The following is a 71,077-nucleotide window of genomic DNA, read 5'->3' as shown; positions in this document are numbered from 1 at the left end:
CTTGGCAAAATATACTTGCTATGGTATTTTTAATATCTCATGTGTGTAATCTTTTGTGCTGTTCTATTATTTAACTTGTGTTATTCCCTGGTGTTTCTGTCCTGAATATGTATATATACCCATTTATCCTTTTAAAGGTGCACTATGTCGTTTTGGGGAAGAAATTGTAATCAGAAGAGAAAGCTCTTCATTAACTGAGAGAACAGCTCGTCTGTTCAGTAATGGGAAAATAACTATTTCTGAGCTTGTATTATAACCTCAATAATATTGTAAAATTAAAATTCTGAGTTTGATTTTCTTCTCCAAAACTACATACGGCCCCTTTAAAGAAAGGAACAAAAATAATAACCATATTGTATTTCCAACTACCACCATATCCCATCTCAGTTTTGTAAAAAAAATCACTCTAAATTGTTTTTAAAATAGTTCTAAAATGTTCAGAAGACATTAAAGATTGGCTACTTGACCGTTCAAGTAATAGTGTGTCTACCTATGGATAGATACTGTTCTGGCATATTAGAGTGCAGTGGAAACAATGAGACTCAGACATATTTAATATTTTTTGTCTCAATCCCAGAGACGTATTACGTAAGTACATGTAGATCATTTAGATTTTATAAGGACTACAGAATGTAGCCATACTTAAATACTGTTTTACAGACAAGGACGTTGTGGAAGTGATCTGCATCTGAATCTGCATATTTACTCCACATATTCACATTGCTTGTTTCATATTTTTTCTGGTCAACCTTTCCATTAAGCCAAGCCTATCTTCACTGTAAATGACCCATCCAATAAAACTATGAACTTTTACATAAAGAATTTAACAACAACATCATGCTTTGTGAGATGTAGATCAACTCAGTAAGTCAACATCATAATATTAGAAATATCAACATTTAAATCCAGTGGAACCCAGTGAATTATTATGTTCTGGGAGTGTAAGTGGAATTAAATGCAACAGATTTTTTGCTTCATTTCACAATTTATAGAATGATTTAATGGTTTGATGATTTCACATAAGAAATGCTAGTCACTGTCAGGTGATACTGAGGCCATGTCATTACTCTATTATGTGACATGACAGCAGTGAGTAGAACAGAGAGGAAATGGTGCTGTACTAACAGGTTGCAGAGAATTATTTTCTGATGTATTTCCCTTCTTTATACATAAAGCCATCTCATGAAGAGCATCTGCTTCAGGGGTGATAGTTTCATTTCATTAAATTTCACTTGTGAAATACTTCAGCGCTTGGTGATCAACCTTAGAAATGATTTATTTTCCCCTGCTGCTGTTATCTTTTATGTTGTGCTTTTTCGTCAGTATAGTTTTGCTTGAGTTAGATAAAGTCTTCTACAACCTTGCAGCATGAGCCCTTCACTATAACTACAACTGCTCAACTGTTTCCTCCTGCTCCTTATCTTTAGCTCCTTTTAGGTTAGAACTATCATCTGACCTGCAGGAGGTGATATAGCAATAGCACACACTTTTGGAACTTCCACTCCACTATTATTGAATAGGATACCAATGTAAACACACTTGGTTTAGTATGAATCAGAATCAGAATCAGAATCAGAAATACTTTATTATCCCCGATGGGAAATTGTTTATGTTACAGCTGCTGCCATTCAAAGTTCAGAATATGCAGAAATAATAATAATAATGATAGTAATAGTAATTAAATAATAATAATAATAATAATATCTATATATATATACAAGAACAACACAAACAAAACAAAAATACAAGAAATGTACACTCCACTAGAATAAATATACATAAATACAGAGCAATAATGCCAAAGCAGTATGGAGACTAAGGATGCAGATGTAGATTACCGCCACAGCTTCAATAACATCACTGCTGATCATTTTTGGCTACAATTTCACAGTGGTGCTGGAGAGAAACAAAGCATCAAGTACTATTCTTATGTTTAGTTTTGAGTTTTGAAATATTTCAGAGGAAATTTAATACTACACTACATGTCTGCTTGCATTACTTTGCAGATTTACGTTTTGCATGGTGCAAACATAAATCTTCATTTGACCAAGTATTCTGTGTCGATTACTGGATCATAAAAGTCTTATTTTCTTAAAACAAGTGCACACATCTACCAATTTAGTAAGATTATTTTAGCCTATTATAATAGAAGTTAATTCGTGTTCTGAATTATCTAGAATGAGGTGACATTTATTCAGATTCTTTTTTCCCCCTTTTATATTTTTAAACAGCAAACGGATCATATCAGGAGAGCAGCATACACATCTAGTCAAATTAAATAAGCACCTATCTGTTACTGCTGTCACAGCATGAACACGTTTACAAACAAAAACAGATAAACAATCAAAACAAACCACAAAGCACAAGTGAGAAAAACACAAAGAGGAGACATTTGCAACAACAACAACAACAACAAAAAAAGCTTAATGAGCATATTAAGCTCGAGTCCGAGCGCAACCAAAGCACACACTCTTTTACAAACTCATCTAAGGTTCAGGTTGCAGTACATTGGATAACCTTTCAGAAGGAAGAAATGATAGTCATTCATCATACCACACTGATAATGTAGGTGGATGTAAATCAAGCCAAACATGTGGGATTGAACAGTGTGCCGCGTACAGCAATTTTGCCTTTTGACCAGACATGGAGCTAACACCAAGACTGCATAGTTTTAGATCTATTACTGTTCTTATGCCAAGAATTTTGAACCCTAACACTAACACTAACACTAACACTAACACTAACATAAATTTCATTCTCAAGCTTGACATGAGTAACATCCATGTGCTGAAAGCCTTTTAAATAGTCTGTTACATAATGTTGTCCCATCTTTGTTTGAATATGAAAACTGAATATAATATGGTATTGGCAATCATCAGGTTAGAAGCAGTATCAGTATAAACATCTGAACCACTGACTGAACCAAGTTTACTAAAGTGTGTCAAATTTAGAGACAGCTCCTGACCTCTACCAGCTTCACAGTGTGTGATCCCCAGAATCATCACAGTCCCTGTCCACAGTGTAATGTAAGTGCTGGAGTCTGACGTAAGGGTTCATTGGTTAAGCAGCACAGGTTTAGTCATTTGTGGATAAAGGGACTAAATTCAGTCGTCCAATTTGTGGCCTAATTATTCAGACAGATAAAATATCACCAACATCCAAACAGTGGGCATTCAAGTCTGTCAGCTGTGATTAATTCAGTGCAAGTTGGAAGAGAACAGTCCTCTCACACAGAAGTGGGTCATCCTTTAGATGTTCAGGAATAGCATTGTTGTAATAGTTATAACTGAAGCAGTCAGCATGCTTTGTTAACATGAACTGTGTCATCTAACTAGCACATATAAATATTAATGGGAATAGTCAGAACTTTGTTGTGTTATTGGGGGCAGGATTTAGCAACAACAACAGGGACGTTATGAAGGGAGATTTCATCAGCATATATCACGTACATTCATATTATATACAGAAGAAGAAGGATATTAATTAAAGTCCTGCTGAGTTCCATTTGATTTTATATGCACAAATATATAGTTGATATCAAAACATATTTTTCCACAGTCTTAATGTTTTTTTCAGTACAGACATTAGCTGCTAAATGTTACGCTGTCTTTCAGCCTTTGTCCAGCAGATGGCAACGTCCTCCTGTGGAGCGCCACCTTGCATAATGACAGACTCACACAGTAGCAGCAGGAATGTGCAAAAGGAAATGAATGATGAAAATGATTGCACTTGGTAAATCAAGTAGCATTATAAATCACAAAGTCTCTCTCCAATTTACAACACTGCACCTTAATCAATATTTTAGACTTCTATGTGCAGCATGCTGAAATATTGACCCACCACCAGAGTGCATGAAGGTTACCTCAAGCAGCCGGCACACCTCTTAAAATGGCCTTGTCTGAGCAGACACATCCTCAGTGAAGCTCAAGGCAGGAGGTAAGAGCTATCAGTCAGAGAATCTGGGAAGCTGTCAGGAAACCAATCAAAAAATAAGTTGATGAATCAATTGGCAAAGTCAAACGGTAGCCGCTGCAGTCTGAATAGATCTTTGGCTGACAAGCTGATATAAAGAGCTCAGACTTGTTTGTTGAAGATCAAAACGAATCCTGAAAGTGAGCCCGAGGGCTGTATGATAATAGCTTCACTCACACCAGGACATTTAAACCCCCTCCTGCTCTCTCTGTCTCTCATTCACTAATCCATCACAAATACTACGTATATCACAGCTGTGCTTTACCTCTGTGAATGTAACAATAAATCAGTGATATTAAAAATCATGAGATAAACTGTATTTGTTACAAAAGTATTGCTTGGAACATGAATGATTTAATGCAATTCTATTAACAACAGAGTAAAATGGTCGTGGTTGTTAATATAATAAATATGTTGTACACAGACTGTATCCTGTTGCATTGATACAATTGATGGATTTCAAGGTCTCACCCTTTAGCATACAGGTCCTGCATGTTTCTTGAACTGGGCTATTTGGACTTACATTTTCAAAGGTATCTGTAGGTGTGGAGCTTTTGGATGTCTCAGCACATCTATTTGCCCGTTGCGTAATGTCTTTAACCACACTGAATAAAACAGAGAAATCTATTGCTTTATGTTTTACATGACTTAATTTCACTTGATGCATGCTTCACCTTGACGTCCGCATTCCTGGGATCCTGCAAAATAATAAACAGATATAGAAAAAGAATGGATGGAGATATTTTAAGATTATCCCCCAGGATTCTCTCTCTTTTTTTAGCAGATGTCACCAATCATGGCGCCCAGCCTGTCGCTAAAATAAGGCCCTTTCCAAACAGACCAGGTTGGCTCCATGCACACGCTCTGTATACACATTATATTGCAACAATGTTTTGGAAACAAAGTCTTGAATCGCATCCATGGTCATCTCCTCTGTGCTGCCCTCTTGAGTCTGTTTGTGCACTTGCCAGGTTTTACTCACTGTCCATGTTCTGCCCCACCGGGGGTTTTAGAGACAGGCCAGGCTCCAAGGCTGCAGATGGATACTGTAGAGTTATTGTGACTGAAGCAATTTTTTTTATTAACTAAGGGCTTGCGGCAATTACATGACTCTGAATATGGCTGACAAAGCATCATCCATTATCATCCACACGCTCTAGAACAGACCATTGTGCCGGTCACTATAAGAAATTGAGTTGTGATATTTTTTTATGAGTGTAGTCTATCACATAATGGCTTTAAGTCCAAATGAGTTGGCACAGTCACTGTGTAAATTGATCTAATTGTTAAGATCTCTTTTTTAAGCTGGCAGAGTCCAGTTTCTTCAATTTTTAATTGGTAAATCTCAATACGAGTATCCAATTACACGTCATCTCAATAACATTATTTCTATTAAAAGGTTAGTTTATGTAGAAAAAGAAACTGTTGCATAACAGAAACACATGGGTTATGCTAAATGGTCTTGCACTTCTATAGCGCTTTTCCAGTCTACTGACAGCTCAAAGTGCTTTACAATACTTGCCACATTCACACACTGATGGCGGAGGCTGCCATGCAAGGCAGCCAGCTCATCAGGAGCAATTTGGGGTTCAGTATCTTGCTCAAGGACACTTCAACATGTAGCTGAGGGGAGCCGGGATTTGAGCCAGTGACCTTCCGATTGCTAGACGACCCGCTCTACCTCCTGAGCTACAGCCGCCCCAGATTATAACCATTGCATCTGTAGCAGTTGCTTTCCTGGAGAAAGCAGCCAGTTGATCAATACATCAATCAAATTCAGCCTCTTTCTTGTGGCGAACCCCACAAGACATTTTCACCTCTGCTGACAAATGTATAGTTCCCCAACAGGATATTTATCTGTCATAAAACATGAACTATAAAAAAATGATGTGTCATCTGAAAGCAATTTTTCTTCCGACTAAAATAAGGGACTGTATATGAGGTCTCGGTCTTCATATAAGCAAGATAAGCCTCGGTGTGTTTGGTGGTCAGGGGAAATTACATTGCCACACAGAGCTTTTACTGACTGACCCTTATATTTAATATCAAATACAGACACAGATGTCTTTCTATCATAGATGTTAATATGTGATACAGAAGCTATGAACACAGTGTACCTGAGACTCACCGCAGCACATCAAGGGTTATAGTCAGTGAACATATATTAATGCGTTTTGTTGGAAACAGTCATGGCAGCAGTAATACATAGTTCATTTAATTATAAACAACACTGATTGTGTCCTTTCCCTTTCGCTGTTCTTTGCCGACTGCAATATGAGCATTGATTTTATGACAGTGTAAAGAATGAAGCAGTTAAGCCCTGTCGTGGCTGGATGTAGCACATCCTGACAAGATATTTGTTTCTGAGGATTTCAGCCATTTTCAAGATTTCTATTCAACACTAGCCACCAGTGAGTCCCCTTCAGTAATGAAATACAATTTATATTTAAGTTTAGGGCGGTGGAATGTATTTTCAGTCCATTTAGTATATAAGTACAAATGTGAGTGAGTAAGTGTTTCCATTTTTTTTTTTCAACTTTATACTTCTGCTCCACTACATTCAGAGGGACGACATGTTTGTTTTTACTCCACTTCATTTATGTGACAGTAGTTACAAGTTACTTCCCAGATTACAGTCTTCCATACCCTTCCTGTCTAGTGAAACCTTTGTATCTATGAAAATCAAATATAATTGTAAATATAAAATATTCTACTTAATAAGATAAAAACTATTTTTCAAAAACCTGGAAATGTAATGCAGCAATAATATTAAAAACGTCATATACCGTATATAAGAGAAGACAAGTTTATTTATATAGCACCATTCAGACACAAGGCAATTCAAAGGGCTTTACAGGGGCATAGAAATACATTAGAAATAAGACATCAAGAGCATTTTAAAATTCCGTTTAAAGCACAATAAAACACAAAGCAAAAACAAGCAAATACAAACAGTTATAGATTTAAAAGTGCATTTAATAGACAATAAAGGCAATAGTAAAACACTGACAGGGACAATTATTCTGCAGAAGGAATCATTTCACTTTTCATACACAGTTTCTGAGTGCAACACCACTGTCATTAATACAAATCCCAGGTCTGTAACAATCTGTCAGATGTAATGTAGGTGCTACGTACAAAAAAACTCATTATGATAACTGAAAACTTGTATGTTGAAGTAAACATGTATGTAACTCTGTGATCCTACCCTCTCACTGAGGTTACATAGTGCAGAAACAAGTGATGGGGGTTGGAGTGGCTGAGACAGAGATACCATTCACCCTATTACAAGACACTGTACCATCAGAATGATTTTGAAGCTGTTAGTTTAAGGTAAAAAAGTTACATAATGTTGCTCTGAGTAAGGTTTTAAATGCAGAATATTACTTGTGTAATGGTTGACATTAATACTTTTACATAAGAAAAGGGTCTGAATACTGTTCACACTACCATCACCACAAGATGTCTATACCACAGGGTTGAAGAGAAAGGGAGAAAACATCCTCTTGATGACTGAGATTAGGCTGCATACCTTATTTGTTTTATATCATATTTTCAATAATATTCTTTTTTGACATATTATCTATTCCATAGTCACTTCAAATCATTGGAAAGGCTGTAAAAGATCATACATTAAATAATTTGTAGCATAAAATACACAGAAATCTGATTTTTCATCATCGTGACCAGAGCCTGCAGTCATAGCAGCAGTGAGAGGCTGTAGCCTACTTAAGCACATCAGTGTTTCGAGCTAAATGCCAACAAAAGCCTGGTAACATGCTTGAGTATGACAAAGCTGACATGCTGATGTTTAGCAGGTTTAGTATTTAACATGTTCACCATAAGCATGCTAGCGTATTTATTTGATCATTAAGTGTTGGACAAATTTAAATTTTGACCTGATGAGGGCACAACATGAGAGGTCAGAGGAATCACCAAAGTTGTTTCAGCTAATTTCTTTTCTTTTTTAGTTTTTAAAAAAAAAAATTAAAATCATTGTCAATTGATTTAGTTTGTGTGTTTTTTGTCGATATTTGGCACATTGGCACTATTTTTCAAATTATGTTATATACATTTTTACTGTTTTTGTGTTTTTTCTATTATTTTGCATCTGTACTCATCTGATTTTAACCCTGTGTGTGTGTGCAAATAAAAAAAATAATTCTGTGTGGGATGTGAATGTCTGAACCAAATTTCATGCCAATCCATCCACTAGCTGTTGAGATATTTCAGTGTGGAACAAAGTTGTGTACCGACTGACAGAAAGTAATTCTGCCACGCTGCTAGCATAGCTAAAACCTCAGCCAATAAATAAAATATGAGCATTGCCTGATGATAAGGATTGCAAATATGTCCCCATACTGCTGTTTATCATTACACCATATTGAACAGTAGCAAAATAACATATTTCTGTCCCCTCGTCATATCGTCCAGTTATATTGCTCTTTTAAATGCTGCTTCCCATCGTAAGACTTGGTAAGAGCTCCTCACATTCTTTTTAAAGATGTAACTGCATCCCGTCTGAAGGCCAGATGCAGCTCTATTATTTTTTTTCTGTCTGACTTCACACTGAGTGGAACATCAGAGCACAAACTCAACAGAGTTAAATTTGGCATGCTTCGTCCTAAATGGCCCTTAGCCCCCGCAGCACAAAGTTCACATCCCGAGCCGGTCTTAGCCAGACTGGTTGACACTGAACTGCCCTTTCTCATTCTACCGGGGATTTTGAGAAATGTTTACTTGGAAAGTTCATGACCCTGCAGATCAACCACAGCGTCATTATTTGTGACGAAACATGCAGGAAGTTAGTGGTGAATACATTTCCTGAAGAAGACATTTTCCACATGTTAGTGTTAGAATTGCAAGAGATAACTGTTAACATAGCCTGCTCTAGGTTTAAACTGAGAGTAAGTTAAGGTCAGAGTCAGGTCAAGAGTGAGATTAATCACCTCAGAAAACATCACTGGCCGCAGAGGAGATTTGCTTCTATCTTCAGGAATCAAACCCTTCAGATTAGTGAAGAAGACTTTCTTTAAAAGGACTTAACAAGAGAATGCTTCCACTGTGGAGGTAGACAGACAGGGGATTGACATTGCTAGTTCTCCCTCGCCAGTTTGTAAAACATTTACCCTTGTGCTTATCCGACATGGCAAATATCATCCATGTTCTTTCAGTGTCAGCCAAGATCCCTCGAGCTGACAGGCTGAACTGTGGACCGCAGGGACTCTCACTCATCATGAATATTGCACTGGCTCTGTTTACATGCTTGCACATGGCCACCAATAAGGAAGTGTTTCAAAATAGCTGCTGTTGATGTAAGTGACTATAAAAAAAAAATAAAAAAAACAACAGTAAATTCTTGTACTTTACTCTTGTACTTTACACCCAATAGGCTCACGTAGGGGAAGTAGGTAGTCTTTTTACTTGGACTTATTGTTTCCACCCTGTCTGCACATCGAGCTTATTAGTCATTCATGACTAATTACCCCTTCATGTACGTAGACAAGGAGGCCATGGGAAGCAGCAAGGGTCAAGAGGCTATCAGGCATAAAAGGAAAGAAGGGACTTAAGCCATGCTGCCACTTGTCATATTTACACAAAACATTAGAAGAATGGCCTCAGTGTAATGCTAGGGAGAGTAAAGGGAGGAGGGAGGAGGGAGGAAGGTGGGTGGTGCTGGTGGTGTGTGGTTTGTGTGTGTATGTGAAGGGGGGGGTTTGCTGCCACAGCTGCAGGCCAACAGTTGATCCTGTCCCGGGAAACAGGATCAGCCAGGTCAGGGCGAGGAAGGGGGCCAAAAGGTCATGACCCCGGGGGTTAAGGAACAGACTTCACAAAGAGGTACATCTTCAAAAGCAAAGGCCCCACTGGGGGAACCGGTATAAGGTTGGGAAAATAAACCAATCTGACCTCCTTTCTCGGAGCAGGAGTTTCCCCAGGTGTTTGCTTTAACCTCTTTATTGTTGTCTGACTGGAGGCGCTGCTCTCATGTATGTTTACACTCATCCAGGCACTGCAGTAACATTACACTGAGGCAGAGTACAGATATCTTCAGTAGAGAAGTGGTATTTTAGCATTTTCATTAACATATTCTGTCGTTATGACACTCCAAATGGGGCCAAGCCACCCATAAAATGCTAATTACAGTGTGTGTGTGTGTGTGTGTTTACATAACATGTGAGGTCAAACCATGTGCTCAAAGTTCAAACACTTGTATGAGGAGAGGGTGATTGAACATCTGTGAGCATATTTATCACACCAATCACCATGACAACTGGTGACAAGTGTTAGCTCTGTATGACCTCCATGTGAATAAACAAAGCACCCAACATGAAAGTAGCTCATTAACACTCAAATCTACGCACAATAGTCGTTGGTGTTTTAAACAGCTCGTGTGTTCCCGTGTACGGCGAGCACATTAAGTGTAGTCGTTAAGTTGTTTGTCGGAGAACACACATCTGTAACGCCAGGAAATAGTTTTTGGAGGCCTCTTAACTATGAAATGCCTGTTGTGGGACTTCCGAGTCCTTGGCCTCTGGTTGAGTCATTGGTGGCCTGGTGTGCAGCGCTCACATCCTTTTGGCCTCATGCTGAGGTCAGGAAATCAAAGAGAGAAGCCACAGACACATAGCCGATTGTCAAGTTTTACACCTTGACCTCAGCTTAAACTTGTGACTCGCTCCTTTATGCGTGCCGCTGCTTCAGCAATCAGCGGAAATCAAGAGGTTACTGGCGGTTCAGCCTTGATAAGAATCTTGAAATGGAGAAGTTCACTGAGGGGAAAGGTTACTGCGAGTTTAAAGAGAGTGCAGTCAGTCATGGGGAGTATTAAATAAAAGGGAAGTCGGGGCTGAGGAACTGCGCTGCGATTTCAAAAGTGCACAGCAGACAAAAAGACGTCTGTTCACCCACTGGACTTCATATTCAAACCCAGAGCAAGGGAAGTTTGGCTTGAACTCATCTTCACCTTTAGGAAGTCTCACGCTATGGGCTGTTTTTCTCCAGTCAAGAAAACTATCACTAAACTTTCTGGACTGAGCACAAGAATTACGGTTTTGTATTGACTGTACAATGAGATCTATTTTGGGTCCTAAATAAAAGATATATGCTCCATTTTGTCAGGCACATCCTTGGGCATGCAGTGTACATCTGGTGACCTCAATGTGTCCTCCCTCCTTTCAGTGTCTTTCCTGTCTTTGTTAAGACTCAGCACTGTAGTGAACAGCAGCCAACTCAGAAGCACAAGTTTTAGGGCAAATACAGGACATCCTCTCACTCGACTCTAATGGACCAGACTCTTTGATTATACAAAGTGCAGCTTTCTTTGATGTCTTTTTTAAAGAATAATAATCTGTATTGTCAGGCGAAGTTGGATATTGGGGTGTATGGTGCCACTATTTCCCTGCTGGTAGCTCTGGTTGATGTTAATAAGTTCTGTAAAAGTGATCACTCAAATGTAAACTAGGCAGCACATTGCAGTTGAACAAGAGAATATTTAAACTCATGTAAACACAAATGTGTTTTATGGTAGCATCTGAAAGACAAGAGTTTCCCCTAGATGTATATATAACATCTGATTTACTTGCACACATCCCCATTTTGTGCAAAAGAAATTCACACATCTGAATGGCAAACTAGAAAAAGAGGAACACATTCATACTAGGTCATGCATTTTAGTACTTTATTTCTGAGATATCAGTGCAAATGAACACCAAAAATGAAAACATAAAAAATGAAATAATGTTTCAGGTCTTCACATGAAAAAATGAAACACCTTTTTTTTTATATTTGCTGCTACAAATGTATTTCTTAGATGCACAATGCAGATCTATGATTGTACGTCAATCCCCCACTATAGCCCCGAGCTCTTTCACAGAGCTTTGTTAACCAGTAACAGAAAAGAAAAATCACAAAAATATTCAATGCACGTTTATTTTTCACACATTTTAATCAACTTGCTCAACAGTCTGTGGTTATTTAGGGACTGTTCATATTCTAAACGAACCTCTCTCTGTGATAAAAAAGACCTATTTTAAGACTTGACATTTTCCCCCATCACCAGTAGGGATACACAGGTAGTTCCCATGCGTCTGCATGCAACAGGCAGCAGTGAGGAGAGTCAGACATTATTACACAACACAGCGCAGGATAGATTATCATTTACCACATAGAGACACATGCAAAGAACAAACCAACCAAAAAAAGATGGGCATAGCATCCTCTGCCTTTGTATGTACACTTGTACGCATATAATTCATATTTACATATCAGGGCATTAAAAACTAGGGTAATATCTTTTCTTAAACATTACAAAATAGTCATCTTTCATACTGAAAGTACTATTTACACAAATATATTTAACCATTGTGAAAATGTATTAATCGAAGAGACGTACTTCATAGATATATGTATTAAAAAGATCACAAGACTAAATGGATAAAGCCGTGTGTGAAATTAACTGAAAAGAATACAGTACAATCAAAATAAGGAGCTAGATACCAGATATCCCTCAAGACACCAAAATGTCTTGGTGATTGTTGGGGGGCAGGTACACATATCCAGCTGCTTTGAAAACAAAGATGTACCTGTGGTCTTCTCTTAGTTATCATGCAATTCTTTTGACATTTTATGAGTTAAGAGACTGCCACAAAAACAAAAGATGTTCATAAACCACAACAGTTAAGAAATGATGAAAAGAAAACCCACAAACTGTCAAATTCTCAACAGATAACAATACTGACTTTTTTATTACATGCCATTAAATTATTCTGAAAAGGACACAGAGGACTCAGCTTCGACGGTGCAAACTCTGGGTGCTGCTTTTTATGAACCGGAAAGAGAAAGCCATGTGCTTCACACTGAAAGGTTTGTGTGCATGAAGAAAAGTGGTGCGGGTTTAACCAGGATGGCAAGATACGTTTCTCAGACACTGCAGCCTTTTAACTGTTGCTCTAGAAACCTGTTTACATACAGTTGCTCAACTGTAAGCACCACACACACGCTCTGTTGACCCATCTGCTCTAAACTGCATAATCTGCAAACAAATCACCCTGAGCTTGCACTGTCGAATATTGCCCTTAAAAGTTCAATTCAAATAAAAGCATAATTCAATGAGTTGTGACCATTCAAACCTCCTCTGATATATTCTTACTCCATGGTAATTATACCACACCAGGAATCTTGAGGAAAAGCAAGACAAAGCATTCATCATGGTAGGATCCTCACTGAAGCTATTGCAGTGTGAATATTGTTTTCAAGGTCCTCCTTAGAATGAATTTATCATGTACATTGTTGTAATAGAGCACTGTGTCCGCCCTAGAATGACTTCATTTGGAATCTTATCTAAAATTGATGGGACTTTGTCTATCTGAAAATGTTCTGATAGAGAAAATAAATAAATGTCCACTGAAGTGAGCGCTAACATTTTTGGAGTCATCAATAATAAATGCTGCCTGAAATGTTCTTTCTAAATGTTTTATGGCAGGCAACAAAGAGGACATGGAATAGTGATATGTGTACAATTTAGATACAAATAATAGCTTAAGTGTAAACCAAGACCAAATTGTAAAGGACTTCATAATTGACTAAATGAAATATGTAGTGCATGATAATCACTGATGGAAAAGGTCAAATTTGTGACTGTTGGTTTAATCAATTAGACATTTTGCTATGATAGACCTCTTTTGTACCATTCCATTAGCTGACTAAAATTGAGAAACCGATGCAAGTATACACTTTAATTTGAACTTGCTCTATTCCACAAAAAAACAACATTTTTCATTCTTTGTTATATGTCTCATCAAACCAATTTGGCAAGTCATTAAAAAAAAGGAAAAATAAAAGAGTCAATGAGTTCGATTCCATTTTGTATTTTTCTTCAGTTGATACAACTTCTATTCAGATGATTGGCTCAGCCCCTGGCTCTCATGGCTGTGCTTGTCGTTGTGGGTTGGGGATTGGGGGGTGGAGCTCAGACTGTGTTCATAGGCATGCATGTCACTGATTGGCTCTTCTTTAACTCTGATCACAGACTGGGTTCCCTCTGTCTGATCCCTCACCTCCCTCCTCAGCTGAATGCTGCCCTTCTGCAGCATGTAATACAGGATGGGGTTGGAACGCGAGAGCCGTGGAGAGTCCAGATTTGAGTCACAACCCTCCTCCTCCTCCTCCTCATTCTCCTGACTACTCCATCGCACAGGGCTCTCAGGCTCCTGTTTGACAAGAGTAGGTGGGTCCCGTTTTTGAGTGACTGGCCATGGAGCCGGGTGGCGGCTCCAGGGGGTGCAAATAGGGCTGTCACCTGCAGGGGGGGTGGGCAGTGGTCTGAGATTACTTGGAAGCCCTGAGTTAAGGGAACCATGGGGGTGCCAGCTGGGCAGGTGGAGGAAGCTGTGATTATGGGAAGGCTGAATGAGGATGCTGCCGTTGGCCTTGCCATTGGACTGCAGTACAGAAGGACTGGGTGTCCCCCGGGGCTGCTGGGACAGCTCCTTCAGGCAGTTGTCAGAGAGCAGCAGCTGTTTGAGCACATTGAAGCCCCGACTTTCTCTTGTAAGGGTTTCACTTGGTGGGCTCCTGGGTGGAGCCTCCTCTTCCTTCAGACTCCTCTGCTGTGCAGGCTCTTCCTGAACAGCAGAAGAGGCAAAAATGTTTGTGTCATTGTCCACTGCTCGAGGAGAGCTCATATTATTCAAACTATCAGTCCGATCAGAGCAGAGGCGTCTCTTCTTGGGACTGGGGCTTGGGTACTCCCTCTGCTCCTCTTTAACCTGTCTGGGCTGTGACTCAGTCTGCATAGCAGCACTGGTGTAATAGGTAGCAGTCTGTTGTTTAAGCAATTGGCTGAGGAGGCCATATTTTGCTATGACCTCTGCAGGCCGTGGTTCTGTTTTAAAGTTCTGTTGATCGGAGAAGGGACTATTCTTCTCATAGCTACTAGGTCTCTTTCTGCCACTGGAGTCCTCAGACATGGCTGAGGATGGCCCAACCTCCTCTGTAATCTCCGTTTTGACCTTAATGTCCAAAGGGGGCCCATTGGAGCTGTCACAGATGATAGAAGCACCAGGGCTCTTCTCATAGCACCCCGCTGCCATCTCCACACTCCTCCTGCCACTGCCACTCGGTCTATCTTTGCGGTTGACTGTAGGAGTAGCTGAGCCTGTTCCCAGAAGGAGCTGAAGCACAGTGCGCCTCTCCAGAAGGTTCTCAATCTGGGATGAAGGAGGAGAGGCTTCCTTCTGACTGAAAGGTGTGCCACTGCCTGAGGGTCTGTCAGAGAGAGGAGTGGTGGTGGTCCTATGTATTGGAGCATTGAGCCTTTCCAAGAGGGCAAGAGGCCTACTGGCATCAAGCTCCTGACCCACCCCTTTGCTGGAGGGGATGGGTGGGGAGGAAGAAGCTGTGCCACACTGAGCCAGATTCTGTAACAGTTTACTGGCACTGAAGGCAGGCTCTGAAGCCTTCTCAGCAGGGAAGGCTTTAGACTTACACAAATCCAGTGGGCTAGACTGGACATTGGGGGAGGGGTATGAGAATGGGGATAGTGCACTGCTAGGGTCACGATTAAGTGGGTACAGGGGCTGGGCTGGTGCTACAGGTCTATCTAAGGAGCTTTTTGTCCTGGTCTCCTCCCAGGGCACCAGTCCCTTTGTTTGGCCTCGAGACATGGTGGCCATAGTTATATCAAGTGGCAATTCCTGGTTACCTACGCTTTTATTAGCCATCTCATTATTTCTGCGCTCAAGAAGAAGCTGCATCAGTGTGAGCTTAGGGTGGGATTTCAGGTCTGGGCTCGTTTCAGGCTCCTTGTTCTTGGACACCTTTGATCCTGATGGCTCTGGCTTCCACTTGTTTATTAAAGATTCTGTTAGTTTGTCAAGGGAGGATGTAGAGATAGAGGAGGAGGAAGATGCAGAAATAGCAGTGGAAACAGAGGAGACAACAGTAGAGGATGGTGAATAGGTTGTGGTGGAGGGGTGAGCAGAAGCTTGAGGAGAAAACGCAACTGGGGTTGAGGAAAATACTGTGGTGGAAGAAGAAAGGGTAGAGGTGGAAGAAGAGGAGGAGGAGAAGGTGGAAGTGGGGGTGATAGTTTTGGGCCCTGTGTCTTGTGTGTGGGCCCGGTTTCTCATGGAGAGGTCAATGGGAGAGCAACTTGAGTAAGAACTCTCTGCATCACTGCTGTCCTTGGTCAAGCTCCTCTCCTGGGTGGAGCACTCGCTGTCCGACGTAACTGAAGAGGAGCCGCTTGGTGGCAGAATGCCACAGCTGTCCTCCAGGTGCCCATTCTTGGTCAGCTGCTTCTGGTTGTTGTGGTTGTTGAGTAGCAGCAGCAGCAGGCTGCTGCATGTCTGGGGGGGACGGGTTGGACGTGAGTCAAAGCCTCGCTTCTCCCTAGGTGTTTGGCTGTGAGTGTGGTTTGGAACATGTGGGGGAGTGGGTGGGGAGCTTTGGCTATGGCCATGCAGCAAAGAGGGGCTCTGTGGACTGGACAGGGCTGTTCGAGGGAGTGTTGTTGTTATTGTAGTTGTTGTTGTCATTCCATTTTGGGTTGTTAAGGAGCTTAGTGTGTCTGGGGCTCCAGGCACAGTCCCTCCCGCACTAGGTGGCCTTTTGTCCTGGCCATGCTGCTGGTTTGCCATGGCAGCGAGTCTCTCACTGGCAGATCTTCCTGAAAGCTGGGCTTTGAGCGCATGCTCTCTGGAGTACTGCTGGAGATGGGCTTCACTGGACAGCAGCAGGGCCAGTTGACTGCAGGCCACACTGGGCTTGGGTGAAGGTGCTGGACTAGAACGAATTTTCACCATGTTGGCCACAGCCTTCAGACGCTCTGCACAGGACACTGATTCAGCAGTTGTAGGAGCAGATGGAGGCGTGGCACTGTGTGCTGATCGAGGAGATTCTGGTGGTCTGTCCTGACTGTGCCCCCGGCGACTGTAAGGTGTGTTGCTGTGATTCTGAAGCTTGCTCTTCCTCATGAGGCCCTTCAAGCGGCTTGAGGCGGTCCCATACACAGGAAGTGGCTCTTTGTCTGCAGGTGGTGCCTTGGAGGGAGAGGAGCACTCACTGGGAGGTTTATTAGAGTGCTGAGACATTGCCACACTCTGAAGCCGTGAGCTGAATGACTGAAGCAGGGAAGCCAACAGGGTGCTCTCCCCAGCATGAGGAGACCCCTCTAGTGCTCCATTTTGCAGGCCTCCCCCTTGGCCATTCAGCTCCATTGGGGGTGAACTCAACCGCTGGTTCCCTGGATCATTCCAGGCTCCAGAGCGCAGTAAACGGGCCTTCTTCAGGTGCTGCGAAGAACCTAGTGTAGGTCCGTTGGTTCCAGCCTTGGGAGCTGTGGGGCCATGGTTGGGCAGTTGGAAGGGCCCACCCACCTTGTCACCCTGCTCCTGGTTGCTGTGGGCAGCCTCAGACCTTCCACTTGCCGTGGCCCCTGGCCCGGCTACCACTGGATGCATCAGTAAACCTTCCAGATAAGTTAGAACAGCTGAATCCTTGTGTGTCTCAGGGCCAGGCTCCTCCCCATGAGTCATGTTCAATACTAGGATCCCCTCGTATGGTTCAGCACTGCTACTGGGAAACAAATGTCCACTAGGTCATCTGGTTGACAGTGGCATGTACTTAGTAAATACCAAAAAGAGGGCAGGCGATTGCAGAGTGAGTCTGCAGGGGACTGAAGGATGCACCGGCCGGATGTGATCCCTCTCTGTATCAGGCACAGTCAGCACTATGGTGAAACAGCAACCATGGTTGGAGGCAATCTGGGGCAGGTGGGCCTCCCAGGCATTGTTTTATGCCTTTAAACACTGCAGGATCCCAGAAGGCCCAGCTCCAGGCTTATGCGAGTAGCAAGCAACGAGTCAGCTGGATTTCACCACAAAGATGTTGACACATTCCGTGGCTGTGGCTGTTTGGGATGTCTGTCCGAAGGCCTGGCTGTGGTTCTGTCAGTGGCGCCTTTCAGCTTTGCAGATCTCACATGGGGGACCTATGGGAGTGAGTGAGAGAGAAAAGAGGGAGGGTGGGAGGGAGAAAGAGATGGTTGGGTGGAGAAAAAGAGGAGAAAAAGGAGAAACTGTGTGAGAAGCAGGGATTTGCACAGCACTATATCACATTCATTTCACCACCTCGTCTGCCATCTCTGTTACTTAGCAACATTTCAGATTGACTGCACACGGCTCCTTCTCCTCTCTGCACTCTCCCCTTGCAGCCACCGAACAGACGACAAATGTAGATTAGGCCTGATTGGATCCAAATTGAAAATTCAAGCCCACTACCTTGAAAACATTCAGGTCTTGAGCTGCAAGCCCCTCACAGCGATGTCTTTCAAAAGTGAAGGGCCTTGTGAGAGCTGTGAATAATTTCTTATGCAGCTTGTCATTTCAGTGGATTATCCCCCCCCCCCCACTACCTCCTGCTCCTTATGCACTTGAGCAGCATCTCACACGATGCAACCCTCGGTCTACATAAAGCGGGAGCCACCCACCCACATGCATACAAGTTAGCCTTTAAGCATTCATGCCTAGACACAAGCATGAAAATAGGCATGGAGACATACATACATGCATATATACATGCATACTCTACATACACAGAGTAATGGAACCTATCCTGGTTCCAATTCAGTTTCTTTATTAACACCTGGCCAGCTGTGAATCCTCCATGAATTATTTTTAACATTAAAAAACAAGCAAAAGCAAAATTTAAACTGCTTGATGCGAGTCGTGTTTATGGGTACAGTACAAAGACAGTGGAGAATCACAGCAAGGATATAGCTAACAGACAAGCTGTACTTGACTGTCAAGTGTGTTTTTGTGTGTGTGTATTGAGGGGTGGGGGTGGCTTGAGGATCAGGTGCACCTGTCACACCACACCACTGTCAGGAGGGCAGAACCGGTGACACTGGGGTGAGCATTGTGCCAGTTGCCATGACAGTGTCAGCGGCCCTGCCCTGGGAGACCTCTGCTCTGAACCCTGTCAGCGTGGTTTCCGTGGATACAGGACACCTCCGACAGTCCTGGCCGCATCCCATAAAGGTTAATTAATACAGAGTTTCCACCTCGCCTCAGCTGCTGTCCGTGTCCTTTCCCGATGCCGTCCTCACCTTTGGTGTCCGCTGAGTGGACCAACATAGCAGGTCACACAACAGGACAGCAGCCCTTGATTATGACGAAAGGCCATGGCAACCCACGCAGCCACCAGCCTAAATACTTCACAGAGAGCAGTGTAGCAAGGGCCAAAAACAACAAGGCAGCAGGCTTCTAATCAGGCTAAAATCCATCCCTGTGGCCAATGTCCACAGGTTGTCATGACAGTAAGGCCAACAAGGTAGCACTTTTAATGCCACCTTGAAAATGAGCTGGGATTAGAAACTGGAGGTTTTAAATGTTTTAAGTTGATTAGTGCACAATTAAGTCTGAGTAGGAGTAGGAAAACAATCAGGTTAGCAATTTGAACAACCAAAGGTCTAAAGGTTGATGAGACTCTTCAGACTGTGCCACATTTTATAGAATAGAATGACTTAACTGGGACTGGCCCATTAGCGTCAATTACAGTTCAAGGCCATTTTTAAGCTGATGACCTAAATCTGACAACAACAAAAGCCAACCTGGTCATACTGGGCCATCTGACGTCTGCTGTCATGCTAATCTTAGATGCTCAGGATTAGGGCTATTTTCCCACCAGTGAGCTTAACGCAATTATAATAGAATGCTCCGTAACACCACGTTTGATCAGCACTGTAAACACGTACACGTGTGTACCTTCAACATAGCATGGCAAAGTGACTAATATGCCAAGATACAGCCCCCCCAGTTAGTGAGAGAAAAAATGTAAATGGGAAAGAAACACTGACACGCTTTCAACATGAGAAATTCTGCTAATCTCTCTGCTGCTGGCACTGAACCTTTGGAATTAGGGTTGACCTTGTCTATGTTTTTGCCCAAAGAAACTTCAATACAGAGCAGACAAGGCAGCACAGGGACACGATGACATGGCACTGTATTAGTATATACAACAGAGATACTGCCTTCACTATCTCCCATTAAGTAGGAATAACTCTTTAAACAAAGTGGAGACCTTCAGGCTCTTGAGAGACATGTAATGACAGAGCCGGTGTTAAAAAGCCCTGCTACAGCAAGGGCAAGAAAAAATATGTTCTGTTCAGTGACAGAGCTCTGTTAACAAATAAATGACCTTAATATGTGGAAAGCTGTCCTCTATACTGAGCCCCTAAAGCATACAGCCCTCCTCCTTTCCTCTCTCTGAATGTGTGATGTGCATTACTATTACATTATCTCCCCTGGTGTATACATTGAAAATGACCTTACACATCTGTTAACATGTCATCTCATTGGTGGTGGCACCCAAAAAGCCTGACCTCCACCCCCCTCCCCCACTGTGGGACACCACAGCACCAATGAGCTGCTCTACGGTTTCTGTGGTGATTATCCATTATCCTTGACAATGTCAGCCAATGACAGAGCAGGCACCATTCTAAAGTGATTTTTACCCCTACAGTCGGCCACGTACATGTGAGTGGGAGGGAAAGTGATGGGGAGGGGTGAAAGCTTCATCATCCCCTGGCTGGTGGACTCTTCATCTGTTTCTCTCTCCCTCTCTGTTTCGCTCCTCTTGTACTTAAAAGACACCAGGAACAGGAAAGGTCACTGCACTTTCAGCCACTTCCGTAGATACGTGGAATTACCAGTAGGCTGACATAAAAATGTGCCGATACAGATGTCACGGATTAGATCTCCTTAGATGTGACCTTGATTCCCTCCACTGACCTCCAGATTATACCCACTCCGCCACCCACTGACACACAGGCCCGAACACACTTGCTGGTAATACAGCCCCTGTTTTTTTATCTTAAAAAAGTGAGTTCTGAAATGACCTTCATTGTCAGGAATGGTAATCCATTTAAGCCATTTAAAATGTATGAGACCAAACAAAAGAATTAAAAAGGGGAAGAGCCAAAGGAGCGGCAGTTAAAGTCAAGGTCATTCATGCCGCCAAGGCTTTTCCACTTGATGCAACAGCTGGTGTCCATGCAAAGCTCTGGGCGTTAATAAAAAGTGACAATGCTGCCCGAGCGGTGTGTATTACTAATGTCTGACACCAGCCTGGCAGATGTGTTCTCCCTGCATTTAAGGGGAGTCAAGGTTAAAGGAATTTAAAAGGAGAGGCGATGCCTAAACACTATTATATCATGTAATCTGCAGCCCAGCCCTGCTGCACATACTCAACGGGGTAGCTCACTTACACATGCGGCGTGACCGCTATTTGTAAATTCAATATGGCCTGACATGATTAAATAAGACAAAACATAAGCTACCTGACCAAACGCAGTTGTTGCAAGCCTTCCACAAGTGAACGAGTGCACCAGAGGAAAGTTGAATTAAAAGCTCTTGTTCACCTTGAGAGAGGTAAACAAGAGAATAACATGCTAGCGAACAGCAGGAGAGCTCAAGCAAGAAGATGTTTTTGCAGATAAGTCAATCAGGACAAAATAACAGTGAAATGCAATACACAGACACATGCACGCCCACACAATGAGAACTAGGGCACTCTGACCCACTTCTTAGGATGCATTGACCAAACAAGTCATGCACAGCACACATGCCTCCATGTGCGCACACAGAAACCCGTGGATGCACCCCGCATAAAGGAAATGTGATACATAAATGCTGAGAAGTCAGACCTCTTGTGTTAAGTAGCACAGGCAATCCATTGGGAAAAAATCATCCTACTCACAGCACTTGAATGTGAGGAACAGTGTGTGATGACTGAACGCTAACATTTCAGACACGGACAAAATGGGACCGGAGTGCTCGAGTTCTTGGCCTGCATCTGGCCTTGGATGAGGAGCGCGGGGGCGGATTTTAACTTCATCTGTACTCATCAGTACAAAGAGTTCTTGGGGTTGAGAGAGAGCATAGAGGAATTCATGCACACTGATGAGTCATCTAAGCGGTTCAGAGCCCAGCTGACCGGCAGAGGACCCAGCCAAACTACCCAGTGCAATAATGATATCACTGCACTGTATCACACACTGGGACTGTCTTTCCCCTCACCTTACATGCCCAGGCTTGCATGGATGTGCTTATAAAAATGTTTGTGTCGATAGTAAATATTTGTGTGCCATTTGGAAGACCCACCCAAGGGCCATTTCCTGAGTGGCTGAAAATTACTGCATCAATTAAACACACACACACATTCCTTCTTAATGAGCCGTGGCTGCCATCAATCTATACCTGATTCATTTCTATTGGGCTCTGAGGTAATCTTCTGCTTACATCGGCGGTCCAAAATGGTGCTCATTTCCCTCCCGAAACAACACACATTTTCCATTTGTAAACACTGGAGCTGGAAATAGGAACAGCTGATTGCCCCATGGCCAGCACGCCAAAAGGCAGCGCTAGGCTCTTGAAACAGACTGCAGTGGTGATGTCTGAGGGAAATGGGCCACTTTGCAATTGAGATCAAATGTCCCACTGTCAGGCTGCCCTGAAAGCTGGATAAAACCACCAAAAAACCTTGGCCTTTAATGAATCATTTCCATAATATCCTTGGCATCAGCCCTAAGAAGGCTATTGCCGTGAGTCAGCAAGATGTCTGCCTTCATTGGGTTAAAAGACTACTGCTCTTTTTCTTTTAAGTGTGAGTAATTTTGGATGGTTTGAAGTAATATGGTGTGTGACAGAGGTCTAAGTGACAGAAAAAAAGAAGAGGACATATCTCTGCTATCATTTTGCCTTTCATAATGCTCCCATTGACCTACTTTCTAGTTTTTAAATCATCCTAATGCTCTGAGTGAGATTGGAGAATGATATTAAAGGGTACAATGGGTTGTGAAGGGACATTCCATTAGAATCATCAGAAACACAATTTGTATTTTTTTCCCCTCTCCTTTTACTTAAGTAAGAATACAGTCCATTTCAAAGTAACATAATTAAAGAAATCATTTAAATCAATTGGATACATTTAACCCAATAAAGTATAAAACAATTATGTGTAACCTTTTCTGAGAAAATCTCTCAAGCAGCACAAATCCAGTTGGCAGGGCAGAGCTGAGTACATGCCAATGAACAGGAGACTTCAATAAGATTAGTCCTACACCTGGCCCTGATACTCGACCCGGTGACTCACGGAGCAATAGCTGGTGCAACCAACAGAAACTGCTTCACTCTAAATATTTCTGACAGTCTCAGAATCTAAATTAGCAACCAGGTTCATAACCAACGGCACCTTTAAATACAAGTTTGTTACTTGGCAATAAGGTGAGGGTGGCGCGTTCATGTCCATACATCTGTAAGCTGAACTGGTGATCTAACTTATTACCGTGCAACTACATGCCCCATTAAGAGCAACAGTACTAGGAAAACAAAATAAGTAACTGCAGCTAACTGAACTTCACCACAAGGGTTTTTAGGTGACACTGATGATACAAAAAAAACATTATGCCTGCCATTCTGCAACCCCAAAGGTCCTTGTACCACCCTGCACCCTGTTACGACACAACCTGGAGAAGACCCAAGCACACACACGCTTCAGACGGGCAACCTCACTCATCTCATGTTATCATTACAGGCCTCATATGATTGCTCTGCAGGGAAACCCCGACAAAACAAGTTTTTAGACAATTATTAAGATCAGATAACCCTATTCATTACACCATTACACAAATTATAGTGGAATATTTGCCATCACTGCCCTGTGGGCTATGACGTTTCTTCTGCATGGTCAAAAAGACAAATACAAAAAAAGCTTTTTTTAAATCAGGCGTGCTACAGCTTTAAATCTTCCATGGTGCCAAAATATAATGATAACCAACACATTCAATAGCTTTGTTTATACACATTTGGTATTGGAATGGAAATAACAACAAGAGTGAAGGATGATGACAATGAAGAGGAGACCAGATTGCAGAAGCTGCCAACTTTTGATAAAGGTAAAATGTGTCACCAATGTGAAGCACCAGCAAAAATCACATCATTATTTTTATATTTTTCCAGTGAAAATAAATGTAGAGGTTGTCATTCCCACTAAAATCAAGACTTGTATGGCAATCACAATGTCTGTTAAAATAACCCTAACGGGACCCATGTTGAACAAAAGCTGTGACACTACTCTGCATCTCAGCTTAAACCTTGAACCAACACTTGGCAATAATGGCTAAAACAGTTAGTAAACTCCACTAAACATCACAACAAAGTTATTTGCCAATAAAAAGATGGAAAAGAACATTTTACATTACTGACTCTGGAAACATCTGCCTCTCCTCCCATTTCTCAGAAATATAAAGCTTAACATCTGCCATAAAAAAAGGGTAAGGACAACACCATCTTTCTTTTTACTGCATATCAATTAGAGTATGAGTCAACTCGACTGGTGACTACTGCATAGTTCAGTATTTCAAAACTATTCGTACAACATATCCTAAAATCAGACAGTTAAAAAACTTCATTTAAAGTCTGCATCACATGAATCAGTGTAGCATGATATGAGAAGGTCATCAGTCATTTCCATCTCTACAAAATAAAGGGGTTAATTGACCTAAAAATGACTTCAATCTGACTTTAAAAATACTGTCAATATGAAGGACTCTTATCTTTGTATCATAACCTTTTCCAGGCTTTACAGAATCCTTGAGCTGAATATGAAAGATTAAAAAGAAAAAGTAAAAGCATGTATTAAAATACACATACTTACATAAAATACAGTTTTCTACAAGGTTAGATACATCAAGAAGTTGAAGTGTAAAATTTTCTACAAACTCTCTCTGCACATGCTAAAAGTCTTTTCTTTATGAGATCACCATGATCTCCAACTGAACCAGAGAAAAATCCATATCTTTCAGACACCAGGGCAAAACACACACTTTATTGAGCTTGACCTCCTCCATGTATTTAAGCCATCCCCTCACCATTAATTCTTAAAAGCTAACACACAGTATGGTCTGCAGTACTTACTAAAAAAATACCATGGTAACTTGAGTGCTAGAAAACAAGATATGAGGCTATGTCTGAGGTGTTCTTTGTCCAGTATTTGTGAATGAGCTGCCTTGGTCAGGAACTCATTATTACAAAGATTTATATACTAGCCCAGTTCTTTATATTATTACCTCCGTAGATACACCAGCTATGTGTGTGATTGTGTGTAATTTGAAAAAAAAAAAAGATCATTAGTCGAATAACCATTCTCGATGGATATAATAAATGGATTTTAGCAACATGAGAGAGTATTCAGGTGTGTGGTTCATAGGGAATATTTATCTCTGTGCATAAAGATAGGTGTGTGTTGGCAGGCCATGCATTTAGATCACTGGTGATAACCACCTAATCATGCTGAAATAATAAACCTGCTTCTAGATCTCACCTGGATCCTTTTTTAAAACAGGTGGACTGATAAAAATGTGCTTAATCAGCTTCAGTGGTCAAACTCTGTCAGTTAATGGATGGCTAATGATGTGTGCCAGGCCGGGAACAAGTAGGGTAGGGGTGATCTTGAAGGCATCCACAAGCTACTTTTCAGGTAAATGTAGAGGAGGAAGTCAGATGAAATAGTACAATGAGGGTCCATACCAGTCTGTATATGGAGGATTTCTGGGATGGATGGTTGGGTCAAACAAGCATGAGACTTTTCACCCAGGAGAAACCGAAAGTTAATGTCGAGGTATATTAACTTACTTACTAAAGATATGTCACATACATTATGCAAGCAAAGTTTTATACATAACCTAGGTACGTTAGTAACAGAAGTGACTTAGTCATGTCTTCAGTCTTTTAGGTAAGAAGATATGTTGCAGATCCACGTAACAAAAACAAACCAATAGACACTTGTAAACGATTAGAGGGCTATGCTGATTGGATGAATTACTTCTTCCTTGGGTAACGTATTATAAATAATAATGTGAGCTGTAGCTAGCAACATGGTGGATGAGGTGCATCATCATCATCTTTAATGCAATTTTGTGTTTAAATGGTGCAAATGGAGAAATTCATAGACTTTTTAAAGTCTGGCTGTGGTCTACACAACATTTCAAAATTGAGAAAAAAGATCGCAATTAAGATCACGGGTTGTGATTGCAATACGCAGACAGTGATAATATTTTTTGGCCAGATTGCCCACCCCTCTGAAACCAGCAGAGAATATAAAAATTCCCGGCCACAACACAGTGCACAACTGACAAGCTGAACCGATCAGTGTAATTGGCTTTGAATTAAAATTTCACAGTGAAACACATGTTCTGGGCTGAAAAAATAATACTTTAGTCTTCCATTACATTATCTGCTTCAGTCAGCCATGACAAAAGTAGAGGGGTGGATAAACACGAAGTATTGTATCCAAGTCAGTGGGTCTGAATTCTGGTCGTCATTACTCAAACTACTGCTGGTTTCTATCTGAGCAGAGGTTAATTGCAATTAATTGCCTTCACCTGGCAGCCCAGGTGTAATCAGTCCCTGATTGAGCAGCTAGAATGAAAACCAGCAGGGCTCTGCAGCCTGACGACCAGAAGTGAACCCATGTTTTTAAATGAACAGTGTGATAAAAATGAACATTATGAAAGAGTATAAAAGATTAATTCAATTTTGCAAGGTTTGTAGTTGCTTTGAAATTTATCAGGTTGCCTTTACTGTAACCAAGAGAGAAACACACACCGACTGTCAGCCTAAAAGCAGACAAGCACGGGGCCAAGGCTAGCAGGAAATGAGTCTGTCTTCCCTCAGTCAGTCATTGACTATTAAATCAGACAGAGAGAGATAGACAAGGCCAGCACCCAACTGCAACTGGCCTATTACTTCGCTGTAATGAAGGAGATGGAGAGGACAGAGAAAACTACCTGGTGGTAAACGTAAAAGTTCTCTACACAGTAACAAAAAGATCCACACTAAGCCAAATGCTAACACGCATATTCTGCTGTGGTTGGGGGGTGAACGCAGACACACATCATGCTCCTGTACCTTGTCATCCTTAGCTGTGGAGGCTGATACAGGTAAAGTGCAGTAATCAATTTGCTCTACTGGCAGGAGTGCTCCTTTAGAATACTAATCAGGCCTCAGCCCTCCCCTCTTCCCTCATTCTCGCCATCCCTCCGCCACCACCCCCCTCTGCCTTTCTCCTTCCTTGTTCACCTTTCTCATGACTTGACACCCCCCCAGTGCCCCAGACCTGACCAAATGCTAAAGGAGGGCGGGCTGTCTTCTGCACAGATAACTGCTGCCACTAATCAAGCCTACGTGCACCGGGGCGTGGGATTAAAAGAGCTTGCACAGCTTGACTCAGGCACTGAATGGTGTTAGCGCGCACACACACACATACGCGCACAGGCAAACACACACGAGGTCAAAATAAAAACCTATAGGGAAGCCGGCGGCATCTCGTCCTAGAAACACACACATGCACACGAGCCTCAGACGAGCAAACAACACAACAAGGTCAACTTAAAAGCTGATGTTAGGTGAACATTCTCGGGCTATAAAAGAACACACACAAGAAGATTAGATCTAAATTTACTCCGCCAGTCAAAACGGGACTCGGTGTTGAGCCACCCATCTCTATCTCTCAGAACACATGTCACGCAGGGGGCTGCAGTGTTGTGCGCATCTAAAGCGAAAAAGAGGAACAAACTCGACTGTGAATTGACAGGGCCTTAATTCCCGTCCTTTTTCTATTTGGAGAGATGGCTTACAAGGGGGGGGGGGGGGGGGGGGGGTCTCTACACCATATCAAACACATACCAGAGTTGCCTGGGGGCTGTAACAAAGCGTCCTCAATGTTACACGGCACACACACATACACATATACAGGCAATAGGAGTGTGTGTGTGTGTCAGAGGGAGAGAGAGAGAGACAACGCCACCCTATGCATCAGCAGGGATATTTCATTATGTACATAACGAGTGCCATTAATCGCTCTTAACAAGAGGACACAACCTCACCTTGGCAGTCTCACACACACAGCAGGAAGGTGGGGGGGTTGGGGGCGGGGGCATGGAAATATCTACAGTGCGCACAGAAATTAAAATTCACCACACTCAAGGATCTGCCGCCTCCTTTTGACCGACCACATCGCGGCCCGGGGGTGTGTGGAGGCAAGCCAGCAGTCATATAGAAGCTGCTCATCTGATAGACACATAAAAACACATAAAAAAGTAGAAGAAGAAGGAGAGGAGGGGAAGGGGAGGAGAGGAAATAAATATATAAATAAAAGTGGGGGGAAAATGCCGCAGTGGCGGTTGCCAGCGGGGGCTCGCGCCCTTGACATACTGACACGGGTGGAGGAGGGAGGGGGGTGCTGTCATGTGACACTCTTGTCATTCGCCTGATCACCCGCCTGCCCGCCCGGCCACCTGGCAAACACCCCCTCCGCCCCCCCCATCCCAATATCTCGCCCACCTTCGCTCGACCTCATCCTCCGCTGACCTGACGCCACTTGCCCCCCCCCCTCCTCCTCCACCTATGCCCACCGCCGCCCCCACCACTCCGCCCCTCTGCAGTCCTAGCACCCCGTCCGCCCCACCCCTAGCGCTCTGTCTCCCCCCCCCTCCCCTCTCCCTCCCCCGCGGCTGTGCAGCAAGGTCAGGCGGGTCACCGTGTCCTCATCTGTAATCCGCTGCCATTCGTCAGCAGCCCCGGCCCAGGCTGGAGGAGAGAGAGGAGAGAGAGGAGAGGCAGGCGCTCCGACGAGGGGAGAATGCCCAATTAGGCAGCTGTCACACACACACACGCACACACACACACAGCTCAGCACAGCAGAGCAGGAGAGAGAAAGAGAGGACGGGAGGGAGGGAGGGAGAGAGGCTGCAGAATCAGCCTACTGTCCACAGACAGAGGGGGGGTTGGGGGGTGTACATGAATCCTTTCAGCTGTGAGTGTTTGTGTATTGTTTTGGTGTGTGTGTGTGTATGTGTGGAGCAGTTGGGGGTCAACTACAGTTTAGACATGTATGACTACAATGTGAGGCATGTCATCAGGAGGGGCAGCAGGGACTTTTGACGATACAGTACTTAAAACAAAATTTTTTCGACAGGGCAACTATTCTTATCTCAGAATGAAACGAGTGCTGAGTATTGAGTAGAGTACCTCTCTTATCTATAAGCACAAGATTGATGAGATGATCAGGGAGAAATGGCTGGGTGCTCCCAGGGACAGAAAAACACCACAGGGCAAGCTCTGTGTAACGGCCAGTTGGCCATTTAAACAGATCCAAAGGCCGGGTCAACACGTCCCCAGCAACAGTGGACTGTGGACTGGGGGGGCAGCACCACACTGAGATTCTTTACACTCGCAGACTAGCAGCAGATATCAAATGGGTGACAAATATCCCATAATTGGATCATTCATCACCAGCGAACACATCTGTTTTGAGTAATGGGAAAACTAATCAGCAAAAATGATACAGAGACGACTCCACGCCAGGCACCGGGAAGATTTATGCTCCAGCAATTCAGGACTCAAGCCTGTACCTATTGATTGTTTAGTCTAAATGCTTTTCCGTTTAATCAAAAGAAAGAGTCAAAATGGTCCTACGCCAGCTGGGTGATGAACAGGTGTGACCGAGGGGGGCCCGGAGGGGACGCACAGCGGGGTTTTAACTGGTGAGGGGGAACTCTTTCTACACCCTTTTCTTCCTTAGCTCCACTTTAAATGTCAAAGTTCATCAGGGTTCAGTGGAGCTTCAAATCCAGCTTTGAGTGGTTAGTGTTCAAAAGGATTGCGTCACAAGAGAGAGGGACACTTATCCTGTAAATCCTGTCTGAGTAGAAAGTACAGTTCATAGAGACTTAGGCTAGATGTCATCCAGGCTGGATACATATGTTCCTCTACCCTAGGGGAAGATTTTCACTCGGCTACAGGTGTCTGGGGTAAACCCGTCCTCCCTGCTAGACGGTCAGCCAGCACACACACAAAATGGAAGGGAGGACGGAGGCGGAGGAAAAATGCCCTGTTATATTAATATAGTTAGAGCATGCAACGGGGATAAACACTGAAATCCCCTGAGCAACCCTCACAGAAAGGACTTTCTCTGCTGCAATTTGAATGTCAATTTATTATTCATCACTTGAAGTGACTTTTTCCAAGGTAGCAACACTCTCATTTCCTCTCTGTAGTCCGTGGCAACGTATAAACCCCTTTACTGTTTAATAGCGGAGTTGGTCAACGTACATAACATGTTACAGAAATGTGATTACTTTTTCAGTAATGAGCACAGTGTAAAGGTTGAAATCCATTCATTGCATTACAGTTACTAACCCCTGTAACATGCTGTTACTCTCTGTTGTAGGGGCAGTTTAAAAGCACTGTATGTCATTTCGTCGACTAGCGGTTTCTCAGTCAACTAACGTGTAAAGTAGCATTGCCCTGGTTGCCTATAAATTGATCCTTCTACAACTAAAGTTAAGAAGAAATGGATTTCAACTCAAGTTCTCCTATGAAGACGGACAAGTGAGTAGATGAGTCTCTGTGTTCGGCGTGATGACGTTTAATGTCCCCGACAACTAATGCTGCTCATTTAGCCGCTTGTTGGCAACCGCCCATTTCACGACGCGTAAACTTTTTATAATTATATTTTATGTTGTAGAACAAAATGTGAAAATATCTTTAGCTTGTGTTAGCCACAGACCTTATTCCAGGTATTTAACCGTAAGTCAATTAAAAAAAAAAAAACTTGAGTTTTGAGACAAGGGAACCGGAAGTGCATAAATACTAACTTATTTCTTGCTTTTTGTGCGTCATTTCTGCAGCACAAAAACAAAAAACAAAAGATATCCTTTGAAGGTTTTGAAGTAGTGTGGGTTAATGAGAGATGATGAAAAAAAGATGAAAAGACAGAAGATGAAAATCGTTCTGACTCGACTCAGGCAGAAATGTTTACAGACGAGGTAATGTTTTATCCACGTTTAGTCACATTCGCCGAATTCCTTCCTCACTCTCTGACTCTCTCCCAGACATTTTGGCAACAGGCGACCAAATGAAACGCAGTGTTACCTTGAGTACACTACATTATAATACAGAAATGTTACGTATTATACCATTAATGGTGGTTTATTATCAATTTTGGTCCCTCGAAGACATGAAGTGTAAATATACATGATATTATACACCATCTATCACTGGAGCTTGAAGCTTCACTGGTACCTTGACTTACATTGACTTTGGTTACTTTGACAGGCTGCGGAGAGTTTCAGTATTTCAACTGCTTTTTCTGAAATCAATGTAAATGACGTGCGTCGCAAATTAAATGACTTCGATAAAAAACAAAAAAAATACTCCAATCCAATCCTGTACTTTGGACTAATGTAATAGGGAAAGAAATACTGTAATACTGTATGAGATAAGTGATGCTCTAAAGTTCATTAAGGTCATGTAAAATCCCTATCAAGTCCCGCAGACACTACAAGTCCCTTTGGGAATACTTGAGTAATTTCTGGCTGTATCAGTGCGCGACTCCACCCATCTCTGTGATTGTTATTATAATGACTCAGTGTTTTGTCGGCCAGTTCTTGCTCCGTTCTTCCAGCACTGAAAGTACCTAAAGTGCTCCCAAAGTCTAAAGATTGTAATCTGTGATGTCATATTGATGCATAGCCTGAAGCAGCTCCATTAGCGGCCTGACTGACTTTGGGGACTCATACAATGTCTGCCTGTACTTTTACATCTACAAGGAAATTTAGATGATAGTAGGGGCTATTAGTTCTGTTCCAGAAACCATAGTCTTATCTTTGTCCAAAAACCATCCCAATTACCTTCACCTTGTACGGCTTTCCTAATTCATCGTGTATTGACTAATCATAGATGAGGAGGTATTTCTCATGTCTGACTATGGACAGTAATAACCATGCTAGTCTAGGGGATAAACATACACTCAATGCAAATTTACAGCTGCATTAAATAATAACTGGGTTCTGTTAATAATGTGATACTTTATTGAGGAAAATCCTCTTCATATAGGGAGGTCAGAGGTCAGAGTCAGCTCCACAGCTGAGCCCCTGGTCTGGAGCTGATAGTAATACAGTGTTTAATGACAGTACAGTACAAACTTACAATATGCTGCCCAAAAACATAGACTTGAATTGAGGTTGTCAGGCTAAAGGACAGTCTCTAAACTCACTACACCACTCTGATGCTTTTAAAGTGCAGCTGATACGAACAGCTGTGTCACAGGATAAGACATTGTGCAGTCACAATGTAATGGGCACTGCAAGCCGATACCGGATTGACCGATGGACACATGACTACAATGTAAACAAAAAGTGGACGAGCAAGTCAGCCAGTGGATACTGTATACTACCTGGTTGGTATTCAGTCATGAGCTCCCTTTTGTTACTATGACATCAAAACAGGAAACAAAAGTACAACTGCTACTGATGAAGCAAATTTGTATAAAATAGCTATTGATTAACAATATTTAAGATGACTTCATCTATCCAGGTACTACACATGAGAAGCCATTTGGCAAACTCACATTGAAAACAATGATTACCAATGTGCATTGTCAATGATAAAAGAAAATAGTAAGTAAATATGTTTCCTATCACAATACACTATAGGTCTCTTTGTATGATATTCAGTGCTATGGTACTGACTATGAATGTTTGTCAAGGTATTGTACTGAAGTTAGAAAACATTGCTTCCCACACAGAGGCTTTATTGACAGCCACCAAAGTGTATCGCACATTATTATTGTATTATTTATTTTAGCATTGTCTATCATTTATTCATCATGAATCAATCCAAAAGAGACATCCGTATTGTGTAAAAAATAATCTATACACAAATAATATATTACACAATTCTCCACATAGACATTTTGACATGTCATGGTAGGAAAAGTGCAGGTGTTGCTAATAGCATTACCGATTTATGTAAGTGTCCCAGCAAGCCATTGGCAGTGTGACAGTGAGCCAGCAAGTACAAGCAACAGTCAAACCAAAACCAAAGACTTAATTTACTGTCATAAATGACAAAGAAAAGCAGTAAATCGTTTGATTTAAAAACTGGAATCAGTAAATGTTTGATGCTTTTGCTTGAAAAAGGACTGAAGCAATTAATCAATTATCAAAATATTGGCAACTAATTTTCTTTCGACTGACTGATCGATTAAATCGACTAGGCTCTACTCTGAAGCAGCTAAATGGAAACTGTACTATTCCTACTATAATGTGAACATATCAACAGTTTGAAAGGCCTGCTGTCTCTAGTCTGCATCCCCTCTGACTTCACCCCAAGTATATTTCTGACTCATGGGGAACTCTGGTGTTCAAATGAGCACTTCAGGAACCCACTGGGTGTACAGGATAACATAGGCCTGACATAATTAAAATGCTGAGTAATTGTACCAAAATTGTTTATATCACATTGCAGCCATTTAGCTGCAGCTGCTACTTACAATAACAGTAACAAACATAAAACACATGCACCTGTGGCTACAAATCTTCTTTCTATGTGAAACCACCTGCTGATGCACTATACTATAGTCTGCCTGTAAGGCAGTGCATGCTCTTTGAAGCTCACTGGTCAAAAAAGGTGAAATTCCACTAAGATAAAAACACACTTTAGTCTCAGGCCTCAACTGAGGAAGATCTGGAAGCGGCTGCCATTGGTTCACTGTCCCTTTAAATAACTTTAAGACCTTTTTTCTCTTCTCTTCCTCCCTCCCCCGAGGTTTATCACTGTGACTCTTCTCTCTTCCATCGTTCCCCATTGCTCTCTCTCTCTCTCTCACACACACACCACACACACACACACACACACACACACACACACACACACACACACACACAGTATTTGTGTGTGTGTGTGTGTGTGTGTGTGTGTGTGTGTGTGTGTGTGTGTGTGGCTGGCAACTACAAAGCAGTTAGCCAAGCATCTCTTGGCTCTGTGCAGAGAGAATAAGACACTCTCATTACTGCCCTTAAAAAGCTCTTGCCCTAACAAAATCCACTGTAGACCCAGACACCAGTACAGAAAGTCGCAGGAGCGATTCACGGAGTTAAAGGCTACTTTTCCCCTTACGACTCAATCCTGTGTCTGTGTGTGTGTGTGTGTGTGTGTGCATGTCTGTGGTTGATGGTTTCTGCCCCCCTCCCCGTTCCCCTTTCCTGTTCCTCTTTAATGTCACAGGGCTGGCTCATATGACCTTGAGCAGCAGCGTTGGCACGGCAAGAGCGAGAGCTGCCTCGCCTGCGGGCGCCCTTGAACTGGATCTGCAAGACAAAAAAAAAAAAAAAAAAAAAAACCTTCACGCGGTCTGATAGACATCTCAGCCCTCAGCCCCCCCCACCTATCCTCCCCCTTTCTCCTCAGCTCTTTTATTCAATCTACGCCACTCCTTATCTGTTCCCCCTGGTGGGAAGAGATTTATCAGGATGCTGTATCTTTAACCTCTCTATCAGACTGAGATAGAAACAGAATTTCAAAATGTCTGACCGGCCTGCGCAGATTTATTTTTAAACCACCACCACCACCACCACCTCCTCCTCCTCCTCCTCCTTGATGCACAAGCCCTGTGCCATTTCAAGAAAGTGGTGGTGAGGGGGGGCTTTATGGAATACACCTGTGTGATGAGATGTCCATCCACTCTGGAGGTGTTGTTTACATACAAGGAAATTCCAGACTGTTTTTCCCCCGCGCTCTGCTCTGAGCCATTGGCACACAGTGACCTGTAGCTTCAACACAAACACCCCAGCCTCTGTTCCAAGGATGAGCGTCGGCCTACTGGCCAATCAAGGTTCTCCGACTAAGAGAGGGGGCGGCGCCTCGGAGCCAGTGTTTTGACAGGTTGATGATGACCTGCTGGGTCCAAAAGAAGACCTCTGTTTTTTTAAAGAGAACACCGTGGTCCACAGTCCAAAGTCTGGCTCTGCACTGTCAAACTACTCTTGCATTAGAGTTACTGAGCGTCGTCTACTGTAAAAGCAACAAAGACGGCTTTTATCAGTATGCAAATATTGCGGCACCCTCCCTGCGACTGCAACTCAGGCCACCAAGGTTCAAGTAATACAGTAAATATTTGCATTGCCTTGTTAGCAATGTGTTCAATACTGGGTGTTGGGAAAATCATGAAAGGCCTTTTCTTTTGAACATAAGGCTCGTACACTCCATAACAGTGTGTGAGCACAGGACTGTATTGGAGGTTTGGACACTCTGAGACTGGTCTAGCCCTCCTACTGGTTCTCTTCATGCCTGACCTTTCCAAACTGTAATGTTATCACATGTCATACGCAGGCCTGCTGGAAACCATCTGCTAAAGGCACTGTTGTGGCTCCCTATCGTAAAAAAAAAAAAAAAACCCAACACAACACTGGCTGGAGTGGCCAAGTACTGGTTCTGACTGGTTTACAGCTCAGCATGCCTCACCTTCACACACACACACACACACACACACACACACACACACACACACACACACACACACACACACACACACACACACACGTAGACAGACGACGACACGTATACACCCCCTCAGAGGCTGTTGTTGAGCGACGTGAGCCATGAGCAGTCTCCTCAATTAGCGTTAAGGGGCTTTCGCGCAGAGACATGAAGTTCTGGGGCTAAGAATAACATTAGACAGGTCTGCTGCCCGGCAGTGGCAGTGCTCGGGAGCTGTGGCACCGAGGAGAGCCGGGTGTGTGTACTAACCGGAGTCTTGCTGCTAATCCGATCCCCCGCCATGTTTAGCCCCACCTCGGGATATTATGTTATGTTTGTTAGTGTGACACCTTTGCTAATAAGGCTGTTTTTACACGGAGCGAAACCAATATGATTAGCATTAGTCGGGACTGATACAGGCAGAAAAAAAAGACACCAACTCTAACGAAGCCTGTGTTTATTTGGAGTGAAATCCCTCCCATCCAACACGAAAATCTAGTTTTCATATCAGGGTGTGTTGAAATATTAAAATGCCCACTATAGATCTCCCCCGCAGAAGAGCCAAAAAGCAGGCTGGGTTGTGGAGACACCACAGTGTCCTGGGAGATTCATTACAGGCAGATTTGTTCCACATAGTGAAATATGAGTGAGCTCTACTGCCTGAAAATTGCATTGCTCCATAAGCAGACCCCAATGCAAGAATAAGCCCAGATATTCAGTTCTAAGGTCTTAGCTCAAAACAACAGCCACAGCAATTATTTGTGAGGAGGAGATCAAACCCAGTGTTTATCCCGCTTTGTCTGTCGGAGACACAAAGGATATGAAACAACGAGCCGTGGCACAGACCCATTAGAAATCAATATCAAAAATATATGGTGACCGTGGATTATATCTTCCCCGCGGCTTGAGGGCAACCTGCCAAAAATCCACATGAGCAAATCTGACCTACCACTAATTCTTCCTCTAACATAACATCAACCATCAGTCGGTTTAGCTGGCACTGCAGTGATACTGAGGTTCCTTTGAAAAGTTAACCAGAATGAGTTAAATGAAAGCCTTTTTTTTTTTTTGGTCAGAAAAAAGAATCATATCTCATGAGGGATCATGTAGGCATATTATCTATTCAGTATTCACATGTCTGGCTTTGGCACAGATGATATGCAAAGAGGTCACTGCAGCTGAATAAGCATCTGTATTGCTCATTTCTAAACCACAGTTGAACTTGGTACAGTAAATAACCTGACCTGAATAAAGTCAGGCAAATCTGGGAGAAAGCGCACTATATTTAGCAAACAGCAACCCGTGTGTCAGAGAGAGAGAAATGTGAAAGGATCCTTTACTTAAAAGTGTGTGTGGCTCGGGCTTTGAGCCTGTCAGGTCTGACTGCAGTAATCAAACGCTATTACTGGAGACTGAGAGGGGAAGAGAGGAACTTATAGGAGGTGGCAGTGCTTCAGAGACTCCTGCGCTACTGTAAGGCTTATATGTGCGTGTGTTTTTTGAAGTGTGGGGCTGGGGAGTGAGGAGAGACCTCAGTGCTCAGCTTGGGGCGTATAATCTATGGTTCATTTGCAGCTTTTCTCCCCAGTATGACAAGCCGTTTACAAGACGTAGCCTCTGCTGCTGACCCAGTTCTGAGTGGCTGCGTCTCGCGACAAGGCCCTGCCTCCCCATCAGGCCCTGCTCCTCGTCTAACTGACGATAACACCGCCACCCTCTGCCTCCGTGAACTGTGGGAAAAAAAATAGGTCGCCCTGACCCACTTTTCTTCTTCTTTTTTTTTCTCTCCCCTCCCTAAGATCGTGCAAGGAGTTCTGCAGAGCATGATCGAGGGAGACAGTAAAAGGGAGAGAGGGAGGGAAACAAAGGAAGAAAAGAAGTTAAAAATGACCCACTCAGACGCGTCTCTGTGATGGGTCCCTGCATTTTAGCGATGCTTTCCTGTGGCCTTTGGATTAGAGGCAACCCTTATCAGTTGGCTTGCTGTATGTTTGGTAAAACCCCTCCCACGCCTTGATACAACAACTGCTCCTGAGGTTAAACACCATCCACAGTGCACCCCACCACCTAATTTCTACATCTCGTCTTCTAGGTGGCCATTATCTCATGTCTTACTCAGAATGCTAAATGGGATCCTCTGCCTTATTTAAACGCAGACATACACACTGCTTTTTGCAGTCATTTAACACCCATGAAGGTATGACATGTCATCCAGCCAGAAAAATTATGAGCCGTTCTTGGCTGGTGGAGATATTACGGGGCTAGCTGAGCTGAGCTGCCCTAATGCCTGGTAGCATGACACTGGCCCCCTCGAATGCCTCCGTGTGGGGATAGGACAGCTCATGATATATCTCAGATCACGCACGGTGCTCTCATGCAAACCCTTCCCTCATTAAGCCGCGCTCACTCATGCATTGCTTTTGTAATCCCTCCATACATTAAGCACGGCTCTCCTCTCCTCGACAGGCACGTTCCTCCGACAACAGCTGAGAGTTTCATTCATTTATAAAAACAGATAGTTTGTTCTGCAATCTGTATCACTGTCGGATTCCTATTCGAAGCCATTGTGAAATATCTAATCAACGCACATCTTTGACTGCTAATTTAAATATTAATGCAGCGGCCAAAAATCATCACTCATCACTCACTGCCTCGGTGTCGCTTAGCAACCTTTGTTTAGCTTCTGTTCAAGAGCTATATTTGTAACTGTGAGAGTGACATTTAATTATTACCTTTGAAAAACCTTTTACCTTTAAAGAGACTGACTGAACTGAACAATACTACTTCAGCTGCAGCGTGCTACCTTTTCTTTTATACTTTTAGTCTTTGGCACCGCTGCAGACTAAGCTCTGAATGTAAAAGAGAGCAATTATATTGATTGCATTCAGTGTTGTAAAAAGTCCCTAATAGTCAAACGTGAATAAAAGACATCGTTTTAAAATATAACTTCGGTTAAAGTGAATGTCACCCATAGTAATAGTACTTGAGTCAAAGTCTTAAAGTATCTGATGTAGTATCCGAGTAAAGTTATCCAATGTCATTTTGGATAGTGTCCAATGTAATTTTCTGGCTGTAAATATATAGTATCAAAAATACAAATGAAAGTAAACTATATGTATATTAACATACATACTGTGTACTATATTTTGACTGATAAGCGACCCGGCTGATCATTAGATCCGAAATTCAGTATTTTTTCTGATTTTACCAATCAGTGTTTTTTTTGTTTTTTTCATCCAAATGTTGTATAAGTTCATTTAAAAAGCACTACTTTGGCCCTGACGCAGCATGGAATCTGAAAAGTAACTCGTACCTAAAGTTATGAAATAAATGTAGTGGAGTAAAAGTACAATCTTTGCCTCCAAAACATAGTGAAGTGGAAATATAAAGTTGCAAGTACAGGTACCTCAAAATTGTACTTAAGATCTGTGCTCAAGTAAATGTACTTTGTTACATTCCACTATTAATTGCACTCCGGGTACTTATCCATAATGTCTAATTCAATATATTTTTGTAGTGTTGGATTTGGTGTTTGGTTAAATATTGTGTTTTGTCATGAATATCAAACAGTGTATGGCCTATAAAGCAAGACTCCACCAGTTCGACACTTTTAGTTGTGTTTACAGGTCTTGAGGAATACAACTGCATATGTAAAAACAGTAGCATCAAACCTTTTGTGGCTCCAGAGGAAGCTGCATGTAATGGTGATGTCACTCAGTGGCTAAGTTGCATGGTGGGTAATGTATGCACCAGGTTTTTAAACGCAGTGAACTGGTCTAGCATCCCACTCCTATAACACTGTTACTCATTAGGGACTGTTTAAAAACAAAATGATCAAAATCGATACAGCAGAACCAGAGGTATCACCTTTTTTATTCCACACATACTTCAACCTGTCACCTACATTACCCACAATGCAACTTAGCTGCTGAGTGACATCAACCTTTTCACATATGCAGTAGTACTCCTCAAGACCTGCAAACATATTTCAGTGTGTAAAATTGGTGGAGATGACCTTTAAGAAATATTTTGATTAAAAAGTGAAATAAAGTGAGATCAAACAGCAGTAGCTTTGTACTCGTCACTACGTGTTACAATGATTTTACACATCTTAGCCCTTCTGAAACCACAGCAGGACTCATGTACGCAAATCCAAAAAATTTGGTTACCCAAACCTTTTACAAATAGACTGTCAAATAGCTCTCAGAATATTAGCGTGCCTTATGTTAGCACCCCAGTGTCACACTGTTTGCTCGCACACGAACATTAGTCCCACCAGATGCTAGCGACTACATGTGTATGCGTGTGTACTCATTTGCATCAGCCACAGTTTGACACTCCACTTTAAAAACCAGAGGAGGGTTGACCTGCCGCTAAACTCTCACCAGCCCGGTGCTAAGCCCCTGCGTGCTAATGGTGACCCAGTGCACACAGACATGTTGGTGCCTCAGAGACGAGTCATGGAGCCCGCTGCTCCACTTTTCTCTGCTGCCAGACACGCTGCAAAAACCATGGAGCTCTGCTGTTTCTTACTTTCATGTGTAAAGTGCAGCAAATAGGTCCGGAGACAGAGAGAAAATGGCTGTTGAAGCGAGCAGGATAGGGTGTCAGGTCTCTTTATTCGGCAGGGGCTGGTGGAGGTTCTAGTTCCAGTTAAGGGGGTGGATGTAGGTCAAGCCCTGCCTCCTCATAAGCACCAAGGTCAACGCTGAATGGAAGGGAAGGTGGCTTAGAGAGAAAGAGGCCCTGGATAAACCACATTCGTCTGGCTCCTGTGCCAGCACCAGCCCCAGACGTGTAAACACAGTTACACAAGCACACCGCTCCTGTGCTCAGCCTAGGTGTGTGTGCGTGCAAAAAAGAGAGATCTCACACGTTATACAAGCTTTACTGTAGCTTCCATTACCTTTTATAACCCAAACAAGGCTTAACTTAAAGTGACATATGAGTTAGCAAGTTGTCGTGCTGCTCTCTTTGGACATAATGCAGTTATACAAGAGCAGCTGAAAAAGTCAACATCCAACAAGTACATGCTACAGGTTCCTGTCGGCTCCTTTGTGTGTGTGTGTGTGTGTGTGTGTGTGTGTGTGTGCGTGAGCTAAAGGTGTATCCACGCGGGCAGCAATTGATGTCTGATTTTAAATGTCAACTCCTAGCAGGAGATCACCTTCATTTTAGTTGTGTCTAATAAGACAAGTCTCTGCACACAATCAAGAGAGCTTATGAAGTGTTGGGACCACAGGGGAGAGGACTGCGCTAACAATACCAGGATCTGCAGTCTGATTCCCACTGGGGCCATCCGAGATAATAATAAAACGCCTGATAAACAAGTACCAAATTAAAACTGCAATATTTGTCAAGACAAGAGAAAAATGAAAAAGTAAGAACACTTATTCAATCAGTTGTTAGATACAGGACATATGCTGATCTGGATCTTCTGCTAATGCCTCTCTGTCCATCCTGACAATGACAACAGTCTTGTATAATGCCATACTCCGTCCAGAACTGTTTTATTAAAGCTGGCATGTTTCTGCCTGTTTTCTAATAACACTACGATAAAATAGGAAGCACAGCATTTGAGAATTAATGACACTTGGCTCCACAGAGAGTGAAGAACGAGGACATTTCTGTGACAACAAGTCTGGAAATTAGTCTTTGCTTTGTCATATAGGTTCCCGAGACCCTGTGTGCAGCCAGGAGGTCCCTCATGTCAGATACAGTGTTACATTTATATCAGGGGGTGGATTAACATTTAATTCAACTAATATATGTATTTACAGTAGGTGCATTGATGACATCACGGGTTGTTTTTCATCACCTGACAAAATGTCAAACAACTTTGGTTTACTGAATTCTATTTCAGTCCATTCCAATATGCATTTTTATGGTACATTACATACATTACATTATGTATCATTTGGATTAGAGCTGCAACGATTAGTCAAGGAAAGACAATCTGTTGCCAACTACAGTAATTTGATAATCTACTAAAGGTGCACTATGCAGTTTTGGAAAAGAAATTCAAACTCAGAAAGTTAATACCACATTAATAAGGTGATAACACAAGCTCTGAATAATTTATTTTATACATTTCCATAACTGAATAAACAAGTCGTCCTCACAGTGAAATAAGTTCCCCAGAACACAGTTTGAAACAAGGGTCCTGCAATTTTAAAATATAATAGAGTGAAATAGTATGAAATTGTGTTGTCCTTTAAAGTCAGTTTGTTTATCCAGTGTATTCATAAGCAGATTATTTATTAATGAAATAGTCATTAGGTCCACGCCTGATTTGGATGTTACATTTAAAATTCAGCTGTGGTTTAAAATGTCTCTTTTTCTCGCACTAAACACGCTATATGGAAACATATTACTGTCATAATAATCATAAAAATGATACTAGTCTGCAACCAACCTAAAAGGATCTGGTGGAAACAGTGCCTCCCTCTGATTCTCCAATCCTACAACTATAGTTTAAAGACAAAGCATAGCGCAATATCCAGAATCCAAGAAGTGAAAAGTGATTCAATCACATGTAAAAAGACTGACATTTGTCTTGGATGTATGATTGCATGTTTTAACAAAGTGGGCCTGGATCCTGATCTACCCAGCCATATGGTAAACATATCCAGGGGGCAGAAATGTTAACGTACTAGCATAAAAATACTCTGAAGCAGAGACAGTAGCGTGCTCTGAAGCGAGACAGTGAGCCAGCGTGGTTTAAACAGCGGGGCAGCTGTAGGGAGTGAGTGAAGGCAACTGCAATAACACAAATCCTAGCAGCCAGCTCACTCTGGACATGAATCACTCTGGACATGAAACAACCTTTCCCTGACATATGCTGGTATCAGTGATTAAGAATTGAGAGGATGACTAAACCTGCTCACTTCGTCACCACAGTCAAACCAGGCGGAAACTTGTGGCTGGCGATTCCCAAATTCCGATAGCGGCGGGGATTGCTGGAGCCACGGCGCTCTTTCTGACACGACCTTGACCCTGTTTGACCTTGGGGCGATTACCCAATTGAATGACAGCCCCTGCAGCTGCATGCAAGAGTGTCTCCACCCCCCCGTCCTCATAGACATACAAGGTCAGGAGAGAGGATAGGGGGTGAGGCTGGGTGAAGGGTGTCATATGATTGGATCGCCTTCTGGAGAGTTACTTAAAAAGCCCCTGAGCAATCAGGTCAAGGTCATGCTTTAGACTTAAAGCTACAGGAAAAGAGAGAAGTATGTGAATGAGTGTGTGTATAAGAGTGCACAAAGACAGGGGGGGGGGGGGAGGGGTGACTACGTACTCCTCTACATGTTCAGCAGTCCTGGGTCCTTGATAACTTGAAAACACAAGCTATGATTCTATTAGCTGTATTAATCTTCCTGCTTAGTGGACACTTTTATTCAAAGTCACTTACACGATTATCACTCTTGCACATCTCTTTCTATTTCTACAGCTGGATATTTACTGGAGGAATCCAGGTTAATTGCCTTTGCTCAAGGGCAGAGGGTGAGCAGAGTATGAGCCAGCAATCTTCTGGTCACCAGTCCATTTTCCCAAAGTAATAGGTCATATGGCTGCCTCCAGTCATCAGCCCAGTGCTCTCCATCTCCTCTCAAATGGCCTCTCTGCTACTGTGCGCCTCCTAACACAGTTATGGGAGAGCTGTAAGTCTGAACCACAGTCTCTCGGTCTGTTTACCCAGCTCCAGTGAGGAGCCGCTGAATAACGCCACCTCACTAATGGATTTAAAAGTGGGCTGGAGCTTCACAAAAGGACAGCATGTTTCAGAAATTCAAGAGACCACTCTGAGTGAAAGAGGGGGACGGGGGTTATGCCAAATGTCCTCGCTCCTTGCTTTGTGGCGTCGGAGTGCATTCATTTTTTAATTTAGAGATGTGCCACTTATTTAACCACCGTCTGTTAAAAGATGTTTATTGAAAGTGCAATGAGTCATTTATGTATTCATTGACAAATTTCAAATGGAGTGAAGGGAGCCTGTAATGTCAGAGCCATTACAGGGCCGGTCTTTATGCATCTCAGAAGGCAGACTCTAATGGAATATTATTAAAGCCGAATGACAAATCATCAAGCCTGGAATAATATGCAAAAAAGAAGGTATTTCAAGGGGGATTCAGTGACATTCCTCTTTTGGGAATCCGGATAATGTGCTGCAGATCTATCTGAACTCACATAGCTCAGACTCTCCACGGCCACCCGCACAGGTCCCTTGTTGCCCAGCAACAATTCAGCTCATCACTAGAAGCCAAAAAGTTACACAATTACAGTTCAAGCCAAAAGAGGATTTGGGGTGTGCAGCATGTAACATCATTCAGGAAGTTACATCCAACTTCTGTAAGATGTGGGGCTGAATGAACGAGAGAGAGTGGGAAAACCCCACCTCCATCCTGAAAAGCAGAGCAATGTGAAAGTATGCGGGCGTTCACAGGGTTGTACTGAAAATAACCCAAATATTGACAGTAGAATGGTGTACTATGAACTCAGAAGTGTTGTAGCAGCCGTGGCATAAAAGAGCAGCTCTCAGGTACAAAGTTTAATGATGCCTGAATTTCCCCGAACTTCACCCGTTTCACAATGGAAATAAATCTCAGAGACACAACCTCACAGCATATACTGCATATGCATCCCCCTCCGCCTCCCTCCCTCCCACCCTCCCTCCCCTGTCGTCCTGTGCAATATATCCATCATTCATTCATAAATTCTGAAAACTCCTCTTTAGTTAATTGCCTGGGAAAATTTAATTTCAAACGAAAGCTTTTAAAAGAGAAAGATATAATTAAGTTGCAGGGATCTCTTTGCCCCCTCCTTGTCCAGGGGGGGCCGAGGGGACATGTGCTGTGAGCTGTGCAGCTCTGCACCGCACTGCTCCGTGTCAGGGAAGTCATACACCCATGTTTAAAGCAGAACGTTACGTAAAGCCTCCCCCTCTGCACAGGCTTACTGCACCAGACGCTGTGTCCTTGCCTGGGCTGCTCAAGGTTCCCAAAAGGACAGGCTGCTAAGAAGTTGGGAAGGACGGGGCCCTGTGATAGCCTGCAAAGAGAGGGAGGGAGGGAGGGAGGGAGGTTGGAGGGGGGAGTGGAAGGAGAGCTGCTGCCTGTGACAGCTTTGGACTTTGAATTCAGCGCCAGACAGGCTCATGCATCAATCCCTCAACTTACAAAGACAAGCCACTAACCTTGACGAGGCCAGGGACTCTTCAGGAATGAGTGGCATTTTCACTTAGCCCCGGCTTCTCCCCTGCACGCCTGCCACATAACCTGGTTAAAATAAGACAGTTGAATAACAGCCGACCTCAGTCCTTGGACTTGGTGACCCGTCCTAGCCTTCAACCCTTAGGCTTCTTAGACCATGCCAGGGACATGTATGCGATAATACATTTGGAGGCAACACAAATAGCATTCGGTACACAAGGTGCAGCAGCCTTGTCTGACGCCTGTCAGGAGCTGTTTTGTTTGAGCGACGCGTGACACAAGCTCACGTGAATCCATGTGTGCTATGATCTTTAAGGTCAATGACTGTATTATCACAGACTTAATTTCGTACATCCTGTGACTGTTGCAGCTAAACAAAAGCTTCAAAAAAGCAGACAAGTATCTAGCATCTTTAGCCTTTGCGAAAACAACAAGACAGACGCTCTTCATCACATGCACACACACAGCTTGGGTATTCCTGCCATCTATGAGCGTCTGTCCTCATTCCCCTTGCAGTCCGCCCACTCAGTCACGCCTGTGACATTGGCCCGCTTGTGGCAAAGCAGAGACCTTCCCCTTCGTCTGACTGCAGCATCCTGGCAGCACGCTTGCCACAATGGTAGAGAAACCTTCCTACTGCACCTCTACAGCCCGGGGGCAGCAGCTCTGCTACAGGAGCACGAGAGGCAGAGAAGGAGGGAGAGGAGCGAGGGAGGGAGTCAGTTCCACTCCGCTCCTCTGCTGTGACCACACCAGCCCGGCCAGTGAAAGAGTCAGCTCCTCTCACATCACCCAGGAGGTCTGCTGCTCCACGCTACATCTCCTCAGTCTTTACTTAACGTACCAGAGGAGAGGGGCGGTGGAGATTTGGTGCTGAGCTGGTCGCTCCGTTACCACAGCACAAGGTAGCTTGATGCCGTTTCCCTGCCCTGCTTCATTGATCGGCACAGTTCGGCTTCCACAGCTGTTGTTTTCGTAATGGGCCGATGCTTCATGTGGGTAATGTGTAATTTGTTTGGCCGACAATATCTTTCTCTTTTTGGTCTCCCTCCCCTTTAGTGAGCAATTTCAGCAAAGTCTAAATAATTCACGGCAATTGCAATCAGCAGCGATCAATCGGTGGAGATAATTGAGGGGCCTGTCATTGCGCCAAGGCCAAGGTGAAGTGCGAAGGCAGAGGGGTGGAGAGTTGGAGGTGAGGGTGAAGAGAGAGGAGGAGGGGGAGGAGGAGGAGGAGGAGGAGGAGGAGGGGGGAGTCATTCAACAGATGAGCTCTGGCTAGTATAGCTCTCAGGGGTTGCAGCGGAGGCGTCCATCTTTCTTCCTCGCATTTCGTCATTCCAGCTCCGCATCCAGGAGCGATGGCTGTAAAGACGCATTTAGCAGTTCCTGCCTTGTCATCAAAATGAGTCCCATTGACTTTGGTTGCCTTCTGTTCATGACAGAAGCACCAACAGGAGCCGGAGTGATTGTCTCAGAATGAGATAGTGCTGCTATAACTGAGAGCCCTCACTAAACCCTATCTTCTTAGCAGCACACAATGGGAATACTCCAAAACTGCCCACACAATGATCTTATTTCAGACAGAAAAATTGACTTCAGGAGTTTTGCACCTTGCTTTCTGATGCAGCCTCATTCTTTGGGTGCTCTAGTGGCAGAATAATCTGATAAAATACACTAAAATGCCGTATAATGAGTAAACAGAAGATGTCTGCGTGCCTCTTTGATTGAAGTAGGGGTGCATGACATGGATTTTCTTTTCAGCCGCTACTGATAACTGATAATTACCTGCTTGTTTTGGCCAATACCGATAAGTTCACATATAATTTCACATTTTTGTATTTTAAAAAGAAGTTCCTAACCTGTAGTTTCTACACACCTGAAGGTAGGAGAGGCTGAGACGTAGTGAGCAAAGGTGGATGATTCAATATTCCACAGCTCTCATAAGATTTTCTATGTTAAATCTCCTTTTCTGAACCTTTGCAGGACAAGTACTGCGTCCTTCCTCTTCTTCACCCCTGTGTTGTGTGGCCAATCACAAATGTATTAAAGTCTGTATTTATCGGCTATAATTCCTCAGACACGATAAACAGCTGATAATGTAAATTTCCCAATATCAGCCCAATATGGATGTAGGACGAGCTTAGAATAGCAGAGCTCCGCTGGTAGTTTTCTATTATATATTCATTTCTTATTCAGTTATGTTGGCTTCAGTCGCTAAATCCATCTGTGTGTGTTTACACTTTCATCAGTCAAGCCTTGACATTTTAGCTTCGTCTTCTTCATATCCATTACAGGACATTTTCCAGTCCAATTTTATGCAATCTGGCCTTGTTGTGGTATCAAGACTTGCGAGTATGATGCTGCAGTCTGTATAATACTTGTGTGAAATCCAGTGAGAGATAAGAGGTGTGGAGGAGGAGGAGGCGCAGAAGAGAGTCAAGATGCTAAGGAGTGCTAACATCCTCTCAGTAGTGAGATACTGAAAAGGGATCATTTCAAACACAACGTTGTGTTTCGGTCTCGTAAATTTGAGACAAATGTCTTGGTCCGAATATTAAATTTACAGCATAATTGTTGCGGTGTAAATCTCGGCCCAATAACAGCAGTAGTAGTGACGACTGTCATTAGCAGAGAGTGTCTACTGAATAAACAAACAATAAATGGAACAATAAAATGATTTGGCTTAATGCATGCTCCACACAAATATTATAGAGCCCAAACAATTAGAGAAATGAGCTTGTGGCCAAAAGGTCTCAGGTTTGGATCCTCAGCGGGCCGACAGTACGGGCCCGTAAGTAGATGAGAAATGCACTTCTACTCCTCAACATCTACTGTCAAAGTGCCCTTGAACAATGTTCGGTGGCCAACAACACAAGTGCTGGGCAGCTCCCAGGTCTATAATAAATCAAAAACTCTGCAGTAAATGCATGACACTTGTTCTGGTAGATTGCACATTAGTTTGTTTTTTCGCCGACTATCTCGGCAATCAAAAAGCGGGATGCCGCCCTCGATTTCGTCTGCGCCGTGCCTCATGCTATTGTGACTGACAGATTTACAAACAGTGGGGCTTGAGTCGGCACAGTGGTAGCAGTTAGAGAGGCTGTTAGTAGAGATAAGTGCCAAGGCAGGTACTCCTGTATCGGTGGCATCACCCGGGATAAAAATACACTATTACATCAAATTATTTACAGGAGAATGGACGTCACTAAGCAGCAACAAATAGTGTGATTCTGGAATTACTTCTATATTAAGGGCAGAAAAAGATGCAGAACACACCTGCGTGAACACAATCACACACTCGCGCCAAAACATGTCACTTTCATACAGCAGCAGTGGTGTTTTGATGGCAGATAAGATTTGTTGTCATGAAAGGCAGTAGAGTAGAGTGCAGTAGTCCAGAGTCCAGTCTTGTGACTGTTCAGCAGCCTCGACATCATTTGCATTTGGCCATTTGAATGTCCTCTGGTTCTGTTGTAGGCTACTGCACATCACTCAACAGCAGCTCCCTGGACAATAGCAGACATCCCAGTCAAATCAAGCTACATCCAGTACATACAGGAGGATCCTCTGAGCTACAGCACACAGGCCACACCGCTCAAACACAAGTACTTCTGCAACTTTAAAGATGAGCTATAAATGTGCAGGTTTTAGTTATCTATGGCAAAAGAGGACAAGCTGAACTACCTTGAACATCTTGTGTAAGTTCGGGTCAAATAATTAAGCAGCTTAAATGCTCAACAAAAGAAAGGCTAAAAGGCAGACCCCCAGACACAGACAGTATTTAGAAGGCTTTAAAGAAGTTTGACTTTTCTCCACATCACTTTAGATTGTTAGTCTGAGTTACAGTGCCTCTGTGAAAGGTAGCACATTAACTGAACACACTGTTTTTGTTTAATCCTCCTCATATTACGACATCCCAACAGGTCACTGTTAGGAAGCTTTGTAAATTGCCCTTTTAGAACCTGAACTGGAGACGTACTCTGCCCTCTTTCCTGTAACTCACAGCAAACTTCAGCCCCTGACCTTCTGCCTCCGAGCTGATCCAAAGTCCAGTGAAGCAATAATACATTTCAGGAAAGGGAACACCTACGCAAAGGCCATTCAGAGAGCCTCTCTGGCAGCCAGTGAAAAACATCCAAGTCTTTGAACTCTATCAAAACATATCTGACATGATGACACAGTGATGTGACAGGCTGCAACGGACCAACCGCACTTTCATCTGCAGACTGAACTAGTGCCCTTCCAAAAACCTGAATGGACCAGCCAGCGGCTACAGACGAGTACATGTTTTAGAGTGTGTTGTAACAAAGCACGACAAAATGAGCATTAATGGGGATCATTAACTAAGTCATGACTCCAGACTTTGACTGTTTATCATGCGATGACAGGCCAAATGTTACCCTTCATACTGCCTGTAATGTAGACTTGTTGTATCAACAGACACAGATAACGATTTGCAACATTTCAGCTACTTTCACCTGCCTTGTATTTACTGTTCATGCTCGGGGGCTACTGCCATTGTCACCGACTCCCCCTGAGGGGCACTGCAATGTAAAACACACACAGATATAACACCACTGATATATGCAAGGCAAATCCCACACTCCATCAGTCAGTAGTGTACCATTTAAAGAGATTTCAGCCCCAAATGTAAGAAGCTCACAGTGCGGTGTGAGTGTGGGAGACTAAGCAGATTTCTCACTGCATCCAGGACAAAGCTGTATTTTAACACCTCGGATTCAGGGTCCACATACAATCACAGCCCAGCTCCTCTTCAAGGCCTTGAGGTCCATTCAAAACCCGTCTCACTATAATGTACAGAGCGGTGCAACTGTGAGGTGTTTCCCGTTGGTGGTGCTAAAACGACTCGCAGATAGGAGGCTGCCTCCTGTTGTGACCCGATGTGATGAACTACATTAAGTGTACTGACGTTACATTACAACTGTGTGCGCTGTGTGTTAATTCAGCCTCCATCCCTCCAGGGTTTTTACACGGCCAGGAGCTACAACACACTTCGGAGATGTAGCAGGACGGGTTCGTTGGGTTTAGCCGCGGGTCGCTCCGTGGAGAATAAACGCGCTGGAAGTGTCGTTCATTTCACAGTAAAACCCTCTGTTGTAGGCCGAATTCAGTGGTCATGTGTCGGCCAGGGTGTGCGGACCTCGGCGGTTACAAGTGAACGAGTTAGCGGGCTAAAACAGGAGGCTTCAGCCCCGCACACAGCCAGCTCCATTCACTTCTTTATGCAGCGTTTTCAGCGCTGTATCCATACGCGCCTCTGCTCGCCTTACGACACACGGGCAGCTCTTTCCTGCCCCTCGAAAAAAACACGAAATAACCCATTATAATCCTCGACACCGCCTCACCCGTGTATTTTTCACCCCCGGCCGCTAATACTAATAATTCCCCACATATGACAGTGCGTTCATCTATAGCACCTACCTGCGTTGTCCACCCCACAGTCAGCCGGAGAGGCGCATCGTTAGTACTCGACAGGAGGAGGCAAATCCAATGAAAACGGTCGCGTCTGTCTTGACACTCTCTGGCAGCGGACGGGAGGACGGCGAGGCAGGGTTTAAAAAAAATCAAAAATGTTTAGTCCAAAAAGATGCCTCGTCTTTTTACGTGCTGCGACTGAAAAGCGGGCTTGAGGTGTGTGGCGTGCAGTCTGAGGGGATTGTTTATTCTCACAGTCCCCTCGCTGTGGAGAAGTGAGCGGAGACAGCCACACTCCTCCTACTCTGCTGCCGCTGACACCACCCTTAAAGGAACAAGCTTCACCCTGCTGCTGCTGCTGCTGCTGCTGCACACACACACACACACACACACACACACACACACTGCCCATGATAATAATAATAATAATAATAACAATAATAAGCACAGCAACATCAATACAAATTATAAATACATTCATTTAGTTGTTATTAAAGCTCTAATTGTTTGTATTATTATTGTACAGTTATAGTTGTGACACTACCAGAAGCCATTAACAGGGACTATTAGAGTACTATTAGAAGTGGCAGCAGTGAAAAAAGGCCTCAGCAGAAGTAGTAGCAGCAGTATCTCCAACTGTAGCAACAGTGTTTGGTACAAATCAGCCTACTTAAAGGAACAGTTCACCCAGAAATGAAAATTCAGTCATCAGTCCGTCCACTCACCCCCGTTGCCGATGCAAAGTCAGGTGAAGTTCCGTAGTCCACAAAACATTTCTGGAGCTTCGCAGCAAAACATCGTTGCAGCATTCTTCTTAACAACTTGAAGTAGAAGGGGACTTGTTTTAAAATGTGACAAAAACATTTAATCAAAACATAAAATATCTACATATAGCTTTTTACGGTGTAATCCAAATCTCTGGAAGCTCCCAGATCCCAAATTTATTTGAAAAGATGTTATTTACACCCTTTTTTAAGCGTTTTAAGCTCATCTTCACTGTAGCTGCTAAGCTAAAAGCGTTACATCACCCTGTCTGAAGAGGGTGCAGGAGCTCGACCGCGTGTCGAGGATGTAAATAATAACTTTTCCTTTACCAGGGACTTGGATTACGCTAGACAAATTGTGTGGAACTATTTAATGATTTTTTTCTGTTGTTTTTTCCCCATCTACTTCGGTTTTTTCGGAGAATGCTGCAACACTGTTTTGCTGTGAAGCTCCAGAAATGTTTTGTGGACTACACCTGACTTTCCATCAGCATGAGGGTGAGTGGATAATGACTGAATTTTCATTTTTGGGTGAACGGGTCCTTTAAAGTCCCCCTCGAGTGAACAAGGTATTTTTATGCCTCTGAGCCGGTGACAGCCACGGCCGGAGGCACTATGTTTTCGGGTTGTCAGCCCATCTGTCCTTACGTATGTAAGTATGTCTCTCCGGGCTTTTCTTGTGACTGCGATATCTCAAGAACGCTTTGAGGGGTTTTCTTCAAACTTTGCACAAATGTCAACTCTGACTCAAGGATGACCTGATTCAATTTTGGGGGTCAAAAGTCAAAGGTCACAGCAACCTCCTGCCTCATGAACTCAAGAGCTCCTTAAGGGATTTTCATCAAATTCGGCACAAACCCAAACTTCGACTCAAGGATGAACTGAATAGATTTTGAAGGTCAAAGGTCAAAGGTCACTGGAACCTAACATCTTTTGAACGCAATATCTCAAGATCGCTGTGAAGAAATTTGGTTATATTAGGCACAAATATCTACATACACTCAGGGATGAACTGATTAGATTTTGGTGGTCCAAGGTCAACGGTCACTGCAACCTCACGTTTCGTGAATGCGACATCTCAAGAATGCCTTCAGGGAATTTCTTCAGATTTGGTCCATCGGTCCTAAAGGATGAACTGATTACATTTTGGAAGTCAAAGGTCAAGGTCACTGTGAAGTTGCGCATTGTGAAAGCAGTATCTCAAGATCGCCTTGAGGGAGTTTCTTCAAATTTGGCACAAATGACGACTTCGACTCGAGGATAAACTGATTACATTTTGGATGTCAAAGGTCAAAGTCACTGTGACCTCAAATCTTGTGACCAAAATTTAGCACTAACCTACACTTAGACTCGAGGGTGAACTGATTAGATTTTGGAGGTCAAAGGTCACTGTAACCTTTCATATTGTGAGGTCGCAGAGATGTTCCTACAGTTGAATGTCTGTGCAGAGTTTGACATTAGCAGGCTGTGTTCATATTCACTGCTACTCAAGTGTAAATTTTCTCTGTGCTCAATGAAAAACTTGTTTTTAGGACGTGGCCTCCGAGCATGAGTTGTGACTTCACAAATAGTTTAGAAGTCAATCCTGGTCCAATATTTAGCATAAACAAGTGTGATGTGGAAACATGAAGCATCCAGTGCTCAGACACTGACAATGAATTTTTCAGTGAAGGAGGAGACATCTCGTGACCTGCAGTTAAACTTATGAAATTACAAATTTTTGCATATTCATATATTCTGGAATTTCTAATGCTGGAGAAGGAGTGGGGGCCATTTTAAGGTTTTTAATGTGGCAATTAAACTTTTTATATATTTTTTCTGCAAAAACCATGTCAGACACACGACAGAGAATTTTTATGTATGCCATAATGCATGTGTGGAGATGATCTTTAAGTAATGCTAATGCATGATTCGTGATGAGTTAATGCAGGATGTATCGTGAGTTCCATACTGTTCACAAGTGATCAAGTCACTATGACTTCATGTGATCAGTTCACATGTTAATTCCCAGTTACTTCATACATTTATTAACATGCGATCGAGTTCAATGGATTTCAGTAACATTACAGGTTAAATATCTTAGTTCATGAATGTATTGTTTATTATGTAAATATTTGCATCTGACAACCAGGCTGATTTAAAAAAAAATGCTTCATGTTTCTATGAGACCAAGTACTGCTCTGCTTCAGAGAAAATACATGGGTCTGAAATAAACTTCTAAATTGCTGGGCCTGGAGAATAACATTCGAGACAGAAAGCTGGGGATACAAATTGGGGCGCAGGGTTTGATCATTTACAAAGCAGGGGAAGTTCAGAGAAAGAAGCTATCAAGATGTATTACGGGAAATGTAGGATCCAGTGTTTCTGGAGCTTTACCCATAGTACGATCATTTGTTTTATTAATGTGACTCCAACTCTGCTCCAATATTTGTGAAAGTGCAATAGAAAGGACTCTATAGGGCTGAATATTTTTAGAGTTGGCACAACTTTAAAATTTGATGTCCATATGTTCAGACAGTGCATTTGTCACTTGATTTTATTTGGTGTCACTTAGTGGTAAGTAGTGATTTTTGCTATTTATTACCAAAAGTTCAGCTATTTTAGAAGTTAGCTGGCTAAGAGAATAATCCTACTTGGTGCAACAGAGTGCTACAGGGATGAAGTTAGCATCAGCCTGGTTCCCATCATTTTCAATTAGATTTCGGATGCAGAAAATACGCTCCGTGTCAAACACAAGGTTATGAGGCTTGCATGTTTTGTTAATGAGTAGATGAGTCTCCGTGTTCGGGCGATGACGTTTAATGTCCCCGACAGCCTCTGTAGTGTCATTTAGCCACTTGAATGCTTTAGAATTCAAACAAAACGTGAATATTTCTAAACTTGTGTGAAACACATACTGTGATTCAGACATTTAACCAAAAACCCAGTGACGGGGGAACTGCAGGTGCAAAAATGCTAACTTATTAACTAACTATTAACTAACTGGTCTTAGCTCATTCCTGCAGCACTCTATACCCCCAAATGGACTGATGTTTCCAGAAGGCAGGTGTCAGATGACTGATGGACATGGTATACAAAACCAAAGCTGACATTCTTTGCATTTTACCCTGTAGGGTCGATACGTTCCTTTTTTGGTTTATGTATGACCTGTAAACAAGTGCGCGATATACTCAACTGAGTGTCATTTTATATTTTGTATTATATTTTATTGATTGTCATTTTGAACAGTTTCTTTTACAAAGCATAATAAACTAGTATTTATTATTAAGTATTTTCAGTTTCCGCTATGCATTCAAATTAGCTCCTCAACACCGGTATTCATGTCATATACATGACATATTCTAACGGAGGATAATCCAGTCCCACATTTCTTTTTATTTCTGGAATAATGATTGTTCCCCTCTTTTTGGCCAACATAAAACATAATGGTGGTAGATAGAATTTACATAATTTATTACACCACAGTTAATACCCTTGTACATCATCTCCACGTGTTCTGTTTTATAATAACAGTCAAATACCTTTTAATGAGCAGTCTGAAATCAAAAACCTTAATGGAGACTATACAATAATAATTCCTTAACCTATCCCCTTTATAACAGAAGCATGTTAATAAAATTGCCTTTCAGTTAAATGAAGAATTAAGTAAGAAGTGGCCCAACTAACCTCTTACTCAGCATCTCTAAACAAATCATTGGACCTCTCCTTGGATATGAGAATTGAAAGATATATCTGCCACAGTACGGGAGATTTACTACCTGCCGCAGCACACAGTGACCAAGTGGAGAAGAGGAACAACATCAACACCATCGAGGTGCCCTTGAACAAGGCACTGCTCCCAGGTGTGAACGTGTGTCACTAAAGTGTGAAGCAGGGTGTCATTCACAAGCAGCAGATGTGCCTGTGGAAACTTTTAAATGAATTCAAATATCACCTCCTGTTTCTCAGCCGTCCCTACGAAGAGGCGGCTTTCACAGTCCAACATTAATAGAGTATATCTAAACTTATGATTATGACCCACATGCTTACACACAACTTTATTTCTTTCTTCTCTGACATCTTGTGTTAATCTGTGCTATCAGGTCCGCTGGCCTGCAGCCTGGCTTCTCAACATGGCCTTGAACAAAATGTCTCTAAGGACCAGGGGAACATCAGTGTTCTCATGAATAAGAACACAACAACATAACCTACTTCTACCCATCCCTGTCTCTGTTTCCCTTTTCAAATCCAGGATGGGGGAAGTGTATGCGTGAGTAGAAACAGAGTGCGTGCAGTTGTGTGTGTGTGTGTGTGTGTGTGTGTGTGCCAGGGGCTAGCTCCTCCTCCTCCGCCCACGTCTCTGCTATCACATCATGCTGTGTTATTGGCCACTTGTATTCAGCCAGTTGGATACTGTGCCTTCTAACCTGCTTTGCCCCCACCGTGGTGTTTAAACAGTAATTCAGTTCATTGCCAGTAGTATAAACAGAGGCGGCACTCAACATGTCAGTCAGGTAAATTGGATAGTTTTATTTTACAAGGCTGTTGTCCACAATAGGTGCTACCTGCAATTTGCATTTTGAGTACAACAGCAGTTAAAAGTCTGATCAAAGTCCTCGCCAAAGTGCTATTCATAAAAAGTTGATGTTGCTGACTTTATTGTTGTTGTCTGATTGCACCGCGAGCTCTGCTCAGGACAATGTTTTGTGTTAACATCGGCCTTAAGTCAGATGAGCAGACTTGCTCAGCAATTTGGATGGTATCTCACCTTGTAACCTCTGAACTGGAGTGACCTTTCATCTTTGAACTCTGACCCCGAATGCCACATAAATGGAGATACAATATCCTCCCTTTCATTCCTCCCCCCAACCAGAAGAGGCTGAACTCTGGCCCCGGAGCTTTCCACACAAATGTGGTTCAGCAAACTTTGTCCTTTGACCTTATGGGGACAGACTGTGGCTAACAAAAAGGTCTGGGGCCTTTCTGAAAGCGTTTTGTCATGAACTGATATTTTAGTCTGTGAGGAAGTGCTGAAAACAACTGTTAGTTGCAGATGTTAACAGACTGGTTGCAGTGTTTGGCTTGATACAACTGTGGCTGGTGACAGAAGGAGTGCAGAAAATGGAAAAAGTGTGTCGCACTATAAAAGAGAAGGTTAACAAGCATTTGAACGTCATTAGGAAACAGACTTTGTTGTTTTACAAGTCTGACTTTTTACAATCTTGTTAACACAGTGTCGTATTAAGTGTGTAAAACAGTGCGGGAATGGGATTTGGTAGTGGAATTTGATCAAAATAACCAACAGCTGTAGACAAACCAACACAATCGGCAGAATAAATGTTGGCAGTGTACATTTCTGCACATCATGGATATGTTGAAACTTTACATTTCTTTATGTTCAGTTTTCTAGTTTATGTTGTGACAGTGCTGTGCTTATGGTCTGGTTAGGTTGAGGCACAAAAACCACATGGTTAGGGTCGGGAAAAGATCATGTTTTGGCTTAAAATGCCTGTTCTGGTCACCACAATCATGGCTGAGTTACGACTTCTCATCAAATATATCAGTTTTTTGTTGCCACAAACACGTCTGGAAACCACCAACCCCTCCACATCCCATCAAGTCATGAACATATTTTGTGAAAGTGATATGACATGCTTTGTAGAGATGATAATGTGACGTGTCGGCCTATGACATGTACAGATGTGAACATGTGAAATTTGTAGAAACATTAACTGACTTGACATCAGACAAAGAGGTACAAGTGAGAGTCATAACTGAAGACTTTAAAAACAAACCAGTCATATCTCCATGATGAAGTTTGTTTCTCTAATTAAACCACTTCAGACCTCTGAGCTAATCAAAACAGAAGTATTTTGTGAGGCAACATCTAAAAACTTCAAGCAGAAACACTTTGCTGATAAACATATTTCAAAACTATACACCAGATTTTTCATCTGCATAACGCTGTAATACAGCCAATTCATCTGTGCCTCACCTCGCATGTCAGCCCGAGTTCACTGAGCGGTTACTGGGGCAGATTATCATTCAAATCTTTGGATGGGATACGCAGATTTGATTTGTTCTTCCATTCAGGAATAGAGTAATCTGACCCCAGCCCTCTTTGAAATTGGTTTTCTATACACTTATACTGTACTCCGCTGAATATTTCAAGGTAAAGAAAAAAAATAGATGGAAAACATATGAATGCGTGGGCAAAGGTCAGCTCTACAGCGGTGTTCTCTTGGCCCAGCAGTGCAAACAGAGGAGAGTTTAGATTCAGACGCCTGATTGTCTCCGAGGGAGGGAGCCGGAGTGTCAGCAGACATTAACCCTCCACCTTTGACCTCTACTCCCCAATTTCAGCCACGGCGTCTCCCAAGCTTTGGAGTGAGGGAAGGCCCTCTTGGGGAGGAGGCAGGTGCGAACTGCAGTGGGAGGGCCTGCTGGAAGTCACACCATACTGTAACCTTTGAACTGGAATGAGTAAGGGATGGTTGTGACATTCCTCACGTATACAGCTGCAGGGAAGGTTTTCCTCCAAATTTGTGATGCAGCACAACCTGCCCGCAGAGAGGCAGATGAGGCCCATTTGGATTCTTCGGCTTGAATAAAACACCGCCAAGGCCACATATTTAATTCAACAAAGCAAATAAAGAAATAAGCAGGTAAATCAACATTCAGTTTTTAGTGTAAAGAGAAGCGTTAGAACTTGCAGAACATTAAAGATGAAGGTGATATCTTTATACAGACTCGACAGTGGCCTCAGGATGAGTGGATTATTCATTAACGGGTGAAACTGTCTTTATTGGTGCAACAAACTATGGACGGAAGAAGAAAAATGCATGACCTCTGTTCAAAATAAACAGACAAGAGTGATTATGAGTGGATTATGGCAGACATGCTAAACAGCCATCTCAGCCGTCTCAGTAAATATTCCACTTTTGTCCTTGAAGTGTGTCAGGGAGATGAAACTATGCCTGATAGACAAGATAGATAATTCCAGCACAACGCAGCAATGCGCTAATAGAGGAGATACATGAAAGTCACAGCTGCCGCCGTCGGAAAAGGTGTGCCAAACTACTGATTCAATATGATGACCCCATCTCTCCCATTTCACATTATTTTGTCATCAGACTCACAATCAGTACGTTCTGAGTTATTTAAGTGTGCGCTGCCAGGAAGAGTGCTCCGGGAAAGCAACGTTATATTTGACTGAGGTCATCGTGGGACATTGAGAAATGTCTTCTGGGGAATTGACGCCCGGACAGTTGATACGACGGTCACTGTCCAGGTATGTCAGTGTTATTTAGTGCAGCAGCTCCGTCTTGAGTTTCTCTGGAGAGCCAATGATCTGCCTGAAAGGATCCACGCTCGGAGCAGCACCCTGCGAATGGATATCATGATGCTGGCCTCACAATAGGGATGGTGTCTGCTTTCCCATTCAACAGTTTCTTTAGTCTGCTACCACCGCAGAGAAGAATAGACTTCATAAACACCTATGGTTAAAAAAGAAGAGAGGAGAAAATCTCCAAGGCCATCCTGCCTGGAGCTGTTTTGTTAAGGTGTGACTGTGAAACTGCAGAGATGTTATCCAATAGTCTACATGACCTGAACGCACCCAGCATGTAGAGTTTAGAGGTGCAACAACTAGTTTGCTCCAGAAAGGACATCCTCACTGACTCAAACTCTCCATTTCATCATTTTGCTTTCACCCAGCAAAGCAAATGTTCTGCCAGGGAATCAATTGTAAGGCTGCTGACAGCAGTGGGAATGTTTACATCTCCCTACGCCTGTCCTCATATCTAATGCTTAACCCATACCCACTTGCTCTGAAATAGAAAAATCAAGAGGAATTTTGGAGTTGTTTTTGGATAACTGTCAAAGTATGGGAAAACAGGTCACTGCATAAGCGTGGCTGCCTCTGTGTGAGAGCACGGCGTTTGTGTGTGTGTGTGAGAGCGAGAGAGAGCGAGTCACGCGTGTGAATAAGACTAGGTCGACTCCTGTGTGGGTGAGCTGCCTCACGTCCCCCTGAACATGCACTGGCCCTGCATCTTGTTGACCTAGTTGGTGCTCTTTGACTAATCCCTGACGATTCTGCGGGTGGTCTGGGAGGAGCTCTCCTCCAGTTTCCTCCGCATTTGAATATCAGATGGCAAAGGCGGGGCCTCGACGAAAAAAAAAAAAACAACATCTCTGAACTGCCAAGGGATTTGACTGGAGCGCCTGCCAACACAACACGCAATGTTTTTTTAGTGCTCCCTGCACCTCCTCTCTCTCTCTCTCTCTCTCTCTCTCCCGCTCTCATATGCCATCATGGCTCTTCTTCTTTTATCCACTTGTCAGACATAAAAGGCACCCATATTTTTTCACCATATTGACCCACTAGTTCAAAGCGACACTGATACTTTCATTGTGTTTGTGTTTGCGTGTGTGTTTTCTTTCTGAGCGATTAGAGGCCTGGCCGTAGTCCTGATCACGTAGCCGTCCACACCGTTCAGCTATCAGTGCTGCTCTCTCAGCTTACACATGTAACAGGAGTTTCCCCACTGACACACAGCTGACATGTTGTCTCCTTGTATGAGGTTTTATTACTTATGTTTGGCTGATCCAATTACTCTTTCACCTTGTGGTTTATGGCTCTTCTAACCCGTTCGTTCACTCAGTATGGGCCATTTGCAAGCATAATGAGCGATACTGTGCCATATTTCTATAAAACACCTTCAGAATGATGTTAGGCTGGAAGTGAAAGTGTAAAAACAAGCATCTGTTTAGAGCCACTTATCGGTTTGGTAACACTTTATGTTTAGGTCCTTGTAATAATCATTAGGTAATAGGTAATAAGACCTTATAGATGCTTATTAACTTTAATAGCATCATGAACAAGTTTATTGTTAGATTATGAGACATTTATAAACCTTTAAAAGAAAGAGTTTAAAGACACTTAAGAACATTAATAAAATCCTCATCAGTTTCTTATAGTTGTTTATAACAAAACACATGTATTGAGGTTCACTAACCTATTATGTCATTGATAAACCTTTACTAAGCTTTTTTGTTGGTTCATTTAGATGAATACATGCTTTACTGACAGTTTATCAACAGGTAACTATGCTCTTATTAAGAGTTACATGTGCTTTTTGCAACTGAAAGTGAGCAAAAGCAAAAAAAGCTGAAGTAATGCCTTATTAATTGAATATATCCTTTATTATATTATTAAGACTCTTATAAGGACAATTAAAGGTTAAGTCCACCCAAAAATGAAAACTCAGTCATCATCTACTCACCCTCATGCTGACAGAAAGTCAAAGGTAAAGTTTTGAAGGCCACAAAATATTTGCTTCACTGCTTCACAGCTAAACAGCACTGTAGCATTCTCCTACTGAGGTTAATGGGGACATGTTCTATAACATAAAGAAAACAACAGAAAAAACTATAAAATGGCTCCACACCAGTGTAATTCAAGTCTCAGGCAGACCAAGATCCTAAATTGATTTGAGAAAAGTTATTTACACCCTTTTTAAAGCCAAAATCTTCAGTGTAGCTGCTAAGCTAAAAGTGTTAGCACAAACCCCAATCTGAAGTTGGTGCACAAGCTCAGCTGCACATCGAGGGGGTAAATAATGTTTGTTCAAATCAGTTTGGGATCTTAGGGCTGCCGGAGACGTGGACCACACCGACAAGCTGTATGAAGACATTTCAATGGGTTTTGAAATCTCCATCTACTTCAGTTTAGGAGAATGCTGCAACGCTGTTTTGCTGTGAAGCTCCAGAAATGCTCTTTGGACTATGAAACTTCATCTGACTTTCCATCTGACATAGGGGTAAGGAGATAATGACTGAATTTTAATTTTTGGGTGAACTGTTCCTTTAACTAGCACTAACCACACAGATATTAACATAGAATTTTACCCTAGGTTTCGACCACTGTTTCTTGATAAGATCATACATTGTATAATGTGCATATTTGTTTAGCATGTGTGTGACAAATGAAGCAGTAGAGCGACGGCTAATCCGTGGTCAAAGCTGCTGTGTTGATGTTGGTTTTACACTGGACGAGCGGCTTTGTTTGACTGAGACTTTACTGGGAGGACACGGCGGGGGCTGAGCTAAAGAGTCAAATATCAGGGACAGAGGCACCTTACTGTCCCTGCTCTCTCACACAGACACACACACACACACACACACACACAGATGGCGGGGAGCGAGGACAGTGAAAACACAGCTCAGTGTCCCTGGGCCCTCGTCCTTCCTCCACCCATCCACCACCAGCCGTTCCCACGGGGCCGTTAACATCCTATTGACCCTGCTCACTCATTATCAGATCAGCATGGAACACAGTGGGGCACTTTAACCCACTCTGTATACACACACACACATCCTCACGCTCCGCACACACACTGGTTGCAGATTACTCTGCTCTCAGAGCAGTATTTTGGCCCGCTGCTCCATAGCAACCCTACCCTCAAACCCACAGTAGGGCTCTGAGCGAGCTCCAACCATCACTCCTCAGTGTTGTTGTACTGTGACAGAGTGCTCAACCAGCAGCTCAACGCCCACTGGTACGTCTCCTCCACAGATGCTGGCGGGTCCCTTGGGACAGGCACGGCTTCCCAGCATCCCCCCGCTGATTGTCAGTAAACGTGTTGACATAAATGTAGTGTGGCTACTAATGAGCTGCCAACCACCAACCACTGTCAGCTCCTTAAGACCTGTCAATATGCAGTAAAACGCAGGCTGATTTTAGCTCATTACACTCCGATGTCTAACAATAGATTAAAGCATTAAAGCTCACACTATTTTTTTATTCATTTGAAGGCCAAATCAGCAGCCGCGAAAAAATGTCTCACAGACATTAGAATTCAGCGTGGACATGTGTAGTCTGTGACAGCCCCTTCCAGCAATTGATATTCATGACAGGTCCGAGGTAGTGTGATACTCATGTAGGCACAAAGCCTGCACATCTAATGTTTATTGATAGCAAAGCCTACATAGGCTGTTATTATTTCAAGGCAGTATGGGAAGGCTTAGTTTCAGTGTCTGCATGTGTGTGCGCGTGTGCCGCCTGTGTGTATGTGTACACGGCCTCAGTGTTTGTTTGTGTCACACAAAAAACAGATTAGTGAAAACACTGAGGTAAAATAAGCAGCCTGACCTTGCTCTGAAACTGAAAGGCAATCCTCTGAATGATCCGCGGGTCAGTAGCTTTGTCCTTCAGACAGTTAAAGTCTATCCTTCTCATCCCCTCCCTCCCCCCCTGCCTGTCTCACTGTTTCCTCCTTCTATCCCTCTCTCTCTTTCTTCTACAGTAGTTGCGTTCACGTTAAATCCCTCGTTTTCTGCACCTCGTGTTAAACTCGTTCCCCTCTATTTTCCATCCCTGCAAAAACTGTCTACACACACGCTCACACACAGGAGCACATTCACAACTCTTGATATGCATGTCATCTTTTCATGTCTGGTCTTTGAACACGGCTGTTTGTGTTATTTCAAGACATGATTGTTCCTCATGACAAGCAGTGATGGCACTGATGCGTCTGATCTGCCGCTGCACCTCAAAGGCAGACGAGCAAGACGCAAAAGGCGGCGGCGGCAGATACTACCAACCATATTAAAGACTTCCCCCGCAAACTCTTTGAGCTGTGAAATGTTTGACGCTTTAAGAGCTCAACCAAAGCGGGTTGCCAGGTGAGTGCTGGCAACACCCCCCTCCCCCTCTACCCCCCCTCCTCCTCCTACATCGATCCCTTCACATATAGGATGCCTCAAGATTTGCTGCATTCACTGGAAATTGCAAATGTGTCAGCAAGTTCCAGATGTCAGTTATGCAATGTCTAATTTCAGCAAGAAGCGTGGCTTGTTGTGTTACTTAGAAAGTGTGTGCGTGTGTGTGTGTGTGTGTGTGTTTCTTCGTGTGCGTTTTATGTTTAAAACTACCAGGCTTGTGTTAATTTTAAATATGATTGCCATTACTTAAATTCTCCATTGTTGTTTGCTGTGTGGTTATGTAACTCATTTCAGTTGCACTACCACCCAAATATCTGTTGTACATGCCGTGAAACTGAAAGGAAAGATTGCAAACCAATCAACAACTGCACGAGTTGGTTTTGTTCTTTCAACAAAATGATGAAGAACTAGATTGGGGCCAGACCCACAGGATATACCGTGCATGAAGTGTTACCACAGCATCTGGGGTTAACCGGGGTCAACAAATCACTGGGTTTAATCTCCGAATCATGAAGGGTTGTTAGCATACCTTACTTCAGCTTATCTGTGTCATGTTATGAAACCTGTTAGAAATGGACAGACAGATGGATATCACAGCCTGTTCTCACTCCCAAAGCTGGAAAAATGGCAGCTTGCTCAGTGGCTCAACACTTCAGACTATGACGCTGTAGTTACCCCTCTAGCATCATTTCTCTCAGACACAGGACATCCACTTAGGAGACTGGAGATTGAGTTCTGTGTTTAGTATGTATGTCAGCTCAGTTAGGTAACTGAACTGACACACTTATTTTAACCCAAACCACAATCTGTTCTCAACCTAACCCAGTAGTTTTGGTGCCTAGTCCTAACCAAACTATGACCCTTTAACAACATTAACAGTCAAAAAGTCAAAAATATCAGTAATGTTTGTCTGAGGCTTTTATTTTGAAAGTCTATCCAGACAGTTATCACCACAGTCTCGGCACTCAGCAGTCATCTTTGCAACTACCCCGGGCAGTTATTTCAGGCTAACAAGACCAGGCCCCTATCTAAAGGAACAAAGGGGAGAGAGCCAGAACTTGACAATGACAATCAACAGTATGTGTATAAGAGGTTGTTCCTCCTAGTTGTACCTGTAAGTTGCATAAATTACAAATAACATGAATTGTCATGAAATTTTATACATTCATTGTCCCCAGAGGAGGACAAGTTTACTTCAATGATCCCCTGACCTTTCCTCTGACGTCACCATGAGGTCAACATCAGTGAATTTTAGTGACATGTCTTGATTACTGAAAACTTGCCTTTAAATTTGGTACATTCATGTTCTCCTCAGGATGAGTTGCAATATCAGGCCCCACCCCTTGCCCCCACTACTTAGCCCTACCCCTCTGTTTTGAGTGTTCACATCTAGGGGTAGGGTTTAAGGTTGGCGGATGTCTGCCGAATTGGCATATGACGATGTCTACAGTGAAACATTGTGATGGACGATGACATCGTTGTTTATGAATTTGAGGCAGCGTGTCCCCTCAGTCTTGTCCTCAGGCAGCAGTTGCGTATTAGCTCACCACTGTAGCTGCCGCTGTGCCCACCGCCGCTCTGACATGAATCTCACCCTGCAGAGGAAACTATCTCCCGTTACCACCAACATACACCCCTGTGCCAGGTTTAAAAGCGTCCTGGTCTCTGCACCAAATGTTTGTGACGTAGCTTTGTTCAGCCTCATATGCAACGCTGGCTGACTAGCCAAGGAAGATAACCTAAGAAAACTGTGTGTAAAAACCCAGTGGGGTGGCCCGCGGGGAAAGAAACACTGCTGCCACAAATGTGTCTTGGGTTGAGCTCTCTGGTGGGAAGCCTTTTGAATCACGATGTTACGATGGTCAGGGATTAGTAGTTGATGGCTGTCAGCTATCCTACTACACAAAAAAGTAATTTCCCTGAAACATTGACTTTATGTATTTCAATTGCAAGTAAAACTTCCATCTAACTGTACGTAAGTTCTACATAAATTGCATTTTTTTTAAGGCACACTTCAAACTGAAGGTTATGAGAACTCTATTGTTTCTATGTATTATGGTCCTTTTCCTCATAACAAACACAAAAAATCACTACTAGCTTGCTGATGTCACGGTAGCTAACTAGCTTGTTATGATGTCATGTGACGCCTGAAATTTAAGTCCAGCAGTGAAGTTGCTGCACTTGGTAACCCTCCCTGAACATCAGTCCACACTGGCAGGGTAGGAGCAGGTTGTTAATTGTAGCTGATAAAGCACTGCTGGTGGCCAGGTAAAGACACGGTGTTCTTTTTTATTTGATGACCGGATTGATAGTGAAGTTGGGATGAACAGCGATTAGTCATGCTTTTATATTGATTCATGCTTGTGTGTTACACAAGAGAAATCAACACAGATAAAGATAGACAGATGATGGCGTATGAGGGTCTTGACGGGTTGTCACATTGCGTAGGGGGAGATTTCAAACACTACCCCTCATAACTCTGTTCTGAGGGGCAAGGGGGCACTTAAAAAAAGGGGTAGGGCTAAAAATTGGAAAAAAGGATTGAGCCGTAAGACTGAAACAAAACTCAGCATTTATTATATATTATATTATAGTTTCCAGTGCACTTATCCCCTGTCCACCAGGAGCAAGTGTCTGATATAGCAGACTGTTCTTACTGTAAACAAGTCAATTTGTTCTTGAAAGACTAAAAGGATTGGTTGAGATCTATTCTTTGCTATAACAAATGTGTTTCCCGTGTTGGGAACTGACACCAGTGACTGTATTACAGATTAAATTAGTGACCCCCTCCTTCGTGTCCCAGTCTGGCAGTAAGGCAGAGACAGACATGTCTTTTTCTAACCCTGACCTTTAGCTGTGTCGGGTCTGCCTCCTGCCCACAAGAATAGCCCTGCATGCACTATCACAAACAGAAGGCGTCCATCACTTTGAACTGCATAAAACAAAAACTGACACCGTATAGAGCAGACATGTTCTACCGCACAGGCATTTGTTGAGCAGGAAGTCATGTATTCAGCAGAGAAGCAAAGCCCCTGTAGATTTCACATAACATAATTAAAGCTAAGAGCTGATCAACTACAGGTTGTCAGTGTGGTCATGAATAAAGCTGCCTGTGCTGTTATGTTAAAAAAGGCGATTGTGTTATTAGAGCACACTGACCCACCCCCTCCATCCCGGCCAACCCCCACCACCTCTGCCACACAGAATGACGGATCGATCGAAGAGTGACAGCAGTGAGGAAATATAGAGAGATTCAGGATTTACATCGTCCTCTGACACGCTCATATAAACGCCCCCCAATGATAAAGAGACTATACTCTGACAAGGACACCGGTCCTCGTTTAGCTGCTCACAAGTTAAAAGATTTGCCATCTCCCCTCCCTCTTCCACCTTCTTTCCCTCCACCTCTCTTTCTTTTAGCAGATTTCAGTGCAAAGCATATAACCTTTGTGAATTATTTAGTTTATTGACCTCTGCGGGGATTTAATATGAAGGTCGTTTCCTGCTGGCAGAGCGAGTGCCGGCGGGGTCCTCAGGTGACACGGCCAAGGTCGCCCGTCTCCCTCCAGTTAATAATATATTTGTCACACACAGTGTGTTAGCCCCCGACACAGCGCTACTGCCTTCCACTTGATTAGTGCAACCAATAAGGACTGCCAAAGATAATAAAGTAGACATTGGCTTAAGGAGATGTGTCAAATGTCCACAGCATCTCTCTCTATCTCCCCCCACACAGATACTCTGAGCACGAACACACACACACACACACACACACACACACACACACACACACACACACACACACACACACACACACACACACACACACACACACAAATTCACACCCTCTCTTTCCCTCCTCCTCCTCCTCCTCCTCCTCCTCCTCTCTGTTCTTGTTTTATTGTTTCCTAGATGAAGGTTAAAGGGAGATGCTGAACAGACAGAACAGCCCGAGGGCCGTGGAGGGCCTGGCTGCCTGGCTGCGGCAGGCGGTGCTGTGGGTACCAGCAGCAGCCAACCTCTGCAGCCCCCTCTGTCCCTCCACAAGGCCATGCAGTGCACTGGTGTGTCAGAGGGGCAAGAGGGTGAGTTGGCCAGAGCTACAGGGGCAAGTGGGTTACAGAATCTGATGTACATGGGGGGCAGTAGAGAGCTGCTGGTCCCTGACCGTGCCTGTCACTGATAATAATCACAGAGAGCTATGGAGCCTTATTAGCACCGCCGTTTGGCTTAGACAAAATGGCGCCCCATAGGTGAAACCTAGGTGAATTATGGCGAGGGGAAGGAAAGCATTACAGCAGGGGTGGCAAATATATTCTGGCACAGTGCTGTAATGAAGTTGGTGGAGTCTGTGAGGATATAGAGCAGGGGTTTTAAATCTTCGAGAGGTGAACAAGCCTTAAGTGCAAGATTATTGATTTGATTGTATGAGTGCTGGTGATAATGGAAAAACAGGAGGCCCTGCAATGATAGGCAGATGATGGCAGTGGAAAAGGTGTTGCAGTCAAGGCTGAGCTGCAGTCTGTCTCCTGTTTGTCCTTTCCTGGAATAGTTTGCATCAGGAGTTCACTGCAAGGTGAGTCTGACAAGCATACAGGGCCAACACCTGTGAGATACAGCAGCCACTGTGAGCAGTAGACCATGTATGTATGGTATACATAGCCTACATAAGGACACACTGACATACAGGGGTTGTACAGAATGACATTATTGCACAGTATAGTGCAATCCAATACAACACCATAAAAACTAAATTCTTTATGCGTTGTTAAAGGAAATTAAAGGGTAACTACACCAATTGTACACATTAAAGTGTGGTTACAGGTCTTGAGGAATGTCACTGTATATGTTAAAGTAGTAGTAGTATAAAGCCTTTTGTGGCTCCAGGGGAAGCTGCATGTAATCTGATTAGTTGTGGAGTAACCCTTTAATTGCAGGACATGTGGTAAATTGAGCTGAGATATAATAGTGCTGCAGCTATTGAGCATAATTCTCCATTTTAAAAAGAGTTTTTGGACATGTAGCGTATGCTTTAGGACTCTGGTTGGGCGTTTCCCTCTGCAGGGTTAGCTGAGTTTGCTAATGTTAGCACTGATTCCCACTAGATGCTAACCGAACAGAGCGCTGCAGGGATTTTTTGTAAGCTAACCCCGAAGATGGTTCCCTCAACAAAAAGCCTTGGATTTTAGATTATTGCAGAAAATAAGTTCTAGCAAAAAACTTTTTTGATGCTTTCACATTGTGTTCAACAAGATAATCCTCATAAATTATATGATGATTACATGATTTTTGAAGTGTAAATGCAATTGCTAGAAGTCAAAAGCTAATGTTAGGCTATAAAATCAAACATGCTAGAATGAATTCAACGCCACCACAATGTCATAGAACAAAGCATAAACAGAATGGCACTCAGTAGAGCTCACACCTACCCCAAGGCCCAACAGTCGCCTTTAACTCAATCATGTCTCATCATAGACCTCTGTTAAACCACCCATAACTGATTAACCATAATTTAAGGCCAACAGATCTACAGTAGGATCCACATCATATTGCACTCACTTATAGATAGCGACCACCTAAATATGACAGATTTTTTCCATCAAGATCCATGCATTACTCCCTGAGAAATTAGCGAAATGTTGCATATCTCACAATGTTGACAAAAATGAATGGGGTCTACTCTAGGCTGAGACCCATCCTCCATTCAAGTTTCATGGAAATCTGCAATAGTTTTTGTGTAATCCTGCTGACAATCCAACCAACCAACAAACAGACATGGGTGAAAACTTAACCTCCTTGGTGGAGGTAAAAAAAATCTCTTAAGCTTGTGTTAACCACATGCCTTATTTCCAGCATCTAACCAAACACCCATTAAGAAAACCCACTGATTTTGAGAGGAGTAAACAGGAAGTGAGAGGATGCTGACTCATTTCCAGCTTGTAGGACTCACTCCTGCAGCACTCTGTTTTAGTGATGCTCCACAGGTATTCCCAAGAGTTTTTTTATTTTTATTTATTGGAGTTTCCTGAAAATCAAGACGGAAACAAAGCCCCTTTGAAATCATCACATGTAAGAGTGTGTCAGTGGGAGCTGATGAAGCTGATATCGTCCCAAATTAAACAGTTGCGAGCGAGTCAAGATGGGAGGTGAAATCTGCCAGAGCATTAGCATGATCTATGATTCGACGGGTGGAAGGACACAGTACATTTTCACAGAATGAATAGATTTGTTGAGTCTATTAATGACCTTCTATTCTAGACCTTTTTCTCTATTATCTGAACTGCCCAGCGCCATCCATAACTCGGCCGATTCCTATCTTATAAATCATTGTTCCTATCCCCATCTTTGCTCTATCATGACAATTAGGCTCAATGCAAGGATTCGTGTTTGCTAAATCCAGATTAACTCATCCCACCTCTGTATCTATAGAACACATGAGGAGGATTAATGGATACAATGCGCTCCATTATATTTGAGACTGTCTTGTGTCAGAAGGAATTAACATTAGAGAGACCTTAATCGCTGCAGTTAGTCGTAATGCTGGAAGGTGACTCGTTTTTCAACCTTGACATAAAAATATTACTTCCCTTTGCAACTATTACCCCAGTCATGCTATAAAAGTGCAAGGCAAACACAACACTAAATGCTGGGTAAAATAGTCAATTTGAGCACAGTGCCTGCAGATTTGAATCTGTGTGTTGTAAAGATAATGACAAACTCCTGTGGGGATCTCTCCTGCAGGGCTCCTCCAGGCATATGACTGGAGAGGTCACCAGTGCAGACACTTATTGGCCTATTCATTAAGGTGGACTGGGGCAGAAGTCTAGGGTAAGGTCTCCGCTTCCAAAGTAACTCTGCAGCTCAGACCTCATTTGCAACCAGACAAGCCTATTGTAACAGCAAATAAAACAATATTGATTTTGCAAGTGGCAACGGGGCTGTGCATCTTATTGATCAGGATCAAGCACTTATCACTCTCCAGACCCAGAGTGTGCCAGTGTTAAGCGCAGGTCTCAGGTCTTAATTACGACGGTGGCCTTTACATGGTTCCCCGCCTAATGATGCTCCAATAACACTGCTGCGTTTGACCTTCGCTATCAGCCGGGCAGACACAGGCGCTGTTCCTCTTACACAGGATAAAACCTAACTGGTCAATAATTTTATAAACACAGCTGACCTGTGTTTGACTCATATGGTGCGTTCTCTTGTTATTTGATCTTTTACGTCTTTCCTCGGTATCGTATCCGCTTACACTACTGAGCTCGATCACTCTGTCGGTAGAGATCCATAGATAGCTTTAAGCAGGCGAGGTGTCAGGATGACCTTGTGTACAAAGTGACTGCTCTGTTAATGGAAGGTTACAGTTTGTCGGTCATGTTTGACCCCAGCAAGGCACTTAAACCCTGTGGGGGAAAGTAACTAAAGTGTACTTAAATACAATATTATGCTATCTGTACTTGTACTCCACTACATTTCAGGGGCAATATTGTACTTTGTACTCAAGTACATTTATCTCTTAGCTTGCTAAAATTAGCTCTACCTTAATCCACAACATTAAAATGCTACTTATGTGTAATGCGTCAGTAATGGTTTTCAAATAATGTGATATATGTGATAATACTATGAAAAGGACCATTCCGCCTAACAAATACTTAGGAGGCAGCATACCCACTAAATGCTGCTCAATTTACTGGACTTGCTGCTCTATCTTTGGCTGTAGCGACTAGCTTTGCAGATAATAGTTCTGTACTTTTACTGGAGTAAAATCTGTTACTTTCACTGAAACAAGTACCTCTTCCATCATTCCTTAATCTATTCTCATTCATGGATTCAAAGGATAAGCCTGGTTTTATTACAAAGCTTATTTTTGTGGTGTTATCCATTGTTTTTATCAGTAAAAATGACAATGTAGTCACCAAATACATTTCTAGAATGTGGAGTGGAATCATAATGCCAGAAATGTATTCGGATGGGGCGAGATTTTAAACAAATCCCCAATTTACTTGGATGACAAAACAAAGGCGAATAGCAAAATTATTACCCAAATGGTCAGTTGTAAACATCCATCACAGAATACAGACTGACCTCATGGATCAACTTCAACCCACTGTAATAACCATAGCTTTGTGTAAAGCTTTCTTGTGCAATGAAGGGTTATTACTGACATTTGGGCTGCACTCACTTTATTGGTTTTAATAATCTGGTGAAACTGGTGGCTTGTTTACAATCTGTCTGATCATCCGATTGTTGCCGGCCCCTCTGGACTCTGTTGTTGTGATCTTGTTGTGGTAAACACGATTTTATGACAGATAGAAAGGATAGAAGAAGAGTTATAAAACAAATCCCATCAAAAGAATGGTTTAAAGAGGCTTAATCATTTCCTAAAATAGATGTCCACCGTTGCTTTTAGCTTAGTTACTGAAACAGCAGTAAACTGTGTATTTGTTTTGGGACTATTTTCAGTTGTGGATTAATACATATTTTTTGGGCCGGTGAGTATTTACTGCAGCAGGACGGTGTGTGTAGCTGATGGACTCCAAATAAACTACAGTGTGTGTGTTTGAGCTGATGAAGGAACATCACCCAGTAACAGTTTTTGGACAAC

General features: G+C 42.9%; 1 protein-coding gene across 1 annotated transcript; it reads right to left on the bottom strand.

Annotated features, from left to right (window-relative positions):
• Positions 1 to 11,639: 11,639 nt before the first annotated feature.
• On the bottom strand, positions 11,640 to 50,234 carry nrip1b (nuclear receptor interacting protein 1b). Its single transcript, XM_073479104.1, has 2 exons — positions 50,009 to 50,234; positions 11,640 to 17,965 (listed from the first exon to the last, which is right to left on the bottom strand). The coding sequence occupies exon 2, from the start codon at positions 17,508 to 17,510 to the stop codon at positions 13,866 to 13,868; it is 3,645 nt and encodes a 1,214-aa protein (XP_073335205.1). The 5' UTR covers positions 17,511 to 17,965; positions 50,009 to 50,234; the 3' UTR covers positions 11,640 to 13,865.
• Between the last annotated feature and the right edge of the window lie 20,843 nt (positions 50,235 to 71,077).

This window comes from Pagrus major, chromosome 13 (assembly GCF_040436345.1).
Source record: "Pagrus major chromosome 13, Pma_NU_1.0".
Taxonomy (NCBI): Eukaryota; Metazoa; Chordata; class Actinopteri; order Spariformes; family Sparidae; genus Pagrus; species Pagrus major.
Note: the sequence above shows the minus strand (reverse complement) of the source record. Positions and strands in the feature narration are given on the sequence as shown.

Coding starts and splice junctions, on each gene's coding strand:
- nrip1b (XM_073479104.1), bottom strand. CDS start 17,510: ATGACTCATGGGGAGGAGCCTGGCCCTGAGACACACAAGGATTCAGCT.